At 43.2% G+C, this 66,759-nt stretch overlaps 3 protein-coding genes and 1 non-coding gene across 4 annotated transcripts; all 4 read right to left on the bottom strand.

Moving 5' to 3' along the window:
- Positions 1-16,752: 16,752 nt before the first annotated feature.
- On the bottom strand, positions 16,753-20,800 carry LOC124703268 (DEMETER-like protein 2). Its single transcript, XM_047235488.1, has 6 exons — positions 20,769-20,800; positions 20,575-20,661; positions 19,790-19,855; positions 17,719-17,833; positions 17,581-17,619; positions 16,753-17,337 (listed from the first exon to the last, which is right to left on the bottom strand). The coding sequence occupies exons 3-6, from the start codon at positions 19,835-19,837 to the stop codon at positions 16,988-16,990; spliced, it is 552 nt and encodes a 183-aa protein (XP_047091444.1). The 5' UTR covers positions 19,838-19,855; positions 20,575-20,661; positions 20,769-20,800; the 3' UTR covers positions 16,753-16,987.
- Positions 20,801-20,894: 94 nt separating this feature from the next.
- On the bottom strand, positions 20,895-25,952 carry LOC124696341 (transcriptional activator DEMETER-like). Its single transcript, XM_047229073.1, has 10 exons — positions 25,019-25,952; positions 24,641-24,731; positions 24,038-24,527; positions 23,001-23,080; positions 22,475-22,559; positions 22,290-22,381; positions 22,135-22,203; positions 22,015-22,051; positions 21,834-21,916; positions 20,895-21,345 (listed from the first exon to the last, which is right to left on the bottom strand). Exons 1-10 carry the CDS (start codon positions 25,950-25,952, stop codon positions 20,895-20,897), a joined length of 2,412 nt encoding a protein of 803 aa, XP_047085029.1.
- A 7,837-nt stretch (positions 25,953-33,789) lies between these two features.
- Positions 33,790-33,950, bottom strand: LOC124705045. The gene has a single exon (XR_007003893.1). It is a non-coding gene; the product is annotated as a U1 spliceosomal RNA (small nuclear RNA).
- An 810-nt stretch (positions 33,951-34,760) lies between these two features.
- On the bottom strand, positions 34,761-39,359 carry LOC124703266 (probable serine/threonine-protein kinase PBL8). Its single transcript, XM_047235487.1, has 6 exons — positions 39,196-39,359; positions 37,876-38,210; positions 36,998-37,133; positions 35,862-35,998; positions 35,642-35,765; positions 34,761-35,517 (listed from the first exon to the last, which is right to left on the bottom strand). The coding sequence occupies exons 1-6, from the start codon at positions 39,248-39,250 to the stop codon at positions 35,057-35,059; spliced, it is 1,248 nt and encodes a 415-aa protein (XP_047091443.1). The 5' UTR covers positions 39,251-39,359; the 3' UTR covers positions 34,761-35,056.
- Between the last annotated feature and the right edge of the window lie 27,400 nt (positions 39,360-66,759).

Genomic DNA, 66,759 nt, shown 5'->3' with positions numbered 1-66,759 from the left:
ATTGAGGATATATGTCCAAAGCTGAAACTTCCACCATGAATCATGGCTTTAGTTAGCGGCCCAAAGTTCTTCTCTAACAATATGCATGCTCCAACCATGAAGGTGGTAGATCTCTCTTGCTTCGGACAAGACGGACATGCATAGCAACTCACATGATATCCAACAAAGAATAGTTGATGGCGTCCCCGAAACATGGTTATCGCTCAACAAGCAACTTAATAAGAGATAAAGTGCATAAGTACATATTCAATACTACAATAGTTTTTAAGCTATTTGTCCCATGAGCTATATATTGCAAAGGTGAATGATGGAATTTTAAAGGTAGCACTCAAGCAATTTACTTTGGAATGGCGGATAAATACCATGTAGTAGGTAGGTATGGTGGACACAAATGGCATAGTGGTTGGCTCAAGGATTTTGGATGCATGAGAAGTATTCCCTCTCGATACAAGGTTTAGGCTAGCAAGGTTATTTGAAACAAACACAAGGATGAACGGTACAGCAAAACTCACATAAAAGACATATGGTAAACATTATAAGACTCCATACCGTCTTCCTTGTTGTTCAAAACTCAATACTAGATGTTATCTAGACTCTAGAGAAACCAAATATGCAAACCAAATTAGCAAGCTCTAAGTATTTCTTCATTAATGGGTGCAAAGTATATGATGCAAGAGCTTAAACATGAGCACAACAATTGCCAAGTATCAAATTATCCAAGACATTATAGCAATTTACTACATGTAGCATTTTCCAATTCCAACCATATAACAATTTAACGAAGATGAAACTTCGCCATGAATACTATGAGTAGAGCCTAAGGACATATTTGTCCATATGCTACAGCGGAGCGTGTCTCTCTCCCATAAAGTGAATGCTAGGATCCATTTTATTCAAACAAAACAAAAATTAAAACAAACCGACGCTCCAAGCAAAGTACATAAGATGTGACGGAATAAAAATATAGTTTCAGGGGAGGAACTCGATAATGTTGTCGATGAAGAAGGGGATGCCTTGGGCATCCCCAAGCTTAGACGCTTGAGTCTTCTTAATATATGCGGGGGTGAACCACCGGGGCATCCCCAAGCTTAGAGCTTTCACTCTCCTTGATCATATTGCATCATACTCCTCTCTTGATCCTTGAAAACTTCCTCCACACCAAACTCGAAACAACTCATTAGAGGGTTAGTGCATAATAAAAATTCACATGTTCAGAGGTGACACAATCATTCTTAACACTTCTGGACATTGCATAAAGCTACTTGGACATTAGTAGATCAAAGAAATTCATCCAACATAGCAAAAGAGGCAATGCGAAATAAAAGACAGAATCTGTCAAAACAGAACAGTCCGTAAAGATGGATTTTATTAGGCCACCAGACTTGCTCAAACGAAAATGCTCAAATTGAATGAAAGTTGCGTACATATCTGAGGATCATGCTCGTAAATTGGCGTAATTTTCTGAGCTACCTACAGGGAGATAGACCCAGATTCGTGACAGCAAAGAAATCTGGAAGCTGCGCAGTAATCCAAATCTAGTACTTACTTTTCTATCAAAGACTTTACTTGGCACAACAAAACATAAAACTAAGATAAGGAGAGGTTGCTACAGTAGTAAACAACTTCCAAGACACAAATATAAAACAAAAATACTGTAGTAAAAACATGGGTTGTCTCCCATAAGCGCTTTTCTTTAACGCCTTTCAGCTAGGCGCAGAAAGTGTATCTCAAGTATTATCGCGAGATGAAGCATTGATATCATAAGCTCCCCCATTTGTAGTGGTACTAGGGGCTTTGTCAATTTTAGGCCTATAATAATATTTCTTTGGTTTAGGCACTTTAGAGACATACATAAACTTTTGCTCCTTTCCCACATAAGCTCTCTCTCTAAACTGTAAAGATGAAAAGGTTGAACCCAAGGTTCCCATAGCTTTTTCAAGTTCGCCAATCCTATTAATTTGATTATCATGGTCAACACAAGTTCCTAGGACACTAATTCTTTCATCAATTCCTCCTAAGGATTTATCAAGTTCATCGGTTTTATCAAGTAATATCTCCAACTTAGTTTCAACACTCGGAAAATTTTTCTCTATGGTTTCCAATTTTTTCATAACATCCTCAAGGGAGGTTTCAATTTTAGTTTCATTAACAGGTGGTGTTCCAAATAAACTCTCAATAATGCAGCTAGCTTCTAAAGCGGGAGCGCCTAGGAAATTACCTCCTGCGAGACAATCAAGAACATATCTATTCCAGCTAGAGATACCAACATAAAATTCCTGAGTAGGATAGTGGTGGAGTGTTTCTTAGTGCACCTATTATGGGCATCACTAATTCTATACCAAGCATCTTTTAAACATTCTCCTCCTTGTTGCTTAAATGAACGAACTTCAACTTCGGGATTACTCATTTTAGCGGTAGTAAATAAAGCAAACTAGATAAAGTAAATGCAAGTAAACTAATTTTTTTTTGTGTTTTTGATATAGCAAACAAGATAGAAAATAAAGTAAAGCTAGCAACTAATTTTTTTGTGTTTTGATATAATGCAGCAAACAAAGTAGTAAATAAAATGAAGCAAGACAAAAACAAAGTAAAGAGATTGAGAAGTGGAGACTCCCCTTGCAGCGTGTCTTGATCTCCCCGACAACGGCGCCGGAAAATATGCTTGATGGCGTGTATTTCACACGTTCGTTGGGCAACCCCAAGAGGAAGGTATGATGCGCACAGCGGCAAGTTTTCCCTCGAGAAAGAAACCAAGGTTTATCGAACTAGGAGGAGCCAAGAAGCACGTTGAAGGTTGATGGCGGCGGGATGTAGTGCGGCGCAACACCGGAGATTCCGGCGCCAACGTGGAACCTGCACAACACAACCAAAGTACTTTGCCCCAACGAAACGAGTGAGGTTGTCAATCTCACCGGCTTGCTGTAACAAAGGATTAACCGTATTGTGTGGAAGATGATTGTTTGCGAGAGAAAATAGTAAAAACAAGTATTGCAGCAGATTTGTATTTCAGTATTAAAGAATGGACCGGGGTCCACAGTTCACTAGAGGTGTCTCTCCCATAAGATAAAAGCATGTTGGGTGAACAAATTACGGTCGGGCAATTGACAAATAAAGAGGGCATAACAATGCACATACATGACATGATAAGTATAGTGAGATTTAATTGGGCATTACGACAAAGTACATAGACCGCCATCCAAGCTGCATCTATGCCTAAAAAGTCCACCTTCGAGGTTATCATCCGAACCCCCTCCGGTATTAAGTTGCTAACAACGAGACAATTGCATTAAGTATGGTGCGTAATGTAATCAACAACTACATCCTCGGACATAGCGCCAATGTTTTATCCCTAGTGGCAACGGCACAACACAACCTTAGAACTTTATGTCACCTGTCCCAGGTGTCAATGCGGGCATGAACCCACTATCGAGCATAAGTACTCCCTCTTGGAGTTAAAAGTAAAAACTTGGCCGAGCCTCTACTAGTAACGGAGAGCATGCAAGATCATAAACAACACATGTGTAATAACTTGATAATTAACATGACATGGTATTCTCTATCCATCGGATCCCGACAAACACAACATATAGAATTACGGATAGATGATCTTGATCATGTTAGGCAGCTCACAAGATCCAACAATGAAGCACAATGAGGAGAAGACAACCATCTAGCTACTGCTATGGACCCATAGTCCGAGGGTGAACTACTCACTAATCACTCCGGAGGCGACCATGGCGGTGTAGAGTCCTCCGGGAGATGAATCCCCTCTCCGGCGGGGTGCCGGAGGAGATCTCCGAATCCCCGAGATGGGATCGGCGGCGGCGGCGTCTCGGTAAGGTTTTCCGTATCGTGGTTTTTCGCCTCGGGGGTTTCGCGACGGAGGCTTTAAGTAGGCGGAAGGGCAGAGTCGGGGGCCAGACGAGGGGCCCACACCACAGGGCGGCGCGGGCCCCCCCTTGGCCGCGCGGCCCTGTGGTTTGGCCACCTCGTGGCCCCACTTCGAATGTTCTCCGGTCTTCTGGAAGCTCCGTGGAAAAATAGGCCCCTGGGTCTTCGTTTCGTCCAATTCCGAGAATATTTCGTTACTAGGATTTCTGAAACCAAAAACAGCAGAAAACGAGAACCGGCACTTCGGCATCTTGTTAATAGGTTAGTTCCGGAAAATGCACGAATATGACATAAAGTGTGCATAAAACATGTAGGTATCATCAATAATATGGCATAGAACATAAGAAATTATCGATACGTCGGAGACGTATCAAGCATCCCCAAGCTTAGTTCCGCTCGTCCCGAGCGAGGTAAAACGATAACAAAGATAATTTCTGAAGTGATATGCCATCATAACCTTGATCATACTATTTGTAAACATATGTAGTGGATGCAGCGATCAAAACAATGGTAATGACATGAGAAAACAAGTGAATCATAAAGCAAAGACTTTTCATGAATAGTACTTCAAGACAAGTATTAATAAGTCTTGCATAAGAGTTAACTCATGAAGCAATAAATCAAAGTAAAGGCATTGAAGCAACACAAAGGAAGATTAAGTTTCAGCGGTTGCTTTCAACTTGTAACATGTATATCTCATGGATAATTGTCAACATAGAGTAATATAACAAGTACAATATGCAAGTATGTAGGAATCAATGCACGGTTCACACAAGTGTTTTCTTCTTGAGGTGGAGAGAAATAGGTGAACTGACTCAACATAAAAGTAAAAAGAATGGTCCTTCAAAGAGGAAAGCATCGATTGCTATATTTGTGCTAGAGCTTTTATTTTGAAAACATGAAACAATTTTGTCAACGGTAGTAATAAAGCATATGAGTTATGAAAGTTATATCTTACAAGTTGCAAGTCTCATGCATAGTATACTAATAGTGCCCGCACCTTGTCCTAATTAACTTGGACTACCGGATCTTTGCAATGCACATGTTTTGACCAAGTGTCACAATGGGGTACCTCCATGCCGCTCTGTACAAAGGTCTAAGGAGAAAGCTCGCATTTTGGATTTCTCGCTTTTGATTATTCTCAACTTAGACATCCATACCGGGACAACATGGACAACGAGATAATGGACTCCTCTTTAATGCATAAGCATGTGGCAACAATTATTATTCTCATATGAGATTGAGGATATATGTCCAAAGCTGAAACTTCCACCATGAATCATGGCTTTAGTTAGCGGCCCAAAGTTCTTCTCTAACAATATGCATGCTCCAACCATGAAGGTGGTAGATCTCTCTTGCTTCGGACAAGACGGACATGCATAGCAACTCACATGATATCCAACAAAGAATAGTTGATGGCGTCCCCGAAACATGGTTATCGCTCAACAAGCAACTTAATAAGAGATAAAGTGCATAAGTACATATTCAATACTACAATAGTTTTTAAGCTATTTGTCCCATGAGCTATATATTGCAAAGGTGAATGATGGAATTTTAAAGGTAGCACTCAAGCAATTTACTTTGGAATGGCGGATAAATACCATGTAGTAGGTAGGTATGGTGGACACAAATGGCATAGTGGTTGGCTCAAGGATTTTGGATGCATGAGAAGTATTCCCTCTCGATACAAGGTTTAGGCTAGCAAGGTTATTTGAAACAAACACAAGGATGAACGGTACAGCAAAACTCACATAAAAGACATATGGTAAACATTATAAGACTCCATACCGTCTTCCTTGTTGTTCAAAACTCAATACTAGATGTTATCTAGACTCTAGAGAAACCAAATATGCAAACCAAATTAGCAAGCTCTAAGTATTTCTTCATTAATGGGTGCAAAGTATATGATGCAAGAGCTTAAACATGAGCACAACAATTGCCAAGTATCAAATTATCCAAGACATTATAGCAATTTACTACATGTAGCATTTTCCAATTCCAACCATATAACAATTTAACGAAGATGAAACTTCGCCATGAATACTATGAGTAGAGCCTAAGGACATATTTGTCCATATGCTACAGCGGAGCGTGTCTCTCTCCCATAAAGTGAATGCTAGGATCCATTTTATTCAAACAAAACAAAAACAAAAATAAACCGACGCTCCAAGCAAAGTACATAAGATGTGACGGAATAAAAATATAGTTTCAGGGGAGGAACCTGATAATGTTGTCGATGAAGAAGGGGATGCCTTGGGCATCCCCAAGCTTAGACGCTTGAGTCTTCTTAATATATGCAGGGGTGAACCACCGGGGCATCCCCAAGCTTAGAGCTTTCACTCTCCTTGATCATATTGCATCATACTCCTCTCTTGATCCTTGAAAACTTCCTCCACACCAAACTCGAAACAACTCATTAGAGGGTTAGTGCATAATAAAAATTCACATGTTCAGAGGTGACACAATCATTTTTAACACTTCTGGACATTGCATAAAGCTACTGGACATTAGTAGATCAAAGAAATTCATCCAACATAGCAAAAGAGGCAATGCGAAATAAAAGACAGAATCTGTCAAAACAGAACAGTCCGTAAAGATGGATTTTATTAGGCCACCAGACTTGCTCAAACGAAAATGCTCAAATTGAATGAAAGTTGCGTACATATCTGAGGATCATGCTCGTAAATTGGCGTAATTTTCTGAGCTACCTACAGGGAGATAGACCCAGATTCGTGACAGCAAAGAAATCTGGAACTGCGCAGTAATCCAAATCTAGTACTTACTTTTCTATCAAAGACTTTACTTGGCACAACAAAACATAAAACTAAGATAAGGAGAGGTTGCTATAGTAGTAAACAACTTCCAAGACACAAATATAAAACAAAAATACTGTAGTAAAAACATGGGTTGTCTCCCATAAGCGCTTTTCTTTAACGCCTTTCGGCTAGGCGCGAAAGTGTATCTCAAGTATTATCGCGAGATGAAGCATTGATATCATAAGCTCCCCCATTTGTAGTGGTACTAGGGGCTTTGTCAATTTTAGGCCTATAATAATATTTCTTTGGTTTAGGCACTTTAGAGACATACATAAACTTTTGCTCCTTTCCCACATAAGCTCTCTCTCTAAACTGTAAAGATGAAAAGGTTGAACCCAAGGTTCCCATAGCTTTTTCAAGTTCGCCAATCCTATTAATTTGATTATCATGGTCAACACAAGTTCCTAGGACACTAATTCTTTCATCAATTCCTCCTAAGGATTTATCAAGTTCATCAGTTTTATCAAGTAATATCTCCAACGTAGTTTCAACACTCGGAAAATTTTTCTCTATGGTTTCCAATTTTTTCATAACATCCTCAAGGGAGGTTTCAATTTTAGTTTCATTAACAGGTGGTGTTCCAAATAAACTCTCAATAATGCAGCTAGCTTCTAAAGCGGGAGCGCCTAGGAAATTACCTCCCGCGAGACAATCAAGAACATATCTATTCCAGCTAGAGATACCAACATAAAATTCCTGAGTAGGATAGTGGTGGAGTGTTTCTTAGTGCACCTATTATGGGCATCACTAATTCTATACCAAGCATCTTTTAAACATTCTCCTCCTTGTTGCTTAAATGAACGAACTTCAACTTCAGGATTACTCATTTTAGCAGTAGTAAATAAAGCAAACTAGATAAAGTAAATGCAAGTAAACTAATTTTTTTTTGTGTTTTTGATATAGCAAACAAGATAGAAAATAAAGTAAAGCTAGCAACTAATTTTTTTGTGTTTTGATATAATGCAGCAAACAAAGTAGTAAATAAAATGAAGCAAGACAAAAACAAAGTAAAGAGATTGAGAAGTGGAGACTCCCCTTGCAGCGTGTCTTGATCTCCCCGGCAACGGCGCCGGAAAAATATGCTTGATGGCGTGTATTTCACACGTTCGTTGGGCAACCCCAAGAGGAAGGTATGATGCGCACAGCAGCAAGTTTTCCCTCGGAAAGAAACCAAGGTTTATCGAACCGGGAGGAGCCAAGAAGCACGTTGAAGGTTGATGGCGGCGGGATGTAGTGCGGCGCAACACCGGAGATTCCGGCGCCAACGTGGAACCTGCACAACACAACCAAAGTACTTTGCCCCAACGAAACGAGTGAGGTTGTCAATCTCACCGGCTTGCTGTAACAAAGGATTAACCGTATTGTGTGGAAGATGATTGTTTGCGAGAGAAAATAGTAAAAACAAGTATTGCAGCAGATTTGTATTTCAGTATTAAAGAATGGACCGGGGTCCACAGTTCACTAGAGGTGTCTCTCCCATAAGATAAAAGCATGTTGGGTGAACAAATTACGGTCGGGCAATTGACAAATAAAGAGGGCATAACAATGCACATACATGACATGATAAGTATAGTGAGATTTAATTGGGCATTACGACAAAGTACATAGACCGCCATCCAACTGCATCTATGCCTAAAAAGTCCACCTTCAGGTTATCATCCGAACCCCCTCCAGTATTAAGTTGCTAACAACCAGACAATTGCATTAAGTATGGTGCGTAATGTAATCAACAACTACATCCTCGGACATAGCGCCAATGTTTTATCCCTAGTGGCAACGAGCACAACACAACCTTAGAACTTTATGTCATCTGTCCCAGGTGTCAATGCGGGCATGAACCCACTATCGAGCATAAGTACTCCCTCTTGGAGTTAAAAGTAAAAACTTGGCCGAGCCTCTACTAGTAACGGAGATCATGCAAGATCATAAACAACACATGTGTAATAACTTGATAATTAACATGACATGGTATTCTCTATCCATCGGATCCCGACAAACACAACATATAGAATTACGGATAGATGATCTTGATCATGTTAGGCAGCTCACAAGATCCAACAATGAAGCACAATGAGGAGAAGACAACCATCTAGCTACTGCTATGGACCCATAGTCCAGGGGTGAACTACTCACTCATCACTCCGGAGGCGACCATGGCGGTGTAGAGTCCTCCGGGAGATGAATCCCCTCTCCGGCAGGGTGCCGGAGGAGATCTCCGAGAATCCCCCGAGATGGGATCGGCGGTGGCGGCGTCTCAGTAAGGTTTTCCGTATCGTGGTTTTTCGCCTCAGGGGTTTCGCGACGGAGGCTTTAAGTAGGCGGAAGGGCAGAGTCGGGGGCCAGACGAGGGGCCCACACCACAGGGCGGCGCGGGCCCCCCTTGGCCGCGCGGCCCTGTGGTTTGGCCACCTCGTGGCCCCACTTCGAATGTTCTCCGGTCTTCTGGAAGCTCCGTGGAAAAATAGGCCCCTGGGTCTTCGTTTCGTCCAATTCCGAGAATACTTCGTTACTAGGATTTCTGAAACCAAAAACAGCGAGAAAACGAGAACCGGCACTTCGGCATCTTGTTAATAGGTTAGTTCCAGAAAATGCACGAATATGACATAAAGTGTGCATAAAACATGTAGGTATCATCAATAATATGGCATAGAACATAAGAAATTATCGATACGTCGGAGACGTATCACCCATCCTCCCACATGCTTGGGAAATACTTCTTGAGATGTTGGCCATTGACGGCTACTGGGAACTTCACACCATCCAATTGTTCAAGCATGTAGGCATTGCCCTTCAGAACCTGGACGACTTTGTAAGGACCGTGCCAATTAGGAGACCATTTGCCATATGCTTTATCCCTGGTTCCTAGTGGCAACACGGCTTCCCATACTAGATCACCAACTTGAAACTCCTTTGGTCTCACCTTCTTATTGTATGCCCAAGCTACCCTGGCTTTGTTTTCTTTAATCTTCTCCAACGACCAAAGTCTAAGTTCCGTTGCATCCTCAATAGTGTCACTCATCAGGGTTGCATACTCCTCAGGCGTCAGGTCATTCTGAAACGTGACACGTCTCGATCCAGCCGTAATTTCCCAAGGTAATACGGCCTCCTGCCCATAGACGAGCTGGTACGGCGAAGTCTTTATAGCTCCATGGCATGACATGCGATAGGCCCACAAAGCCTCTGACAACGTCTCATGCCACACCCTGGGGTTCTCGTCAATCTTCCTCTTAATCAGCTTGATCAGGCTTTGATTGGATGCTTCGGCCTGCCCATTGGCTTGAGCATAGTATGGAGATGATCGGATCAGCTTAATCCCCATGTCATCGCAGAACTTTCTGAATTCTTTAGAGACAAAGACCGAACCTCCATCGGTCGTGATGGTATGGGGAATCCCGAACCTATGAATGACATGCTCTTTGACAAATTGGATAACATCTTCCGATTTTACCTTCTTCATGGGAACGGCCTCCACCCATTTGGTGAAATAATCTGTAATGGCCAGAATCCACTCGTGGTTCTTGCTCGACGGAGGATGGATCTTGCCGATCATATCCATGCCCCAACCTCGAAATGGCCAAGGTTTGATGATGGGGTTCATCGCTGATGCAGGTACCATCTGCATTTTCCCGAACATCTGACACGCTTGGCATCCCTTGTAGTACTTGAAGCAGTCCTCAAGCATGGTAGGCCAATAAAATCCTGATCGCCTAATTAACCACTTCATCTTATGAGCCGATTGGTGAGTTCCACAGGCGCCTTCATGCACCTCATGTAAAAGCCGATTAGACTCAGTTGGTCCCAGGCATTTGAGTAGTAACCCTTCCAACTACCTGTAGAACATGTCATCTCCTATAAGGATATATTTCATAGCCTTGTATCTTATCCTTTTAGGTGCCCCCTGAGCCGAATCCTTCAAATAATTGAAGATATCGGCTCTCCAATCATCCTGTTCCAGGAACTGCACCTGAACTTCTGACCCGTCTGGTATGTCCTTGTACCCTGACGCCATCTGTGCGAGATCATTGGCGTCGGTATTCTGAGACCTTGGGACCCAATTGAAATTGATGTACCGAAAATGTGTCATCAGCTCATGACACTCCATCCAATATGGAAAAAGCGACTCACTCTCGCATTTGTATTCGTCCGTGAGTTGAGAGATCACCAACTTCGAGTCTCCAAAAAGCTCCACTGCCTCTGCCCCGATTTCCAAAAGCAACTTCATTCCCTTGCGCACTGCCTCATACTCAGCAACATTGTTGGTGCAAGGGGTAGATAGCCTGATGGCGAAAGAATATGTTGCCCCCCGAGGCGACACGAGCAGGATGCCGATGCCACAACCATCGTCACAAGCCGATCCATCGAAGAACATAGCCCATGCACGTACAGATAGTGCTACTATATTAGTATTAATCCGTTCAGCTATAAGATCAGCCAACGCTTGTCCCTTGACTGCTTTCGCAGGCTGATACCGAAGATCGAACTCCGATAATGCCAACATCCACTTACCAAGTCGGCCTTTCAAAACGGGGGCCGACAGCATGTGTTTGACAACGTCTGACTTGCATATGACGATGATCTCTGCCGTCAAAAGGATATGATGGAGTTTGGTGCAGGTGAAGAACGAGCAGAGACATAGCTTCTCGACCTCAGGATACCGTGTCTCCGCGTCCAACATCCTTCTGCTGAGATAGAACACGACCTTTTCAACACCCTCATAGAGTTGCACCACCACTGAGGCGATGGACGTATCGGCCACTGATAAGTAGATATAGAACAGCCTGTCTTGCTGGGGTGGAACTAGCACAGGCGGCGTTGTCAGATACCGCTTAATCTCGTCAAACGTGTGCTGCTGTTCTGCCCCCCAGTGAAACTCGTCATCCGATTTAATTTTCACCAACGCCATGAACGGCTCGATCCGTCCTGATAAGTTAGAGATGAATCGTCGGACGAAGTTGATCTTGCCGATAAGACGCTGGAGCTCCTTCTTCGTGGTAGGTGGCTGCATGGTACGTACCGCCTCTTGACTTTTCAGGCCGATTTCAATTCCCCGTTCATGAACCAGAAACCCTAGGAACTGACCGGCCGTCACACCAAAAGCACACTTCTTTGGATCCATTCTCAGTCCAAACTTCCGAGTTCGGTCTAGGATGCGTCGCAAATCATCCAAGTGTCCATCCATGGAGACAGATTTGACCACCACGTCATCGATGTAGATTTCCACCAACTTGCCAATCAGATCGTGAAATATATAATTCATGGCTCTTTGGTATGTCGCACCAGCATTCTTCAATCCAAAGGTCATGACTACATATTCAAACAAGCCTACTGACCCCGGTACTCTGAATGCGGTCTTGTGTATATCTTCCGGAGCCATGAAAATTTGGTTATAGCCGGCGTTGCCATCCATGAAGCTCAACACCTTGTGGCCGGCAGCTGCATTGATCAACGTTTACTGCTACGAGCATCGGATATTCATCTTTTGGAGTGGCTCGTTGAGATCTCGGAAGTCTATGGCCACACGCCATCGGCCGTCTTTCTTCTCTACAGTACGATATCGGAGATCCATTCAGCATACTCGCATGGCCTCGATGAACTCGGCGGCCAACATCTTCTCGATCTCTTTCTTGACTTCTTCCAGAATTTCGGCCTTCATCTGGCGTGCTCGTTGTTGGAACGGCCGAAATCCTTTCTTAAGGGGAGCCGATGTTCAATGATGCTCCTGTCTAACCCGGGCATCTCCGTGTAATCCCATGCAAAGCAATCTGGGTATTCTTTTAACAGAGCTATCATCTGACCCCTAAGATGTGGATCTAACTTCTTGCTGATAAAAGTTGGTCGCGGCTTATCCCCAGGACCGATGTCGACTTCCTCTAGCTCATCAGCCGATGTAAACCCATACCCTAGCTTTCCGTCACCTGTGAGGTCGACACCAAATACAGGGAGAGCGTGTGCGGATAATACGGGCCGATTGCTAGAATCGGCCTTCATCTTGATTGTAACCAGGATTTTTTGGAAGTGTCGGGGCCGATCGCGTGGAACGGCTTCCTCCTTGTCTTCGTTGTGAGAGCAGCTGCCCTCGTCTCTGTCCTTATCAGGGTAGTGCCCGAGTCCTACCATGTTGATGTTGAACTGGGAATCACTAGGGTTACCACCGCTCTTGTAGCCGACGTATGCCGGTGAAATCGGCACTTCTGGTGCTGCCAATGCGAATGGCAGCGGTGGACGGGACTGGAGTGGCATCTCTCCCTAGTGAGTCCCTAGAGCTGGTCCTGACGGAGAGTACTGATGCTTCATGATTTCCTGGATCACGCGAAGAGCGACACGCTCCAAAGTGTTCACCAGGCTCTCAGAATGGCGGTGTAGCGAATGAGCTACCATGAAGTTAATCTCCTGACGCAGCGACCTGGTGCGTTCTTCTAACGGGGCGGACAGGTCCACTCCATCGAGCGCGCCTTCAGGTGAGAACCCTTTCCACCTGATGCCATGTGAGCGGGTTCTGTGAAAAGAGCCGATGAGGTCGGCTTCGAGGATCGCTTTGACCTCGTCATACTTCTTCTTGAGCTCCTCGGTCGGATCCTCGTACGTGACTCGGAGTGCCTTCCGCCATCTCGGATGTAGATGGCGATGCGGTTGATGTCGAAGATTGTCCCACCGGGCGTGCCGGAATGTGTTGCGGTCGAAACCCACCGGCGAGCAGCGACGGGCAACACGGTAGAGCCGGGAGGCTCCCAGGGCTGCGGCTGGCCCTGGTCCCTCCGAGCGACGGCCCGCAAAGACTCGGTACGCACGTCCGATGCTGATGCAAGGGCGTGCCACCTGACCTATACCTGGTCAGGAAGGTGTTGGATTGTGCCTCGCTTAGTTTCCTGCATGGCATACACGTAAACATTAAATACGAGCCTCGATCGGCTCTCAGGTTGTCCTGTGAATCGGCTCAAGGAGCCGATCCACCCATGATCCGTACGAGGTGTACGGTCAGATGGTGGTCCTTCTTGATCAGAATAAAGCTAAAACGACCTACTACGATTTAGGGTTTTCACCGCATAATCGGAACATCCTACTCGTGATTGAGCCTGGCGGCCACGCACGGTGATCGTAAACCGACCCTAGACAAGGCCTAAAAACCAACACGAAGTTGATCCTCGGAACATCCTGTCTAGGGCTAGCAAACTACACCCTACGCGCCACTCGGATCCTTCAACCCGTTTGTAAGGCCTAACTATGCAGATATTAAACTAATCCTTGAAGAACAAGGAGCAATCATAACGGATCGGATCTACTAAATAATGATCAAGCGGGGTGCCGCCCTTACACCCAAGATAGGTGTAAGGGCGGCTAGATGTCTAAGGGTCGCACGACGATAGCATATGATACGATGAACAATGCTAACCCTAAAACATCTATGATAACTACGTTGCTCGCCATCAACAAGGCTTCGAGCACGAGCAACGCATGAACGGCGAATAAACGTGTATCTGCCTAGATCGCAAGATGCGATCTAGGCAGCATGATGCTTACCGGAAGAAACCCTCGAGACAAGGGAGTTAGCGATGCGCCTAGATTGGTTTGTGGTGAACGTGATTGTTGTTTATTTCATAAACCCTAGATACATATTTATAGTCCGTAGACTTTCTAACGTGGGAATAATCCCAACCGGGCACGAGCCAAACTCTATCTAAACGACACGTATCCTACTATGTTACAGATACAAGGGCAAACTAGCCCAAACTTTGTATAAAAGGCCGATTCATGTATTTCTTCTATGTGTAATCTTCAAGCTCATCTTCAATCGCGGCCCACCCCTGATCCGGTCAAATTCTGGTGATAACACCGCCTAACTATATTTCCCTGTGTTGCATGAATTTTATAGATCCTATATTTAAACCTTCCAACGGTAGTTATAGAGGACGTCCCAACACCTTCCAACGGTAATTATAGAGGACGCCCCAACATAATGTCGTCGAGACCTGCTTTGGTTTTGTAATTGTTTTTTTATTAACTTGTGATCCATACAATAAAAATACATGCATCCCGCGCAAAACCTTGTTTAGATGTATGTATATTAAGATAAAATAGAGCCAATTAATTTGAAACAGAGCGAACAATAATCAGACAACCACGAGACTAAGTAAATCAAGCATTCGTCCCAAAAATTTCACTTGGATAAATCTAAGACATTCTTCTTAGAACGGAAGAAGTATCAAGAAATAGTAATTCACTGACCAGACAAGCCACACTTGTCACTCTACATCTCTCTTGTGAAAAGCTGTAAAAGTCCAAAAAGTGCCTTTCGCACTTGATTACCAGTGCTCCTGATTTGTTAAAGAAATGGATTTCAAAAGAATTAAAATTAAATATCCATGTACATATAAACATTCCGAACAACCCAAAGTGAAAAATTTCTGACAAATATCTGCTTCTATATATAGCCACAATTTGTTTTCTTCTGTAGCTAAAAAATACAATCTAATTTCTACCGAAACTTCGCACGAGTATTCAGGACATGTGTATGTATTTATTCAATAAATGTGATGGTTTTTAAAAAATGTTAGATGTATAATTTTTTTTTTTTGAAAATTAGGAGCACCGCACCGAATCTGTTACCCAAATTTTCCCGACCCATTTTTTCTCCAGAGCGTCTCCAGATCTTGCCATGCTCTTGTAGGCTTGACCAAGGCTCGGACGTGCGCTTCAGCCGTGGAATGGTAGGAGAGGTCCTCGCAGTTTTGGCCGCCGCCGCGGAGGCGCATGGTGGCCCGTAGCTCGGCAAGCTATGCCGGCAGGCGCTCGATCTAAAGACCACAGCGCTGTCTGTTCCGGCTGTTCCCGCAATGGAGCTGAGGGCTGGGGCTCGCCGCTGGCGTTGCCCTCGTTCAGTGGCGTCAGCTGCAACCCCCACTCCGGAAGCGACGCGGCACATGCCTCGCTGCTTCAGCTTTCACCCTGCAAGGTTGCTTCCACATTTCTATTGGTAGTTTTCTTATTTTCGCCAATATCAAGTACAGGATGACACATAATTTAGTAATTGGTTGTAGCATTTGATCTAATTTCAGCAGTAATGGTAGTTTCATTGGGCAACTAAACTGTGGCAGTACATTCAGTTCATGTGATTGGGCTTGTCTCGTCGAGCTTGGCGCAGGAGGAGGCAGAGGTAATTTAATCATCCTATCTCGAGCCAACACACACTACTTCAGGCAAAATCGATGCTTGAGAGATTTGAAAGAAGAACCTCCATGCTGTAGTCATTTTTATAATAATCTGCTTGCCTTTGCTGGCCAGGTCTCCAGGCGAGCACACTAATTGCTCTGTTTCTTATCCTGTCCTGTGCTGTGGTCATCGTTCAGTGCTTCACGGGTTTGATGTATTGAGATGGCGATCATTCTATGCGACACATGATACTGTAAGTTCTTCTCCGGTCATTTTACAGTGTGAGGTTTCAGTATTAATATATCTGTTTACTCTTGTTTGTCGTATGCACTGATTTAGAACTGCATTGCAAGAAGATGGGGTCTATTCTGTGGCAAGACATCTGGGTGATTTGGTTGCATATCGTGCTTCTTGGACTGGTCATTTGGAACTCTTAGCAGGTTGGCTCTTTATTTTAGTTGTTTCATATCAAACATATGTTCAGTGGCCTGTCTGGATGTTCTAATCCTTTATACGTTCACCTAATCTGCATTATCTGAAACCCTGCTATGCATACATACGGACTTTTTTATATTGATTACTCTACCCTTCAACCCCTGCCCCCTCGTACATCTGCTAGCTATATGCTTGGGCCTGGGGGTAGGTAGAGCGAAGACCTCGAAGCTTCAGTGGTCACTCTGGTCTCTTTCGGTTTCTACTCCCATAACCCTACCTCCACCTTTTTGGAGAGACAACCCCACCTCCACCTTTGCTGCCCAAGGAGGGCATGAGTAAGAAAAATACTCCGTAGGATAATCACAGATACCGCCATACCGGCCGAAGAACTGAAATCAGATACCGCCATATGCCAGCTGAAAAGCTGCGAGACATAAGAAACAACTTCAATCTTTACGTGGATTCTATTTAGTCTACCACCCAATGATTACATGTCACATTCCTTTGGCCCATTCTCCGCTTGCAAGCCAGGTAGCTGCTATGATACAAGATCTGGATTCGAATAACAATGAGACGTAGTACAATGGAATGGAAAATAGACAATAAGGGCGACACCGACCGTGAAGGGAAACAGCTAGCCAATGATCTTAACCGGTCCAGTCACTATGCTTTGGGTCCGGCTGCACGATGGGTGTGATTCACACCCAGTCGTGTCTCAGGTACTTCCTATTCCTCTTGTGCTCTCTCGTATCGGCCGAAGGCCAGTCATCTGACCCAACGGTGTCAGGGACGGGTACAGTAGCGACCTGGCGCGCCCTTTTGCCCCGTCCTTTTTTCTCACTGCTCCCTGCCTCCTCCGTCTTAGCCGCAGCCGCAGGAGTGTGGCTGGCGGGAGGCCCCTTCTGCTTGCCCTTTCCTTGCGACGGTTTCCTGGTTTTCTTTCTGTAGCTTCCAACGCTATCTCTCGTTCTGTTAGTGGCATGCAGCGAGGGGCATAATCTTCTTGGGTATCTTGATCCCCGGTCAATGGCTCTTAGGCAAACATATCCTGCAAGCATTGCGGCATGATTATGATGCAATTCCTGGTAAGACAGCATCATCATAAGTATAATGTTTATGTCGACAAAATTCAGCTAGCAAATGATTGTCGCATACTTCATTATGTCAATGGATTGTCCCAGCTTATCATGTCACCTTTTAAATTATTATTATGGTCTATGTATCTTCACCCATAAATGAACACAAGAGAACAAAAAGACATCAAAAAGGGCCACAACAACTTGATATTTACCTCGCTTGAAGCAGTCCTGGATGCCCTGTCTCGTCATACCTAATAACAATGGACCGGTATTCCAGTTAGCTTATATCACTCGACAGTAATTATTCCGCAGCATTCAAATATACATTTGAATTATAATTAAGATGATACCTTTCGTGATCGACTTTATTGTTGAACCAAAGTATACAACGCATCTGTTCAGGTCCTCTAAATATTTTGTATCTATACTTATTGGATAACAGCTAGACGAGTAATCTGCAAATACCTGCCATGATTATATTAGACGGGTTAGTAAGAGCCCACATCATATGGTCTACGAGCATAACTTAGCTAATAAGTTGCATGCCATGCGCGAGCATGGCGACGCGTATATATGATGTGATGACAGCAGCCTTTTTCCATGAGTGTCATGTACTAGGATAATTGCTCACTTGGAGAAGGTAAAAGAATAAAAGCATGTTTTTTCCCCTCTTAACTAAAACATGATCATTTTGAGTAACAGACAAGAAAACCTCTCCATTGCACCACATGCTATCTTTTCATCCCACCTTCTTTTTAGTTGATATTAATCATTGTATATTAATATTGATAAAGAGCATTAAACATTACAAGATCACCACAACATTTTATTTGTCTTATACTACCTCCATCCCAAATCTTAAGGCTTACATTTTTTTTGAAAAGTCAAACCAAGTAAAGTTTGACCAAAATTTTAGAAGAATCTATCGACAAATATGATATTTTCTAGATACCATATGAAAATATATTTCATTATCTATCTAATGATATTGATAATGTATTTTGAATGTTAATGATTTTTGGTAAAAACTTGGTCAAACTTGACGTAGTTTGATTTTCTAAAAATAATATAAGCTTTAAGCTTTGGGATGGAGGTAGTATATATAGATAATATAGAATACATAAGAGAAGACCATCTTATTAATCATCGTACATGCCCTTGTAATCGCTCCCACTAGAGACACGACTTCCATAGTATGCATGGCAGCACTTAATTACCCGAGGCTGGCGATATGTGTTATGTCTTCAGATGATGTGTTTGCCGCATGACAAGTTAGTTGCTTTGGAAAAAAATCATGAGGGTATATACGGTGGTTGATAAAACAATCTTTTCATAAGCCTCCATGTCATCTTAATATTAATATAAAAACATGCCATACAATTATTACCTCTTAATATCATATTTAGAAAACAATATTTGCATGCTCCTAAAACTCAAACGGTGATGAAAACTAGATGGATCTGACTAAGAAATGCATCCAATACGTGGAGAAAACTATGTTAGCTTATGTGCTAAGAGATCATATCTTAGTTGGGAGAAGCCTATCATCTCTCCATTGTACGGGTTCTTAGATTGATTGTGATCAATTCTGTTAGAACATCTCCAACAAATCCCTAAATATCAGTACTTCCCATGTTTCCCTAAACGATTCTCACTATTTCCCATGTTACGCCTCGCTCCCTAAATCTCACTCACTATACCCTCCCCCTACATTTTTTTCTCTCTCATCACTTTCTTAGTTTTTATCCATGCCAGAAAATCACCCCCATCTACCCTACAAGGCTACAACAGGATGAGGCCTTGTGCTCTTTTGGTAAAAGCGTAAAGACCGTCTTGTTGGTGGGACGATGGTGGACACCATGGGTGATGCATGGGATAGTTCTGGAGGCAATTAATGGATGGCTCCAGACCTAGTGGATGTCAATGTGTGGATGGGGCTGGATAGGTGTGTCTATGGTCCTATTGAGTCACTGGTCCTTTTTTTTTACGGATTGACTGTGTGTGGAATGTCCTTTGTTGGCGCTGATGTGGTATGTAGTCAGAGTTGTCAAGTCGTGGACCATGGATAACATGAGTGGTGCACATTTCTTGTGATATGTGTTAGTTCTGCTTTATTGCTGTGTCTACCCGTTTGGTACTTATATAGAACTAGTTTGTCTATGTGGCCTTCCCATTGCTAGGTTTTCCTTTTGTAAGGGTTTTTGCCTGATTTCCCTACAAACTGGAAATTTTTTGTGAAGCTTGGCAATAGTATTTATTCATCATAAAAAAATGAACACCCTATATCGATCTTGCCACAGCGACTTAACAGAAAAAACGTTACCCTTGGCCCCTACGACCCAGCACTACACACAAGAATTTAGCTCTTGACAGGTACGTTCGTCGTCATAAACCGAGAAAATATAATGGTAGGATACGTACCTCGTGATCCTGAAAGTAGGTACCTTTTAAAGGAAACTTTCCTCGCATCGCTGTCCGAAAGGGTATCTGATCATTCATGTATTCAACAATTAAATAAGGACAAAATAAACTTAGTCACATACTCACATGCGCACACATTCCCAATTTATTCCATAATATAATCACTAGAAAACGATTATGATTCAATGCTAAATTACAAGAAATCAGAACGATGGGGATGATTGTGGATCAATTTGTACAAATTGACAACAATAAACTGATATGAAACTGTAAGATTATTAAAACAGCTGAATGTGTAATATTACCTATAATTTATATAATAACTACCAATTGGGTTTAGCTACTTGCGTAAAAATATGTGTTTAGCTACAGAACTGCATAACTCATACATTTATAATTTCAAAATTTTGTTCCAGGTAGTAACACTTTGTATCTCCATAACACACGTGCTCTTTTGCATCACATTACTTTTATTAATATTAGTATGTCCCAAGTAAGTGGTTGCTCACTTACTTGGGACAAACTAGGTTGTCAATTTTTCAAGAGGCACATATGTGGCGTTCTGCCGGCAGTTCCAGCGTGGCCAGCCTTCTGCCAAGACCAAGGGAACCCAACTAGGCTGGAAACTTGTATCTTTATCCCTGTAAAGAAAAGTTGTCTACCTAGCTGTTTTCTTTCAGTTCGTTTTTTTTTTGTCTTGTGTACTCTCTACTGCTCCTTCTACATTGCAATGAAAAGCAGCTCCAACTGCCTTTTCGTCAAAAAAAAAGTAAGTGGTTGCTCACCAGAATTGTGCCTTTCACCGTGTGCTCGTCAGTACTGGAAGTAACTAGGAGATAATGATGGGGGTCTTCCTTATGTTTCTTTTCAAACTGGCAGATATAGCAACTTAGTCGATATAATCATTGCCACTATTAAATTAAAATATATACATAGTAATTGTTGTAAAAAAAATTACAGAGTCATGGCATCAACACACCTCTTTCAAGATTATATGGTCATCTGGGAGCACATACCTGCAATAACAAGTGTGCAAAGCTTAGCAGGGTACTGGTGATTTCTTAGGACAAAATCTCAATATTATCAAACAAAACATTATCATTGCTTACCCATAGTGATCTGTCCTCAGATGGCCTATGTTTTTCACTTCTTTCTGTTGACCCAAAATGTATTGTGGATTGCTCTGTACTATGTCTTTTCCATGGTTTCCTATCCAGGAGTCATCATTCATCATATGATTGTGTGAACGCAGATCGATTTCAGCATCGTACTGCGATTCTTGTGGTCTATAATAATCTTCAATGTCAGGAAGATCATCTTGAAGTGCTTGTTCTTGCTCATCAAGTTCTTCTACGTGTTCATAATCAGGACTTAGTGGCTCCTCAATAATGGGCACACAGTCGCGCAACGGTTGATTTTCAGTCGTTCTGCCCAAGTCCATCTGAAGTTGATACACTTGCAGCGAATTCGAAGTGCTACAGTTTGACGAATTGGACATGCTTGTTTTATCTTCACCAGGTTCATCAGCATGCTTCTTTGTAGAGGGAAGTAGTGCCCTGGTAACAACCAAATGCCATCGTTCAGTATTTTAAGCTAAAACTTGTCCATGGTAATAACAATGTAGCCAAGAAAATATGTTCCATAAAATAAATTCATAGCTCTATTTTTTGAACTATATTCATAGTTATTATGATAATGAGGACCACTCATGTTTCTATACTGCATATATTCCTACATCGGTTGTTACTTTTTTATCCTTGGTATATGAACATTTGGTTAAAAGTTATAGCACTTGAACATTTGCGCAGAGTAGATAGAACCAAGTCATAGACTTAGTAGTTTTCTACACTATAACACCAAACCAAATGCAAGTAATGGGCTTGAGTCATGGTGTACTTCCATTACATGCCAAAATGGTGAACCATGTTTATTTATTTATTTCAGATAAGACACAAGAAATCAGTAAAAATAGATATAATAAGAATATTTGTGTTAAAGTAACTAAATATATTGAAGTAATATCTACACAAAATGTGAAGCATACCTGTTAGTCGAACTATTGTAGTACTTGCATCTTGTGCTAAAAGGGCAGGCACTGCAATTCGGATCTACTTTTGTGCAGACTACCTGTACAATTTAAGCAATCCACCATTAATATTGAAAGTACAAAACATTTATAGATAAATAATAAATTCATAGACCACTTTTTTTTTATATAATCATACCTTTCCAAATGTTATCATTTTGCAGTGCATTTCGTACCTATTTCATTACAGGTTCATCAGATGAATATGCTAAGAGTTACAGAAAAAGGCCAATACATTTGAATAGAAAACTGAACTTACAATATTTTCTTGCTAACAGTGCACAACCTTGGCCATAAATATTTTTGCACGTCTCTCAGGATTGGATATCTTCGACAAAAGAAAGAAAATACGTGCAAATAATTGTTATTATCGTGTGTACTACATATTCAGGTCAAACAATTCTCAAAACTTACAGCTCGATCAAATGAAAGGCCACGGAGTCGGGTAAGCCCTGAAGTTTCACCCACCCTAGCCTTATGCATATGCGACATATGTTCACGTCAACCTAAAAGGAGCAAGGATTGTGATTGGAAGCTTAATTTAAAATGCATTCACAACAGGATTTGATTTTTTTTGGGATAAATAAAATAGAACTTACTGGGAATGCTTTATGCTCCAGTGACAAAAGCCGAATGCAGTCGGCACTTTTATATCCAATTCCATCAATACTGATAAGGTAGTTTCTGGGGCCAGTAAAAGGACAGTTTGAATAATATGATGAAATTCCAATATGCATGCAGATTATATGGTTGTGCCATGTACATAAACTTAACTTTTGTATTTTATCAAATCCCTCCTTCACACAATATAAGGCATATTTGTATTGTCTTAAGCCAAACTTTTATATAAAGTATCAAAAATAGCATATCTCACATTTCGGGAAGAGGAAATAGTGTGCTAGAAGCTCACAATGCATCATAAGTGCCATAATATTTCTTAAGTCATACTTTCAGGCATTTTAAGAACAAACTGCTAAATGATTTTAGACAGTATTGTGAAGAAATTAAACATATGAAAGCATAATCATCTAGCTATTTCCTGATGGTGCAACAATTCAACACAACAAAGAATTGTACAAATACAATGGTGAAAGCAATATAGTGTAGTTTTAAAATAGGTCATACTTTGCGCTTTCACGTGGTACATTCCGAAGCCAGTCTAGATCAAAGTTGCCATGATCTGTCTTTATGCGCAAAAGAAAAGCCTGCATATGGTACATTAGTTATCACAAAAAAGTCATTTTTTTAGCAACCAGCCGCCCATGCCCTGTGTCATTAAATATAATAAATATATTGTTGCAAATGAATAAAACAACCGAGTATTGTCTCTTCTAGGTTAGATGATAACAGTCATCCATCAGTAACAAAGTACACATACTATAAGCAAAGCTCATTAAAGTGAATATAAATCTAAGTTTATGTAACATTTGAACAAAACTACATTTCCAGTCAATAACTATTGCTGAAATCTAAGTTTGGTAGTCCGTAAACTATATATCGGATATTTTTATCACTCAAATGTCAAAAACCGTCTAAACTTTGGTCCCTTGTACAATAAAAAAATACTAATGATGATTTAAGTGCATAGATTTTCAAGAAATAAGAGGAAAGGATCAAAACAGAACAAATGAAAATACCAAAAAATGAAGGATCTATGGATTTTAGTATATCACAAATATTAAGTAATCTAGAGAAAACATAGATTTCAAATTTTGAAATATATTTTTGAAAAATAATTCATGCAATTTTCAAAATTGTGTGAGTTTTTCAAATATTTTTTGTGTTTTTTATTTGAACTAGCTAGCTGATTTTCCTATAGAAATCTTTAGACTTACGTTCTATCCAAAAAGGAAAATGATTACTTTTAAGTTGTTCCACTGAGTGGAGCATTGTATTATTCTTGCTATGAGAAACTAATCTGGTAATCACTGACTAGTTATAGTCTACCAGTGATACTTCGATAGTATGATAAATTAAAATCAACTTCGAATTTGTAAATGCTTTGAGTTCTAAAGAAAACATTTAGTTGGAATTTGATTCTCATTAAATATATTATTGATCGAAAATGTGCAATCTGCATCTCTTTCTTTACGAGATTGGCATCTTTTAGGAATAAGTGTATTATAAATAAGCAAATGACAGTGTATTTTGCAATCGCATACCTGTATCCGACATGCTATGACATAGTTCATCCCCCTGACCGCAATGTATCTTGCAACCTCAGCAGGTGATGCATGAAGTACAGCTTCCCAATCTACCAAGTCGCTTACTCCTGTACCACTCCGATATCCCTGTATATATGCTTGCTTTCTTAACTCATCCCAGTGCGAAGTATCTTTCACCCGCAGCGTGGCTATGAGACGTTTCAAGGTCTGTAGAGAATATTTTTTATTTCGAGGCTTATCCTTTAGCAGATTCTCAAGGTATTCGTCGGTCCAGCTAGATGGGTGTTTCCCTTTGATGCTATTTACGAAATTCTCCATAAAGATTTTGTAGTCTTTATCATGATGGCCTTTTACCTCGTCACCGTAGTTGGTTTCGGCAAAGGCCGAACTGTCAAAATCAGTGGCATCTGATGCTTCATTTGAGCAGTTTTCAGAACTACTGCTCTGCCTTGCAGGATATTTTGCGGCTAAGTTCATAAAAGCATCGCTGCATGTTTATATACAAATAAAAATTAGTTACAGAAAAACATAGAAAGTGTAAAGATGAATAATTAGCGCCATCACAAGCATGCAAGCGAATATCAGATTCTCTTTACTTACCTTGACAAATGATCAGCAGCATTTTGTGTAAGGAAAGTACCTACCACAGAGTCAACTACTGATGCTTCACACGGAGAAAATGGTCCAGGCCCTGACGGAAAAGTAGTAGAAGTTCATGTTATTGAATAAAATTTGTAATTGTGTGTCCCCCTAAAAGCAGAGGATACTAAACACTTGAATACATTTTTGGTATGTATATGTGGATGTAAGGTAGTATTGCTGGTTTTATATCATGAACGAATGTCCGGTTTAGTTTTCATTCGCTAGTATGCCAAGTCAAAACATAATAAGTAAATAACTCGCTAGTGCGCACAAAGTATTCACTTATTTAATTATAAAGGGAGAAAACAGATATAGGACAGTGCTAAGAATAATTACCAAATAAACATCTCACGGCAGAAATAAATTCATATATTAGTACTTGAAAATCTTGCCGTGTTTTATGCCATTCAGGCCCGCTGCCAATATTCAGCCCCTCGAAACTCTCGCTGTAGCCCTTTTCCCACTGCAGCAAGGCATGATATACTCGCAGCGAGTCATCATCAAGGTCTACCCTAAGCCTTGCCGAGGGCGACCGGCCAGTTGGAGACTTCTGGTAGGGAACAGTAGCCAACTCGGTTCCTTGCCTAGTTTTCCTTTCCATCCCTCCCCGCGGCTTGTTTTGCACTCTAGCTGGTGTTGCCGCCTTATCTTTCTCCACCTTTAGTCGAAGTGAAATCTTCTGTAGCCTCCTAGGGGTGCGCTCCGCTTTCTCTTTCTGTGGAGTAGTATGGGTAGAAGGAGCACTTGCACTCGCTGAATCTTGATTGTTCAGTTTCATCACTGTGGTGCTCCTCTTCTTTGCAGCAGCAGCACCCTGCTTTGTTATCCGGTCATCAGACTTTGGGGTTGCCTTATGTGGCATCAGCTTCAAGCCCCGCCTGTGATATGTATGGATACAAGACCCCCGCTGAAATGTATGGGGGGCAGAAGGAGCACTTGCACTGGCTGAAACCGGATCGTCGTGCAAAGTTGCTGGCTCGAAATCCAAACGCCTCCTCGCCAGTAACATGCTAGTGCCAGATTGTTTACTGCCAACGATCTTGGCTTGTACTATCCGTTTCTTCAGACCTTTAGCCAGTGTCACTGAGGCCTTCCGCTTCATCATCATCTTGTTTTGCTCCAACTCCTTGACCCTACTCGACCGCCTAAGCGGGGTAGGCATGGGAGTAGATTGCTCCGGCAGAGATTGAAGCTGTTCTGCAACATACCTGCGGGAACGTCGCACGTACACGTGCAGGAACCGTCTTCGCAAGCTTGATTCTCCCTCCATGGACGGCGGCGCGTGAAGAGAAGATTGGTGAAGCGATCACACGTACTCCGTAGGAGGTGGACGGCGTGTGGGGCTGGCCGCTGGGGCAGATGGAGGCGCGCGGCCGACGGCGATGTGCATGCGTGGTGCGTGGTGCGTGGTGGAGACGAGAGGGACAGGCAGACGAGAGACAAGAGAGATATTGTTGTGATACGAATGATAACTGCCTTGTCGAATGAAAACTGCCCCGTCGGGGTCGTTACTGCGACGCAATGCTATTAGGAATAATCGGCACCCGATGCTTGGCTTTCAGTCGGACCGTAGGATTGGAAGCAAAGGAGTCGTTAGATCTGATCCTAGGATCCACGCTCGTAATAACTGCTCCCAAAACTGCTCTCGTTGATTGCTGGGTAATATCGCTCCAAGAAACGGTCCCCTAATGGACGTCCGGACATATCGCTGATTTTGTTTCAACCTAGCCAATGGCTTTTTCATTGATAAATTCGAAAAAGAAGTTGAACAGTTTATAAGGGAACAGTCTGAAAACCCGACACAACACCCAACACAACACGCCGACCCCGAGGTCGCGCCTCACACGAGTCGTCGACCAAGTCACCCAAGCAACCAAAGCCGACGACCTGCTAGTATGCCACCTCGACACAACACGACGGAGGCGATAACCTGGAGCCGCCGCTCCCGACATCCATGCCAGCCTAGGCCGCGTGCTGCTTAGTCGAAGACGAGAAGCTAGCCGACACAAACCACCAAAGCGCTCCACTAGTCCCTCTGACCGGCGGCGCATCCAAAGCGAGGCCCCAACAGGAAAGTGACGCAAGAGCGTCACCCTCACCCGATCCCACGTGGGACCTGGAGTTTCCCCTGGAGAATCCCGGGTGAAGGAGCAAGAACACCGCCACGATGACGCCTTCGAGAAGGACACGACACCCAAGGGTGTCACCGTCATCGGACACGGCAGCAGCCTGGGCAAGTCTTTCGCCCAACACGGAGTTGCAAACCTTACCCGCCCTAGAGGACCGGCCGAACCACCATCCCCGACCCGCACATAGAAACGCCAGTTGCGCTCCTGACTTCTGAGGCCACAAACGGAACTAGGTGTCGGGGCCTAGAGCCCCCTCACACTAGAGGCACCTCCTAGCTTGGCACGATGTAGAACCACCAAACCGGGGACGCCATCCTAGCATCCGGGCGCCACATCAAGCCGGGGATCGACGGGCACCCTCGAAGCTAAGCCAACGATCGACAAGAAGAGTCGCGACGTTCATCGCCGAAGCCATCAAAACTAGGCAGTCGAGCCTAGCATCCCTTGCGCCGCAACACCTAGGCTCCTCGTCGCCATGACGACTGTCCGAATCATCACCGCCACCCGCGAGATAGTCACCTTAGCAACCAGAGCGAACCCGGGTAGCTATCACGGTGCTCAAGGGTGAATACCACCACCACCAACTTCCTCCACCTCCATGCTAGGACACGGTGGGGGATCCCGAGATCCACCATAACCGGCCACACCGGCCGACCAACTCCGGCGAGAGAGAGGGTCACCGCCACCATGCTTGAGGATGCTTCCCCGGCGACCACGTGATGCAGGCTAGGTGCACATCGGCAGGAGCCCCCCGCACGCAGTAGATGGAGCAGGCACGCGCCGATAGGAGCAATGCCCATACGTGACCCGCCTGGCCCGAACGAGCTCTGATCGTGGGCCCAACCGCTCCGCCGCCTGCAGTCGAGAGTGCGTAGAGCAGAGCACTAGCTGTCGCCGCCTCACCGCACCACCTCCGCCATGCCACTTTGTCAAATGGAAATGGATCTGCAAACCTAAGAGTAAAAGTGGTTTGGGTGGAAAGGACCTAACTAAAAAAAGGAAAATACCACTTTATCAAAATGGAAATGGATCTGCAAACCTAAGAGTAAAGGTGGTTTGGATGTAAAGGACCTAACTAAATTTAATATCAGTCTCATCTGCAAAATGGTGGTGGAAATTGGAGAATGAAGAGGGGCCCTAGCAAGATTTCATGAGAACAAAGTAACTGGGTGGATCTGGTATTTATTTTGCCAAACACAGAAGTGGTGATTCTCCTCTGTGATCTGACATGTTGCATATCATGGATATTTACTTGTGTGGCAGGAGAATGTTAGTGGGGAATGGATGGAGAACAAGTTTCTAGGGGGATGCCTGATGTGGCCACTCCCTTGAAGGATAAATTTCCTGATCTATACAATATTTTCAATTTGAAATAAATTATTTTGGCTGCAGGAGAAGTAATTTGGCATGGAAACTCTCTTTCATAAGATGGTTATTTGTAGATCTACAGGAACAATGAGCGGGCCTTGTTTGTATACTCAATTAGGGAGTGATGGATGACAATGTTGACAGACCAAGGTGAAAATCGGCAAAAAATGGGAATTTTAGTGTCAAGAGTATGTACAAGTAATTGTGCAGTAATGGAGTTGACAGATTCTTGAGGCACTTATGGAAGAGTAAAATCCCCCTTAAAATCAAGGTGTGGCTGTGGTTAATCTGGCACCATGCTATTGCTACCAAAGATAACATGTTGAAACACAACTGGACTGGGATCCTCTTTGCCAATTCTACAATGAATTTGAATCGATCATACATCTTTTTTCCACATGCCCTGCAGCTAAGTATGTTTGGAGCGTTGTGAGACTAGCCGTCCTGGATCCTTTGCCCAATGTTTCTTGTGGTTGCCCCAATTCTCCTGAGCTAGTCGCAATGTTCAAATTGCTGGTGTGGCTACCATTTGCTGGGACATTTGGAAAAGCTGTAACAAAGCTTGTTTTGAGAATGTTTTTCTTAAAAATCATGTTGATCTAATTTGTCCTCTCACTTTCATGAAATACTGGGCATGTCTCCATCTCCTGCAGATACGGCTGCTTCGTCAGGGGATGATGTTCTTCTCAATCTGGCCCTGGATGTTGGAGCACAGAATGAAGGCAATCCCAATGTGGTGAGGCAACGACGTCTGATGACTGATGATTAACCCAGTGATTGATGGAGATATGGAGGTTTTTTATAAAGGAAATATATTAATATCAAAAGATACCAATTACACTCAGCATCTGCAACAACGCCAACACCCTAATGGAAGTACAAATGCACACAGCCAAAAAAAAAAAACTAAGAAAGAAAAGTCCCGCTAGAATATCACAGACCTAGCAAAAGTAATACATCCACCCCGTAGACAACACCTGAAATACAGACTCTCCAAAAGAGACGCCTCCAGGAAGGGAACAATGCACCAACGCCGTTGTCGCCCGATCAAAGATCTTAGATTTTAACCCTGAAGATAGTCCCCGCTCTCAAAACAATGCCTCCAATAAGGTCATTGCCAGACACAACCAGTTAAGGCCAGACCTTGGATTTTCACCCTGAAAGGTAGGACTCTGAGCTTCACCTGTGCTGCCGCCCCCACTTTCATACCACTGTTGCGAATCCCGGAACACCAAGCAAGTTCCTCAACGTCGCGGAGACTTGAACCTTCTTTAGCTAATCCCCCAATCCCGTCTTCATAAAATTCTCCGCTTCTGACTTAAACATGGACCAAAACTCTCTTGATGGAGATATGGAGGTAGAGAAGGACTCGGAAGACTATGATGATCTGGATGATTAGACTGAAGCTTTTCACCTCCTAGCGACCACGGGTGCACGCAGTTTTAAAGTCCAAAAGCTATTTGTTTGTTTCAGCGATGTAAATATAATCTGACTTCTAGACTTACCATGCATGAACGCTAGCAGTAGGTGGCGCCTTGTCCTTTTGGTTTTGACTAAACTCTGGAATGTTGTAAATGTTTTTGTTATCACTGGTAACGATATGGTAGTATAGGAAATATGATGCTGAATCACCAAGTTTACATAAGAAGCTATTTTACCCACTACCCACATTAGGCCATAGATAGTACATATAGTGAAGCTTTAGCATGTGTGCTCCTTACTGTTGTGAAATACTATCATGGGGGCCACGAAGAATGGCTAAGACAAAGTTGCAAGGTTAGGGAGCTAAAATATCACCTTTGCCTCGCACCAAAGCACACAAACCATGAGACAGCACAGACTACTCGTACAAGAACATCAAAAATAGCAGCAAAGCTTGGATCGGGACAATGCACCTGAGAAGGTTCACATGTGACTTATTCAACAATAAAGACAAGAGAAAGTGAAATAAAATATTGTAGCTGCATGTGATGCTACTGCATTTCATCAGATATCAGAATATACTAGTTGAATGCCCGTGCGTTGCTACGGATTAAGAAATAACGTAATGTAATAATTATGTTTGTTGAATATATATGCCATCGTCGATTCGTGTCGTTCTTGTTTCTCTTCTTTGGTCAGCTTTATTGTGTTCCATAATTTTTTCAATCTTATTTTACTACTCTTTGTCTCCCTCCATGGGAGCCGAATGTTTGGACCAAAAATAAGAAAACTCATCTCGCTTAATATGGATCGTGACAGCTCGTATTGGCAACATTCGCACCAGATTGGACCCTCTGCGATATGTGTGTCTTCTAGCAACCAATGGTCAAACAACGGAGAATAACAAAGAAAGATACGATACAATTTTCTGAACCAGTTGCAGACAATTTATATACAATAAACAGTTACCCTTTAAAGTGAACTATTGTCACACTGAATGTTTATGTGAGCTTCTTTGGCGTTGAATCCTGACTACATGGTGTTGTATGGTTCGTGCCTTCTTTGGTGTTGTATCACCATCTATCTTAATGAATAGATATGCAGCTCCCTCGTAGTTAGAGAATTCTTCATCCCGTCTCCCGTGTCGCTCCACCCAAGCAGGCCTGGAAGAAACCCTAGCCCCTCCTTATTTCGTCCCCAAACGAGATGGATCTCTAACAACTCCTTGGCGCGCAAGAGGTGTGGTACCCCTGGCGGTGGTGCTGCTTCCCATGCGGTGGCTCACCGCTTGGCCCGCGCGTGTGGTGTGGTGCCCCCTCCCCGTAGGCATGGCCTCTAGTCCCTTGTTGGCTCCGGCTGCACGGGGTTGGCGGGCGGCGAGGTGGCGATTTTGGTTAGTATGGGCCCTATAGACCTGAGCTGCCAGCCGGCGAGATCCGGATTCCGATCTTGGTTGGAGCCAACGAAGTAGTCGAGGTCGCCGAGGTATCCGCTCGGCGGCGTGCGTCGAACTCCCATGTCCCGAACGAGATCCAGTTGTAGGAGTTGAGCGCGTACGTCGGATCTTCTCGGATATTGGCCGACAAGATGGCTCGGCGGCTGCGCACCTCGTCACGACGCTCTCGGTCCAAGCGTGGCACGGGGGAGGGAGGGAGTGGACCGGCACGCGCCTGGAGTTGAGGTACCAGCCTCCTCCAGGCAGGCTAGCTTTCGGCCATGGCACCGACCGGTTTTTCCCAGAGGCGGCGCGCGAACTCGATGTGCACTATGCCCGCGCTTCGCCGCGAAACAAACATGATTTAAATTTTAAAAATTGAAATGATGAATTTGCATGTTTACCATACCTTGTTAGTTGTAACAATAACATGCATTACGAAACTTTTATTTTTTTGATACAAAATAGTCCCTCTATTCCAAATTTCTTCATGCGTATGCTAGTTTAAACATCATAACGCTACCAAATTAAGGTGATTTAAAAAAATTATATAGCACAATATCATGAGCGATCAACCAATTCTCTGTCAAATTCGTTGTAGAATACTGTAGACCTCCATCAAGTTTTCATGTTCCGTTTTTTTCAATCAGGAAGCAGACAAACTTCAACTTATATAGCATCAGTAAGGCGACACGGGGGAACCCTAGCGGCCTCCCACCGCCCATCGCCCTCCCCCGCATCGCCGCCGCCGAAGGGGCCATCGGCAAAGCCGTGCGCGCCCCTGGGAAGGTGGCGGCGGGGCACCTTTCTTCTCCCGGCGCACGGGATATCTCCGGGCGACGCGTTTCGGCGACTCAGCAGCGGGTGGGTGCGGCCGCCGCAGGCCGCTGGTGGTGTGTTGCAGCGGAGCTGGTCTGGATGGGCTCGGCCGCGAGGTCGGCGTCTGGAGGTGCGGGTTGGCGTGCGGCTGGAGGTGCGAACCGACGTGGATGGGCCAGATCTGGCCCGCGAGGGCCTTCTCTAGGCTCGGTCGAGCCGGCGCGAGGAGGTGTTCTTCCGGGCTGCTTTGCTTCTCGGCGTTTCCGGGTGGGGCCCGACGGCGAGGTCGGCGTCTGGTGGTGCGAGCGACGTGCGACTGGAGGTGCGTGCTGACGCGGTTGGGCCGGTTCTAGGCCGCGAGGTCCTTCTCTGGGCTCGGTCGTGCTGGCACGCGGAGGTGTTCTTCCCGACTGCGCGCTGTCGCCGTCTTCGTAGCGCCCAACACAGGAGCGTGGCGGTGCGCAGAAGCTCTCGGGATGGCGCATGGAGGCTGCGGGGCAGGGTGCGTGCAGCGGCTCTCCGGGGGTCTCATTGCGGCGGATGCATGTGGTGGTTTGTGTCGGTCCTTGTTGGGCGGGCGTGAGATTTTGGGACTCTTTGCTAGGCGAAAGCTTTGTCTTGGCGGCTGGGCTGGCCAGGACCGACGACGGTGACGCCCATGGGCGCCGCATCCTTCTTGAAGGCGTCGTCGAAGCGGGTGTTTCTTGATCTCCGTCCGGGCTCTCCGGTGGAAACCCTAGATCCCTCGAGTTATCGGGCGTGGGCGGCGCTCTTGTGTCTCTTTGCCTCTTGGGGCCTCGCTTTGGACGTCCATCGGACAGAGGACTCGTGGATTGTTTTGGTGGTTTTGTGGAGGCACGTTCATCTTCGGCCAGGCGGGACGCGGCCCTGGGGCCGGCATGGTAGTTGGAGTGGTGGCTCCGGTCTTTCGCCTCCGCCTGTTGCGTTCAGGTGTGGTGTCGATCTAGTTGGTCGTCGACCCGTGTGGAGCGCAGCCTGGTCATCGACCCGTGTGGAGCGCAGCCTCGGGGCTGGCGTGTGGTGTTGTGTTGTAACGGTTTTTCGTCCAGTTTTCCTCATAAACAGGTCAACTCTTTCCTCCTATATCAATGAAAGAGAAAGTTTTTGCCTCGTTTCAAAAATAAACATAGCATCAGTAAAAACGCGTCGTTAGAACGTCACCGGCCTCCCTACCTTGCTGCTAATTTTTTTCATCCCATTCAGTTTGTAACATGGGTGAATTTTGTCCATGCGGATCTCCATCTCCCTTCCACGCAAAGGTCAAGGGAAGATAATTTTGTCCGGCATGAAAACTCCCCGCTGTGTGTGCTTCCTGAATGAAAACAGGCAGCTCCGGGCCCGCACCATCATCCATGGCTCATTGGCTCCCACTCTGTGGCGGTCACGACACAACGTCCATGGTGGCTATAGTTGCATACTTGCATACGCGCGCGGCCGCGGCAGGGTCCCTCCTCGCGGAGCGATGGCTAGGCGGTAGGCTTCCATCCGAATCGCGGGAATAATTAGGGGTGTATCAAGGGAGCGTCGTTTTTTTTGGGACGTACAAGACGTGGATTGATTCAGCTACTGTTTGTTGGAATACAACTTCGAACCGGAAACTTGGTTACGTGGTGGCATGGGTCAGCCGGTTTTTTGGGTGTTAGTTTGAGCTGGGCTCTCAGATCTCAGATACGTGGCGGATTTAGAGATATTGGGTCTGAGATTCCAGAAGACTTTGGGCCTTGAGGAAAAATCTTTGGTCCGTTTGTGACACCAGGCAGCCACCTATTGCAATTTAATAGTAAAGATATATATATACTACACGGGCAACAGATTTATGGGACTTGAATGTAAAAATAACGTTTTCCAACTATGGTTGGATAGCTCTCAGAACAGAACAAAACCAGGGACCAAGATTGAATTTCAAAGAATTGGCAGGGGCCGCGCGAACGCATACCCCCTCTAGCACAAATTATGACGTTCACTCTCCCACTTGGGGAGATGATAAACCAACGCGTCCACCAAGTGCAATGTGGACCATTAACCTAGGCCACGAGCCTTCTTGATCGCTCGTCGACCCCGTCCAGGTAAGTAATTTGCAGGCTGGGCAGGGGCGCTGATTATATAGGCTCTTCCCGTTCCGAATCTGCATCAGGGAGCGAGGTGGGACTAAACATCAGGAACCCTGCGTGCGCGAGTCGCTGGTGCAGCAGGAGCGGCGCTCCCTTTGCTTCCTGGGCCGGTTGTCGTCAAAAGGCCCATAACGGTTCAGCCCTGCCCCTTGTACGGTGGCCTGCTTCCTCTGTCGCTGAAACCAGAACCAGACCGAACCTGTGATTCTACGGAAAAAAAAAGACCGAACCTGTGAAAGTGTGAAACACAAACCTGTGGAAGTGAACTATCCCAACAGAAGGATACCAGCTCAAAATCTCAAATCCTCCTACCGTGCCATATGTGATATCTGATATAGTACTCGGTGCTACTGGCCACAGATTGAAGAAGCCAAAAGTCCAGACCGCAAGAGCAACCCTTCTTCAATACCAGCTTCGGTGCCCCAAAGTTCAAAATGCATACAAAAGAGTACAGGTTGATTTGAATGGATTTATGTTGACCAGTTCAGATAAATCACACCTATATGCATATAAGCATATTTATTTGTCTTATACTCCCTCCGTCTAAAAATAGGTGTCCCACTTTTGTCTAGATACATCTGCATTTTAGTTAGAGATATATCCGTAACTAGATAAAGCTGAAACACCTAAGTATTTGTTCTGAAATCTCGTCCGTTGAAATTAGGGTCTACAGTAGTACAACTTATAAGGCGAAGCAACTGCAATCTTATGATGCAATTCCACTCTGAGCATTTCCCTTCCTGGGAACAAGCTTCACTTTCAGCAAGTAAACAGCATCTCCATTTCAGCATATATGAACACAGCAGTTCATCTCTAGGGTTAAACCCTGCTGGTTTTCGGCAAGGGGGCCCACTCTCTCTAGGTACCACATAAGACCACAGTGAGAAAATTAGAGGGCCTTACAAGCAGCAGCAGCAGCACGCGGATTAAATTTACACATCGAGAAAACCATGTAAACAAACAAAAAGAACACGCACGCACGAACCAGCCATCCACGGTTGTTTGCAATTTACAACTGAACCTATTCCCTTTCAAGGCAGCAGCAACAGCAACCGAAACATCAGGCTTCTCACCGCACCCTGCAGGCCGGGACGGCGGGGGTGCATTTGGGGTTCGGAATGGCCCTGTAGTGGACGCCGTTCCCCGTTAGCCTCCGGTGCATTCTGTAGTCGGGGAGGCCGCCGGCATGAATAGGCCGGAAAGTTGCATCGCTTCCACCGCTGCTCTGCAACTGCAACGGCTCGAGGGTCTCGACGACGTCGCTCATGAGAGGCCTCGCCTTGGGGTTTTGGCTTAAGCAGTAGTACGCGAGGCTGCAAGCCTTGTGAGCGGCTCTAACTGAATACTGCCCCTCCAGTCTCGGGTCAATGATCTGGAGAAGCCTCCTCTTGTCATTCAGCTTCGGGCAGGCCCAGTCGACCAAGCTGTGCTCCCTGCTGGACCGGGACTTGTCGATGGACTTGCGCCCTGTCAGGAGCTCCAGAAGGACGACGCCAAAGCTGTAGACATCACTTCTAGCAGTCAAGTGGCCTGCAGTAGAAATAATACTACTGTGAATAGACAAAATGGCATCAAGAATGTATGCCCAAAAGGTTTACTCGCTTCTTCTAAGATAATTAGTTGCCAGATGAATTTTAAAAAAGGATAACAGTACCAGTCATCACATATTCAGGGGCAGCATAACCATATGTTCCCATCACTCTTGTCGATACATGGGTCTCGTCGCCTTCTGGTCCAGCTTTGGCCAGGCCAAAGTCAGACAACTTAGCAGTATAATCCTGTGGCAATGCAGGATAAATGTCAATATGTCATTATGTGAATGGATATGTGTAGAACTGGAAAATAAAACAAGGCATGTGCGAGTAATCACTAACAGAGTCTAGCAGAATATTTGAGGTCTTGAAATCTCTGTAGATAACAGGCCTTTCAGCATTGTGGAGGCAAGCCAACCCTTTGGCAGCTCCCAAAGCTATAGACATCCTAGTAGCCCAAGGTAAAGGGGAAGCTGTCTCTGATAGAGAGATATAAACAAGATATAGTCAATAAAGCTTCTTTCCTCTCCACTACAAGTTTACTGCAACAAGTAAGTACAAAATGCAGTTGGTTAATATACTGCATATGCCTTAACCAACCAATATAGACAAACAGCTTCATTTATAAATGCGCCAAAAGAACGTACCACAAGTACTGACATTCTATATCACACATCACAATTAGTGAGAATTCAATTCTAAGTTCACTGTTGGAAGTTGGACATTTTTCATAAAGCATCAACAAAATGTAGCAGCTAATAAGGATAGTCTATAATTGAATGAGCATGACTATCAAATTTCCACCGTAACATGCACAGTAATGTGTTGCTCAAGTCCGAAAGATAATATTTACACGATTTGGATTTTCTCTTCAGAGTAGAAGAAACCAGACTGTCGAACTGGAAATCAGAAAGCCTGCGATAACCATCTGGCAACCACCCCGTAGTGCTATCATCCATAATCAAGCAAACCAGGAAATTTACCACATGAAAACTCCTTCAAGTTGCTAAGCTATGTGTAAGTTATGAAAATTTGGATGATTTCCAACAACATTGAAATAACAGACCAAATTCTGATTCTGCTGCAGTTGCAGCAGAAGCAGTTAGGCTTGGAAATTGCTGTTTATTGGACAATATTCTGGGGAAAATTACAGAGCTTTAGAAATTTTAGGTTGGAGTTAAATTGTGCCTGGATTAATCCTAGTACAAATCGTTTGCAAAAAGTACGAAATTGGTACAAGATGCGAACTGCACCCTATTCTAGATCACGGAAAATAGAAAAAAAAAACATGTCTAGTTATATGGCAAGCAACGATGTCAGATCACACTGACAATGCTTTGTTGAAAAGCGCATAATTCTCTTAAGCATAGGGTGTCCAGCTCAAGGTTTCTGGGCACTGAAAATGCATTCAAGAAAAGGGAGGCAAGAAAATGTGTAAGCATATGGTGCCAGAGAAGTTGTAACAGTAGAGGCATTACTTCGAAATAAATGATTTTCTAGGCTTCCTCGAAACATGAACTCATAGACGAGCAGCCTGTGGTCATCTTCACAGCAGTATCCAATCAACTTCACTAGATTTGGATGCCTTATCTGCCCCAGGAAATTAACCTCAGTCTGACCATGAAAGAAAAGATGAGTGAATGACCAAACATATTGAAACTCGCTAGCAAAAATAAACATCAACGAAGTAATGCTTTAACACTTAACAGGGTAGCAGAATGCCTACAAATTCTGGAACCAGTTTAACAGCACCATCTTAGCAGTCGTTGACAGTGACATATGAATTTAAGTTTCTTTGGTTGGAGATATTGCTTGTTCTCAGCATACCAAGTACTCCCTCCGTCCCAAAATAACATGCTCAACTTTTTCTAAATACGGATGTATCTATAACAAAAATACATCTATATACTTCCGTATCAAAACAAAGTTGACCAAGTTATTTTGGGATGGAGGGAGTATATAATTTGTCGATCAGATGAAATACATACTGTATGAATGAACTTTACTAGCTTATCAACTTTCCACATCCTTTTTCATAATGCATACCCAACATAGTGGTTTTACTAAAATTGTAACTTATAAAGAATTACACAGATCAGGCAACCAAACTTTGCATGACTGTAAAGAAATAAATTTTGCATGTAGTCCTTGATACGTCTTTTTTTTTTGCAAGGATGCTTATTAGAAACATGAGCATGAACGCATGTACCACAGATACATAGCATCTGCAGATTTCACAAGATGAACGCATAACTAAGATATATCAGGGTTCTTGTATGATTATCAAATTTACGAACGTCAATGTACACATAAACACTATCGATCGTGCGGAATACTGAACAACTTGGTGACTCACCAGCCATTCTCTGTGTCCTTGATGTCCATCTTTGTTGAGCACCTTAACAGCAACAGGCAGTGATTTCAGGCCTACCCTGACATTCTCGTCTATGTAACCCTTGTAAACAGTCCCAAAGCCTCCTTCGCCAAGAACATAATCCGCTCGAAAGCTCTTTGTGATTGTTTCGAGCTCAAACAATGTGAAGGCAATGACATTGTTGTATATGGAGATGTCCTTGGTATCTTCAATCTTGCCAGGCGTTGAAGGATCACTTATATCTGAAAAGGTTCGGTTGTGCTTCTTTTCTGCAAGAGCATTCTTGGCAGAGTGTTGTAGCAAGTGCAGCTGCTGAACTGAAGACATGACATAGCGAGAACAAAGAATGAGAAGATAAAATCAGGTTTATTACAAGTTGCTGTTATATACTGAGATATATTGCATGAAAAAGGAAGTTTAAAAGATATTATCACACTAAAAGGGTAAAAGCACATAAGTGCAGATTTACATGAGCAAGGGGTAAACAGGTCAGGACCAGGGGACCAGATCTACTGCAAGGTTGCGTGCAATAAATTAACTAAACTTCAAATTGCTCTGCCACTAGCTGCTACTACTATGCCTATTCAACTTGCAGGTTATAAATTTTATTTTCTGAAAACTGAGGAGAGTCAACACTGAAGAGAGAAGCTCCGAAACTGCAGCCCCTGCTGGGGCAAGTGCCTGCCCTGAAGATATCCTCAATGAAGGTAACCAAGCAGAATTTTTTATGCAAAAAATCAAAGGAAGTAAGAGAAAGCACAGGAAAACGGCAACTGAGACAGCAAATGCAGCATATAAGAAATCACGGATCAGCGACCCAGAGAAGTATTTGGTCAGAAAAGAAGAAATTTGAAGTAAGACTCAGAGGAGATGAAGGCTTCCACCAAATAGGATGGGACTTGTTGGACAAATGCAGACGCTAAACCCAGATACGTTGCCGAATTAGAAGAAGAACAATGCCAAAAAATTCGAGCAGAATTTTACAGCAGAAAAAGAAATCATCTGAGCAGCCTCAGCCCTCAGGGAGAAAAAAAGGTAAGTTCAACAAAATTCACTGATGCTACCAAAATCATCAATCCGAAGAATCGAGAATTAAAGATTGCACGACCTTTTGGCGATTCCGCGCCGACAAGAGATCCCCTCCCCCACATGAATCCGATAAACACCTCCTCTCCAAGATCAAGTTCCATGCAATTCGAGGTCCCCCAGCCCGAGATCCCGACAACAACCGACCCCAACCGCCCCAGAAAAACAGAAATCTCCAAGAAGAATAGAAAGGGCCAAGCAAGGGCGCATGGATACCTTGCGCGTGCGCGGCGACGACGGCATTCTCCTCTCTTGTGCCGCAGTTTCCCATCGCCTCGACTCCTCGCCGGCGTCGTCACTGGTTGCGGTGCGGGCAGGTGCGCTGGTGGCCCAGCTTCTCATTCTTGGCGGGCGCCGACAATTGCCCTCATGCCGTGCGATGCGCCCCCTCCTCCTCACCGACGTAAAGGTGGAGGCGAGGTAAAGCGAGCAAGCAAGGCAGGCGGCAGCCGCAACGGTGAGCTCGATGGAGACGGCGAGGAGTGAGGAAGGACTTGTTGTTCGTTGTTGGCCTGGGTCGTCGTCGTCGTCTGACGATGAGTGACAAAGTGAGTGAGATGTGTCGTGGGTGGTGACCGGTGACTCGTGACAAAGCGCGAGGTCTCCTTAAAAGGAGTAGCAGTAGTTCCTTCCACTTCACGAAACGCAGTGCCCGGTAAAAGGTCAAGTTGTCTTTAAAAAAATGTAAAATAGTAACACTATTAGATACTCCTCCGTCAAAATTAATGATTTAGTTAATCAAATATAAGTTATATGTTATTTAAAAATATAGTATCATTATAAATGTTAGAGATATATTTGGTATATGTGTATTTGGTAGTATATGATTTGTAATCATCTCCTACCTTATCTCTAGGATAGCCTTCTTGGCTCACAAGACTTGTACCCATATTTATACTCGTCCGAGAGACTCAATATAACATCCAACATATTCCACATATCTCGCCCCCTCTCTATCATTTTACATGTTATTAGAGCGGCACGATTCTTGACCTAGCCGTCGAACAAGTTTTCGTGTCGCGCCGCCCCCGGTGAGGTCGATCTCCATGACCTACTCTAGGGCCGCCCAACCCGTATGAGGGTTCGTCCGTCGGTCGGTTGATCAGCTGCCCCCGCGTCTTTTTCTTCATGATCTTTAGATCGGTTTTCTTTTTTGTCCACCGGTCGCTCGACCGGCGTTTTCTTTTTTGGTTTACCGATCATAGATCGGATTGAGGCACCCACCGCCGCCATCATCGCGCGCCTCTACTCCGACATCGGCATCGACAGTCCACACCCGCATACCACTGCCTCCCTCTGTTGTCGCGCCTGCCTCGGCAGACTGCCGCGGTGTCTCAGGCAGGGTGTCGCAGCCCTTGGCGGCTGATGCGCCTACCTCAGCAGACTACCGCCGCCGACCCGCTGCGTCTGTCTTCGTTGCCATCGCCCGGGACTACATCGACAACGCCACCATCGACTCTGATCTGCGCGTTGTCCATGCCATGGCGCGTACAGTGCCGTTGTCGGTCTGATCAACCGATCGTGCGCACGTCTCCGAGCACGCGCCTACCACCGATCGAGCTATGGTCTGCCACTGCGTCGCCCCTTCGGGCCACAGCGCCGCCGCCTTTGGTCCACGCTACCGGCCTCCGACGCGCCTTCCAAGGCGTGTACGTCGCCGGTGGCCTCCCGTCGCTGCATCGACTCGCGCCGTGCAGCTACGCCGGCCCCTCGGACCGAGACGTCGCCGCACGCAGTCTACTTCGCCGTCCCCGCGCACCGACGGTCCAGGCTACTACCACGCCGCCCCATCGACGCGGGTCGCCACTGTCGGCGCAAGGTCTACGTCAAGCCGCCGGGTTCTTCCTCGCCTACTTCGAGTACCGCCGCCGCACCTCCACAGGTAACCTGCATGACTACTTCTGGTCGTCACAGGCCTTGTCGACCACCTCTACAGTCTAGGCATCCAGCATGGCCACTCCTGGACGTCGCTGGTTTCGCCGCCTTCTACGTCTCTATCCACCACGACCTCGTCGCCAGCGTCATCGTCTCGTCCCCGACTACTTCGTCTACAACCGCGGACTGTATCGGCACCTCTCCCTCTTCGCCGCTCTGCGTTTCGCCACCGCTTTGGAGGCCTCCTCTGCTGGTCCCCCTGACACTAGCGCATGGTCCATGATGGTCCCTACCTGCGCACGCCCGGTATTAGCAACAACGGTACGTGGCTTCGTCCCTGACGCGTCCCCGGGCCTGGTAAGCTCGGATTGGCAACTCGTCCTCATCGGCTTCGACAATGTCTTCATCGGCATCGACTCTTCTACGACTGCTTCGACCGCGTCGCCGACTTTGTCTTGCGTACTCGGTTCTGGCAAAACCGGAGTATGCCTTCGTCCCCGACGTGCGCCTATTTCTGGCAAAACTAGGGCAGCACCTCGTCCTCGACGGCTCCGACTGCATCGATTTCGGCATCGACACCCTCTTCGACGACTTCCTCAATGCGTCTTCGTCACTCTCCTTGTGCACTATGCGCTTGCGGCTTCATGTGCGGCTACCTCGACACCGGCACCCGACCACGATATCGACCACGACAACCCCTCACACGACACTCTCCACCAAGGCTGCACCACCCAACGCTCTTGGCTCCCTCGACATCGGCACATGGGCTACCACCTCGCATGAGCACCTCGGCTTCCTCTACAGTCCAAGCATCCGAGACGCGACATCGTCCACGACGCTCCCGCTACGACTGCGGGGGAGTGTCAGCCCGTTGGTTCATACCTTCAGTTTCTCTCCAGCCTGACCGTCTGTGACGCTTCCATTGTCCACGTCACTACCGCTACGATTGTGGGGGAGTGTTAGAGATATATTTGGTATATGTGTATTTGGTAGTATATGATTTGTAATCATCTCCTACCTTATCTCTAGGATAGCCTTCTTGGCTCCCAAGACTTGTACCCCTATTTATACTCGTCCGAGAGGCTCAATATAACATACAACATATTCCGCATATCTTTCACCCTCTCTATCGTTCTACAAGAAAGTTTATCGAAATGTGCATCTGATGATATAGTTTTAAATGATATGCAACTTATATTTAGTTAACCAAATTATTAGTCAAAGTTTACTTTAAAAAGTAAAATGGTCTTGTATTTAAGAAAGGAAAAAAGTACTAATAAAAAAAATTGAAAATAAACTAAAGTAGACAAAACGGGCTGAACACCACGCAATGTCAAATATACATCCGTCTACCAATAATAGTCCTTCCATTCACTAATATAAGACATTTAACTATTTGTAGATTCACTTATTTTGGTTCATACATAATCTACTTTTAATATGTAGATTCATTTATTTTAGTTCGTATCTAGTCTATTTTAAAGTTTCTAAACAATTTTACATTAGTGGGACTATAAGTTTAGCTTATGTCCTAACTCCACCTAGTTGAGTTTGACCATTTTTATACTAGTAAAGTGTCACAATATTTATAAAATATAATTGATATATTTTGAAAATGTACTTAAAGATGGAATTAATGATAATAAATTGTTGTTGTATATGAATGCTACTTTTTTGCAATAAAGTTAGTCAAACATAATTTGACTTACAACAAAACCTAGGCGTACAATTTCAGCAGGCTTAGTCATTTAAACGTCGGTTCAAATTGCTGGCAAATAGAATTACACTCTTAAAACACATACATTTAATATAAGGAAGTTAAATCCATAGCTTCTCTTACAACCTATATTTTCTATTTTATGGGTCTGTTTTGTTCATCTTTAATTACAAGTCGAACGAATGCAAAACATTGTGTCGGAATGGTGATTTTGGTTGAACTTTGAGGAAATATTATAGAAGGAAAGTATTTCATTTCCTTCAAAAGCAAGGAATAGTCATGGGTCTCTAAGATGGCGTAGATGACATAATTGAATTTCAAAAATGCATGCATGGCCTAAGCACATATCCTAAAGTAAATGACGTGTTGCCTGGATTTGCTTGGAAATTCATCACTCCCTTAAGATTTCACTAAGGCTCCCTTAGAATGCATGGATTGGGTATTCATCGGTTCGGCGTAAAACAGATACCAAAAGTGTCAGTTTTGATTCGTTTGGACCGGACCGCGGATACAAAAAAAAGGCAAATCTATATGCTTTTTCGTTTAGGTCGGGGTTTGCCCAGCGGCCCTACACAAATATATTTTTTGATAAAATTTATCTTAATAAAAAGCAAATTACATAGAGGCAAAAATAAATAAAAACTTAAATAAATAGATAAAAACCCTCGCTAACTAGCGTGCGCGTCATGGCCGCCTATTCGTCGTCGCTAATGTGGATGAAGACTGGCGGCTCCCATGGCTAGGGCTTGTATGGCGCCGGAAGACTGGTGAGCGTAGTCAACGGGTACCCAGCTTAGTCCCTCATGGGGAAACCAAAATCAAATGAAAATTTCAAACGTGAAGTTTGTTTGTGACACTGTAAAATCGTAGGGGATACGGATAAATAGAAATAAAGGAAAGGTGTGGAAAGACGAGGTGGATCTTTGGCGATGTGGTTGCAGGGGCGGTAGGACCAGGGACAGAGAACGATAAGATGTGGTGGGCATGGGCAATTTGCCGATGCATCCATGCATGCACATACACACGGGTGCACCGTAGCTTGCCTGCGAGCCTACCAGTATCAGTGCTGGGGACTGATCATGGAGCCAGCCAAGTGGCAACTCAGGGCACTGATCTTTCGGCCACTGACTGAATGAATCCATGGGAGGCAAAGCAGGGGACGCATGTGACGGGAAAAGGGAGAAGATCTCCGTTCCCTCCTTTCTTTCTTTCTGCCTTGGAATCGGCGAAAGCTCATGCCGCTGCGCACCGCGTCCACAGGTTGGCTTTTTTACACGTACGCGCCATGCAGCGTGCACGCGGGATCACAATCAGATCACGTTCCAAAGTCCAACCAAACTACTACAAACTAAGACTACCCACAATAGGAGCATCTAGTATCAGGCATTATACACAATTAAAAAACTGATGTGTTACATTAATTAATGATGAAAGAAATGATAATGGTATTATAGGTAGATATCGTATCATAACACGTAGAACTAAAAAAATTAATGTCAAATAAATCTTGTACACAATTTTGTATTAAAATTCTACTCCCTCCGTTCTTATTTAATCGACGCGATTTTGTGCTGCTGACTTCAGGATTTTGCACTACCCTTGCGTCAATTAAAGCGGAACCGAGGTAGTACAAATCATTAAATACTTGTAACATATGATACTATTATATGACATTAGTAACGGGAGTGGTGTTTTGGAACATGGGTACATATGCTCCCTATATTTTGAAATGTATCTTGCATATATTTTAATTTTCAAAAAAATTAAAACAAAAAATTGTTATGTACATCTTCACGTGCTACGCGCTCACAAAGTCGTTTCATAAAAAATCGACTTATCATGTGACGTGTGTAAAAAAGATAAAATTCAGTGCTTAAAATAATGTTTTTCACATGATAAAGTTTCTCCTTTTTACATAGACCACAAAAAATATTATTTTTTCTTGAAACTTGACGAATGCACATACATAATGAAGATGTACATGTAGAATTTTTTATCCAAATTTTTTGACATTTCGAAATATATTTTTTTGGTAGAGGGAGCATATGCACCCGGGAGCCGAATTGAATTTCCGATTAGTAACATGCATTGTGAAGATAGTATCGTACACTAATATCATATGCATGATACTATTATACTCCCTTCGTCCATAAATAGATGTCTGAGGTTTGTCTAAATCTGGATGTATCTAGACACTAAATAGCGTCTAGATACATCCAGATTTATATAAATTTCAGACGCCTATTTATGGACAGAGGTAGTATGATACTCTCCATTGTGACTAGTCTAACTTTAACCATAGATCAAATGCCTCTTACTGCATGGATGCTGCGGGCTGCCACGGTGATACACTAGTGGCAAACAGGGCTTTTGTGGCGGGTGGTAAGGGCCTTTTGTCGCGGGGCCATCCGCGACAAGGAAGGCGCGATAAAAGGTCCACCTTTTGTCGCGGGTCGCTTACCACCCGCGACATATAGTCCACCACGTGGCAGGCGCGGGGCGCAGGGGACGGGCCCTTTGTCGCGGGCGGTATTACCACCCGCGACAAAAGGCCCTCTACGTGGCGCGCGCACAACGCCGTCTGCTTTAGGGTTTGAGGGGTGCACCCCCCCCCCCCGCCACCGACCCCCTTTTATTTCATTTTTTCATTCGAAAATAAAAGTTGCATATATTTGTACGCTAGTAGAAGTGGTACACGTTCATTCATTATATATAGATCGATCAAACAAATATTGGAAGCAAAAGTCGATTCTCCTTACATATTCGTAGATTCCCCTTACATATATATATACATGGAGCTCACGACTACCGGTACTAAAGACCGTCTATTTGGAGGGAGAGGGAGAGCGCCTATTACTTCTCACTAAACAAGCCGTTGTTTTTATTACTTCTCTAACCAAAAGTTCCGTCAGTTCCTCCGCAATTCCTAGTAGGTGTTCCTTTGGTTGGAGTGTGTCCCGCATGAAGTCGACCTATATACGAAAATGAGATGAGTATGACTATATCAATCTTGATAACGAAATATTGACGATAATAAATAAAGTTGTGAATGTTATTGCTTACGTTGAATTTATTATTGTTCTGCTTCTCAGTGTTTAACATGCGAATGGACTCGCAAACGTAGTATCCACATAGATTCGTCCCTTGTGGCTACTGGACGCACGGTACAGGAGTAAATGTTAGCCTCTCTGCCCAGGTACCCTTAGTATGGTTCCTGAAAGCTCTCCAAGCACTGCCAGGCAAAAGAATAATTGGATGAGTGGATAATTAATTGATATCTCACGAAAGATATAGCGCGGCGATGAAGGAAATTACACTTGGAGCAACTTCTGCAAGTCGCGGAACCCGTCCACGCCTCTACTCATTGGGTCCCTTACTTCAACTATTCCCTTATCAACTTGAATGTCTAGTAGAATCCAGTGGAAGCTGCACATGTTATGTATATACGTCAGGAATTACACTTAACATCGAGTAAGAAAAATTGAATGTGCATAAAAGATCATTAAGACTCTCACTCGTAGTTGTAAGAAAACAGTATTAAATCACAGAAATGTTGCTCCCCCAAAAACCTTAGTAGGTTTCCCCCCGTTTCTTCGCCTTTATGCTTTACCGTTTCAACATGTACTTTATCTGGGTCAACAAACCCAATATTGATAACATTATTACTTTTGCATTCACTGATCTCCAGTCTGCATAAGAGAACACATAAGATATAATGAGTATATGCAATGAAAACGAACATGAACTGAATGAAAATGAACTTATATGTAGTTAACAACTTACAAGAAATAGCAACTCATGAGAGATTTGTCGAGGGCTTCTAAATTGAATAACTGCCAGAGTTCATTCATCTTAATATGGATCTTCTCCTTTCGGTAGTAATATTCAAATGGTATATTGATACGTCCAAATTGCATCACTATTTTATATCATAATTTGCTGTTATTCATCGATATATTTTATATTGGGACACAATACTTATGTTATTTCATCTATTTTGCATGATTCATCATTATTGGAGGATCGAACGCCGGAGCCAGGATTCTGCTGGAAAAAGCACCGTCAGAACGCAATATTTCGAAAGATCAACTGTGGAAGGAAATTATACCAAAAATCCTATTTTTCAAGATGACGAAGGAAGCCGGAAGGAGGAGCCGGGAGGAGCCGGGGTGGGCCCACACCCTAGGGCGGCGCGGCCCGAGCCCCGGCCGCGCCGGCCTATGGTGCCGGGGGCCCACGACCCCTTTCGCCTCCTTTTCTTCGCGAAATCCTTCGTCCCGAAAACCTAAGCCGAAGGGGTACCTCGCGAAGAGTGACAGCCGCCTCCGCGGGGCGGAGAACACCGAGAGAGAAAGAGCTCTCCGGCGGGCGAGGAATCCGCCGGGGAAATTCCCTCCGGGAGGGGGAAATCGACGCCATCGTCACCGTCATCGAGCTGGACATCATCTCCATCACCATCATCATCATCTCCACCATCATCACCGCCATCTCCTCCGCAGCACCTCGTCACCGCCGTAGCAATTTGGGTTTGATCTTGATTGTTTGATAGGGGAAACTCTCCCGTATCTATTCATACTTGTTGTTGATGCTATTGAGTGAAACCATTGAACCAAGTTTATGTTCGGATTGTTATTCATCATCATATCACCTCCGATCATGTTCCGTATGATGTCTCGTGAGTAGTTCGTTTAGTTCTTGAGGACATGGGTGAAGTCTAAATGTTAGTAGTGAACTATGGTTGAGTAATATTCAATGGTGTGATATTTAAGTTGTGGTGTTATTCTTCTAGTGGTGTCATGTGAACGTCGACTACATGACACTTCACCATTTATGGGCCTAGGGGAATGCATCTTGTATTCGTTTGCCAATTGCGGGGTTGCCGGAGTGACAGAAACCTAAACCCCCGTTGGTGTATCGATGCAGGAGGGATTGCAGGATCTCAGAGTTTAAGGCTGTGGTTAGATTTATTCTTAATTACTTTCTTGTAGTTGCGGATGCTTGCAAGGGGTATAATCACAAGTATGTATTTAGTCCTAGGAAGGGCGGTACATTAGCATAGGTTCACCCACACAACACTTATCATAACAATGAAGATTATTTAGCCGTATGTAGCGAAAGCATTAGACTAAAATCCCGTGTGTCCTCGAGAACGTTTGGTCATTATAAGTAAACAAACCGGCTTGTCCTTTGTGCTAAAAAGGATTGGGCCACTCGCTGCAATCATTTCTCTCGCATTTTACTTACTCGTATTTATTTCATCTCGTTACATCAAAACCTCCCGAATACTTGTCCGTGAGCATTTACGGTGGAAACCTTCATCGAAACTGCTTGTCAACACCTTCTGCTCCTCGTTGGGATCGACATTCTTACTTATCGAAGATACTACGATACACCCCCTATACTTGTGGGTCATCAAGACTATTTTCTGGCGCCGTTGCCGGGGAGTGAAGCGCTATTGGTAAGTGGAATTGGTAAGGAAAACCTTTCATTGTTGTGCTGATTTTATTTACGTCTCGCTACTATAAGTCATTATGGAGAGATCTTCTCTTCATTTTCTATTTGGGAAATCTACTACTACTGCAACGGTAGTGGATGAGGCGCCAGTTGAGGAAGTAATACCATATAAAATACCTACGAAAATTATTGAACATGTTATGGATAACCGCTATGAAGGGGATGGAACCGTCCATCCTGGTGATCATTTACTCGTTTTTGCATGAATTATGCGGGTTATTCAAATGTGCAGGTATTGCTATGGATGAAGTGAGGAAGAAATTATTCTCCTTATCGCTGTCCGGTAAGGCGAGCGCATTGGTATAAATTCATTGGATAATGGGGATTCTCTTGAATGGAATGATATTGTGCCCCGGTTTTATTCTAAGTTCTATCCTCCAAGTGAAATTCATAAGGATCGGAATCGCATATATAATTTTTGGCCTCATGATGGAGAGAGTATTGCCCAAGCGTGGGGGAGATTGAAGTCTTTAATGCTCAAATGCCCCATTCATGAGCTTCCTGGTAATGTTATTATTGATAATTTCTATGCAAGACTTTCTTTTCAAGACAAGACCTTGTCTGGATACTTCATGTTCGGATCATTTACACGCAACAAAGAAGAGTTTAAAAGGGACCTTCTTGATCGAATCCAAGAAAATACCGAAGGTTGGGAGAACGACAAAGATAGAGAATCGAGTATAATTTATGATTATAAATGCATTGAAGCTTTTATGGATACTGATAAATTTCGTAATATGAGTGCTACATATGGTCTTGATTCTCAAGTCGCCGTAAATCTTTATAAAGCTTTTGCCTCCCATTATGAATTGCCAAAGAAGAATTTTGATAAGTATCATGAACCGTATAAAGATAAAATTGATTCATCTATTAGTAAGTGTGTTGTAATTGAAACTGCCGATCGCATTATTCCCGAAGCTTATATTGAAAAAACTCCTTTTCCTGCTAAAATGAAAGAGTACTCGTTATAAATAGTGCAGTTCATAAAAGTGAAAAGAAACCTGTAGAACCCGAAGAACAAATAAAAGTTGAACTCTGTCGTTGCAATAGTTAAAGATCTTGTGACTGAAAATGTGGAGGATGGTCATATTATTTTCACGTGAAGATGCTTCTAATATTGTTTCACATCCTAATAAACCCAAACAAGCTAGTGTTCCTATGATGTCTGTTAAAATTGGTGATCATTGCTATTATGGATTATGTGATATTGGTGCAAGTGTTAGTGCTATTCCGTATGAGCTTTACACGGAGATTATGCATGAAATTGATTCTTGTGAACTTGAAGAAATTGATGTGGTTATTCAGCTGGCTAATAGAGAAACTATTTCACCAATTGGTATTGTTCGAGATGTGGAAGTCTTATGCGGTAAGATTAAATATCCTGTCGACTTTTTGGTACTAGGTTCTGCTTGCTAGTGATTATTGTCCTATTATTTTTGGTAGACCTTTTCTAAATACTTGTGGAGCTATTATAGATTGCAAGAAAGAGAAAATTTTGACTAAATTTGCTGGTGAATCTTATGAGTTTAACTTCTCTAAATTTACTAAAACTCCTTATAAATCCGCTTTGCCTAGTAATGATTTTAAAATGGAGCAATGTGCATCTATTGTTCTTGTTCCTAACAATCCTTTGCAGCAACATTTGGAGGATAGCGAGAGCGAAATTTTTAGGAAAGAAAGAGATGAACTTGAGGAAATTTTTCTTCGCCAACCTATTCTCAAGCATGATTTACCGGTGGAAGATTTGGGTACAACACCGCCACCAAAGGAAGATCCTGTTTTTGATTTAAAGCCTTTACCCGATAATCTTAAATATGCTCATATTGATGATAAGAAAATATATCCTGTTATTATTAGTTCTAAGCTTTCGAGTTTGAAGAAGAAAGGTTATTGGGAATATTGAAGAAACACCGAGGAGCTATTGGCTACACTCTTGATGATTTAAAGGGGATTTCTCCATCTATTTGCCAACATGCTATTAATATGGAAGATGATGCAAAGCTCTGTTGTTGAACCTCAACGTCGTCTAATTCCGAAGATGAAGGAAGTGGTAAGGAATGAGGTATTACGACTTCTTGAAGCTGGTATTATATATCCTATTGCCGATAGTAGATGGGTTAGTCCTGTGCATTGCGTTCCCAAGAAAGGAGGTATGACTTGTTGTGCCTAATGATAATGATGAGCTCATTCCTCAAAGAGTAGTTGTAGGGTATAGAATGTGCATTGATTTTCGAAAAGTTAATAAAGTTACTAAGAAAGATCATTACCCTTTACCATTTATTGATCAAATGCTAGAAAGATTGTCTAAAAATACTCATTTTTGCTTTCTTGATGGATATTCGGGTTTTCACAAATTGTTTGTTAAAGCTAAAGATCAAGAGAAAACCACTTTTACTTGTCCCTATGGAACTTATGCTTATAGGCGTATGCCTTTTGGTTTATGTAATGCTCCTGCTACTTTTCAAAGATGCATGTCTGCTATTTTTCATGGTTTTTGTGAGAGTATTGTAGAGGTATTCATGGATGATTTTTCTGTCTATGGGAACTCATTTGATAGTTGTTTGCGAAATCTTGATAAAGTTTTGCGAGAGATGTGAAGAAACTAATCTTGTTCTTAATTGGGAGAAATGCCACTTTATGGTTAATGAAGGAATTGTATTGGGACATAAAATTTACGAAAGAGGTATTGAAGTTGATAGAGCTAAAGTTGAAGCAATTGAGAAGATGCCCTATCCGAGGGATGTTAAAGGTATTCGTAGTGTTCTTGGTCATGTTGGGTTTTATAGGAGATTTATTAAAGATTTCTCCAAGATTTCAAAGCCTCTTACTAATCTCCTTCAAAAAGATGTACCATTTGTTTTTGATGATGATTGTAAGGAAGCTTTTGAAACTCTTAAGAAAGCCTTAACAAGCTGCTCCTATAGTTGAACCCCGAGCTGGAATTTACCATTTGAAATTATGTGTGATGCTAGTGATTTTCTCTGTAGGCGCTGTTCTTGGACAGCGAGTAGATAAAAAACTGAATGTTATTCATTATGCTAGTAAAACCCTTGATGCTTGCTCAAAGAAATTATGCTACAACTGAAAAGGAATTGTTGGTCTGTAGTCTTTGCTTGTGATAAATTCAGATCTTATATTGTTGATTCAAAAGTTACTATTCATACTTGATCATGCTGCAATTAGATACCTTATGACAAAGAAAGATGCTAAGCCAAGGCTTATTAGATGGGTACTTCTGTTGCAAGAATTTGATTTACATATTGTAGATAGGAAAGGTGCTTGATAATCCTGTTGTCGATAATTTGTCTAGATTGGAAAATATTGCTTATGATCCTGTTCCTGTTAATGATAGTTTTCCAAATGAACAATTGGCTGTAATAAAGGTGAGCTCGCGAGACAGTCCATGGTATGCTGATTATGCTAACTTTATTGTTTCCAAGTATTTGCCTCCAACCTTTTCAGCTCAGCAAAGGAGGAAATTCTTTTATGATTTGAGGCATTATTTCTGGGATGACCCACACTTATATAAAGAAGGAGTGGATGGTATCATGCGAAGATGTGTCCCCGAATATGAACAACAAGAGATATTGAGTAAATGTCATGGCAGTGCTTATGGAGGACATCACGTCGGAGAAAGAACCGCGCAAAAGGTTTTGCAATCAGGTTTTTATTGGCCAACTCTCTTCAAGGATGCGAGAAAGTTTATTTTATCTTGTGATGAATGCCAAAGGGTTGGTAATATCTCCGGACGCAATGAAATGCCAATGAATTATACTCTTGTTATTGAACCGTTTGATTGTTGGGGATTTGACTTCATGGGACCTTTTCCGTCTTCGAAGGTAACACTCATATACTTGTTGCTCGTTGATTATGTTACTAAATGGGTGGAAGCTATACCTACAAAAAGTGCCGATGGTGAGACCTCTTTAAAAATGCTTTTAGATATTATTTTTCCTAGATTTGGAGTTCCTAGATATATTATGATCGATGGAGGTTCTCATTTTATTCATGGAGGTTTTAGAAAGACTCTTGCTAAGTATGGTATTAATCATAGAATTGCTTCCGCTTATCATCCTCAAACTAGTGGTCAAGTAGAATTATCAAATAGAGAAATTAAATCTATTTTGGGAAAGACTCGTTAATAAATCTAGAAAGAATTGGACTAGTAAATTGAGAGATGCACTATGGGCTTATAGAACTGCTTATAAAAACCCCATGGGAATGTCACCTTATAAAATGGTTTACGGAAAAGCTTGTCATTTACCTTTAGAGTTAGAACACAAAGCTTATAGAGTCTGTTAGAGAATTAAATAAAGATCCTAAACTTGCCGGTGATAAGAGGTTGTTACAATTAAGTTCTCTAGATGAATGGAGAAGCGAAGCTTATGAAAATGCTAAACTCTTTAAAGAAAAAGTTAAAAAATGGCATGATAGGAGGATCATCAAAAGAGAGTTTAATATTGGGGATAAAGTCCTATTGTATCGGTCTCGTCTCGGATTCTTTGCAGGGAAATTACTCTCGAAATGGGAAGGACCATATGTTGTCGAGGAGGTGTATCGCTCGAGAGCAATCAAGATTAGCTCTCTCCAAGGCAATGCTACGCAAGTGGTGAATGGACAAAGACTCAAGCATTATATCTCGGGTGATTCTTATAATGTTGATGTTGATATTATTCAAGTGGAAACACCGGAAGCTTTCATCAAAGGACAAATTGACGATCCGCCGAACTCGACTTTGAATAGGTAACAAGATCTTGGTAATGAAAAGTACGCAATTTACTTTCCGAACTATATTTTTGCTGGTTCTGGAAAATATGAGAAATTACGAGTTCGAAACGGAGTGGAAAGGACGCACGAGGGGGCGCCACCATAGGCCGGCGCGGCCTAGCCAGGGCCCGCGCCGACCTATGGTCTGGCCGCCCCGTCGCCCCTTTCCGACTCTGGTTCGATCTGGTACTTTCCTTTTGCCGAGAAAATTTTTGCTATATAATCCCCCGGACCCCTGGAGGTCCGTATATCGTGTTCTCGACGTGTTTTGTTTCGAGTTGTTTCTGCCAGGATTTGCTTCGGATCTAGAGCCACCATGTCTTTGTCGGAAGCTCCGAAGGACGACTCCAGCAAGGATGTTGGCAACTTGTACATGGAGGAGCTGAAGATGCACCCCAAGGAGTTGCTGCTCGTTGAAGGAGAACTACAAGTCAAGGATGTCCAGGGTCCTAAAGGAGAAGGAAGCCCGGAAGACGGGATGGAGAAGCTAGAACAAGAGGTTTTCAAGTACAAGAAGATGGCCGAGCGTGAGGTGGATATCTTCCACGGGATTGTGTCCGAACTCATTGCTCGAACATGAGAAGGAAGCTGGAAAGCTTTGGAGCGACATCCTCTCACTTCACGACACCACCAACAAGCTCCAAGCACAACTCTATGACGTTCGAATCAAAGCCGTGAGTATGAAAATAGGTTTAAATACATAAGCCGTCTTGCCGCGTTCAGGATTCCCGAGACCAAGATGTCGTTTCTTGATGGAGAGCATCTTCCTTGGAAGTCTGATGACGGGAATTCATCACCACCATCTCCTCAGGAGTAATTCATCATCGGTATTGGCATCCCCTTGGTTTGTTCCAAGCTTGGGGGAGTGCCGCGGTATCACATTATCACTATCTTTTACTTTTGTTGTCAAGTAGTGTCATATCATGAGTAGGGAAGTTACCATATGAGATGGGTTGCGTTTGGAAGTATCTCTCCTTTAGTTTGTCTATGTATCCCTTGGTGTGAGTTATCGATATGGAATATTAATGAGAAGTCTTATCATTTACATATTGCACATCTTATTTTAGTTTGCATTCTCTACTATATGATTCGTCTTGTTGTTAGTATAGGTATCACTTTGGGAGCATTGAATAAATCTATTTGGTTTTGGCAAACTTAGCATTGGTCAATAGCAACAACGCTTTGAGGTTTAAATAGAAAAGAGAAATACATGTAGATGTTTCATTGTCTTTCTTGTTAGCTCATAGCTCATTATTCTGAAGTTAAAATTGTTTGTGCTTACAAGGAAGATGCATGATTGTTTCTATCATATGTATATTTGTTTGTTTCCCTCGACTCTTATGCTTGCTAATTAGCCTTGCTAGCCAAAGACCTGCACTGAGAGGGAATACTTCTCGTGCATCCAAACCTTAACCCAAACCTATGTCATTTGTGTCCACCATACCTACCTACTACATGGTATTTTCTGCCATTCCAAGTAAATACTTCATGTGCTACCTTTAAACAATTCAAAACTTAGTATCTCTTATTTGTGTCAATGTTTCATAGCTCATGAGGAAGTATGTGGTGTTGTATCTTTCAATCTTGTTGGGCAATTTCCACCAATGGACTAGTGGCTTCGTCCGCTTATCCAATAATTTTGCAAAAAGAGCTGGCAATGGGATTCCCAGTCCCAAATTAATTAAACTAAATAGACACTCCTCCATGGTATGTGATTGATGGACGGCACCCGAAGGATTCGGTTAGCCATGGATTGTGTAAGCAAAGGTTGGGGGAGTGTCATCATCATCATAAAGCTAAAATAAAAAGGCACTCCTTCATGGTATGAGATTGTTGGCGGGCACCGAGGATTCGGTTAGCCATGGTTTGTGAAAGAAAGGTTGGAAGGAGTGCCACACAAAATGAAAATAATATGGGAGCCGCTCTTAGGAGGTTGTCTGGCAAGGGGGTTAGAGTACCCGCTACCAGTCGTTGACAACAACAAACACCTCTCAAAATGTTACTTTTATTATCTTTATATGATTTCAAAACTGAAAAAGCTCTAGCACATGATTTAATCCCTGCTTCCTCTCGCGAAGGGCCTGTCTTTTACTTTATGTTGAGTCGGTAAACCTATTTCTCTCCATCTCAAGCAAGCATTTGAGTAGTTGTGATCAAACCATTATATTGTGATTTGCTACATCATGTCTTTTATTCTTCCTTGTTTAGTACAAGTTTTATCCGAATGAATATAGCTTTGCAAGTTATCAATGATTATGAAGAGACCATTATGATTGAGTATGCAAGTTGTGCCTTATAAACTTTAGTATGAGAGCGCTGCTCAATGAGATAAATATAATCGGTTAATTGTTCTCTGACCAAGAACGAAGTTTGCCATCACCAATGATGTTTTCTTATGCACCTTTACTTGTGATTACCTTATACTTGTTTCAATATGAGTTATAAGAGATTGTTTACTATAATATCCTGTGTGGATGAATATGATGCTTCTTGTCCGTATTTTATTTATCGACTCTTCACTCCATAAACATGTGGTCATGTCTATCGAGTTCGGCTTCGCTTGGGGACAAGCGAAGTCTAAGCTGGGGGGAGTTGATACGTCCAAATTGCATCACTATTTTATATCATAATTTGCTGTTATTCATCGATATATTTTATATTGGGACACAATACTTATGTTATTTCATCTATTTTGCATGATTCATCATTATTGGAGGATCGAACGCCGGAGCCAGGATTCTGCTGGAAAAAGCACCGTCAGAACGCAATATTTCGGAAGATCAACTGTGGAAGGAAATTATACCAAAAATCCTATTTTTCAAGATGACGAAGGAAGCCGAAGGAGGAGCCGGGAGGAGCCGGGGTGGGCCCACACCCTAGGGCGGCGCGGCCCGGGCCCCGGCCGCGCCGGCCTATGGTGCGGGGGCCCACGACCCCTTTCGCCTCCTTTTCTTCGCGAAATCCTTCGTCCCGAAAACCTAAGCCGGAAGGGGTACCTCGCGAAGAGTGACAGCCGCCTCGCGGGGCGGAGAACACCGAGAGAGAAAGAGCTCTCCGGCGGGCGGGAATCCGCCGGGGAAATTCCCTCCGGGAGGGGGAAATCGACGCCATCGTCACCGTCATCGAGCTGGACATCATCTCCATCACCATCATCATCATCTCCACCATCATCACCGCCATCTCCTCCGCAGCACCTCGTCACCGCCGTAGCAATTTGGGTTTGATCTTGATTGTTTGATAGGGGAAACTCTCCCGGTATCTATTCATACTTGTTGTTGATGCTATTGAGTGAAACCATTGAACCAAGTTTATGTTCAGATTGTTATTCATCATCATATCACCTCCGATCATGTTCCGTATGATGTCTCGTGAGTAGTTCGTTTAGTTCTTGAGGACATGGGTGAAGTCTAAATGTTAGTAGTGAACTATGGTTGAGTAATATTCAATGGTGTGATATTTAAGTTGTGGTGTTATTCTTCTAGTGGTGTCATGTGAACGTCGACTACATGACACTTCACCATTTATGGGCCTAGGGGAATGCATCTTGTATTCGTTTGCCAATTGCGGGGTTGCCGGAGTGACGTAAACCTAAACCCCCGTTGGTGTATCGATGCAGGAGGGATTGCAGGATCTCGTAGTTTAAGGCTCGTGGTTAGATTTATTCTTAATTACTTTCTTGTAGTTGCGGATGCTTGCAAGGGGTATAATCACAAGTATGTATTTAGTCCTAGGAAGGGCGGTACATTAGCATAGGTTCACCCACACAACACTTATCATAACAATGAAGATTATTTAGCCGTATGTAGCGAAAGCATTAGACTAAAATCCCGTGTGTCCTCGAGAACGTTTGGTCATTATAAGTAAACAAACCGGCTTGTCCTTTGTGCTAAAAAGGATTGGGCCACTCGCTGCAATCATTTCTCTCGCATTTTACTTACTCGTATTTATTTCATCTGTTACATCAAAACCTCCTGAATACTTGTCTGTGAGCATTTACAGTGAAACCTTCATCGAAACTGCTTGTCAACACCTTCTGCTCCTCGTTGGGATCGACATTCTTACTTATCGAAGATACTACGATACACCCCCTATACTTGTGGGTCATCATATATTCGCCACGATGTACCTTATGTTCTCCTTGCATGCATCAAGGTACCACTGATGCAAATTCCGCATATGTGTTGGCAGTTTATGCAGCCGCTCTCTGCTGACCAAGTCGGCCCCGTAGAAAAATTTAGGAGCTATATCAGTAGTGGCTAGTGCAGCATCTGCGGCACAAAGCAATTCCTCCACGGTAACTCCACAGGTAGCCGCTAGCTTTGCAACTTCTTCCATATCGATACCACCACCATGTTCCAGGTACACCTTGGGAATATCAAACACTTTGAGTGTTGGGATCAATTGTTTGGGCTGTTCTCCGAGCAGGGGGACTTCCTTTCTTTTTTTGCCTTTTGTCGTTTGCTTGGTCTTGAGGGGTGCACTTGTTGAACTTGACTTCTTCCCGGCTACACTTCTAGCTGATGATTTTCTCGTGCTAGCAATATCCTTCTCCTTAGCCTTGTCATCCTTCTTCTCCTTAGCCTTGTCATCAATTACCCTCGCAAGGTAGCGTGTATAGTCATCCTTCTTCTCGTGTAAGTCATATTGCGATGGTGTGTTCAGAATACTAAGAGCATATTCTTTTTGCTTCTCTGTGTATGGCTCTGGCGCTGGAGGTTTTGGCTTATGAAAATGATCATACGTGTGTTTCACAACAATGGCCTCATTTTCCTCGACAGTACGATCGTAAGGACGGGGGGGAGGAACCTTTGGTACTTTTGGGAGGGGCGACATCTTGCGGACATGACTCTTGAAACGCTTCCGGTTGGGTGCATTCCGAGTCTCAGTGGGCGGAGGCGGCGGCGCTGGAGATGGAGATGGACTACAGATGTCGTGGTCGACGTTGTACCCATGGGGTGATGGTGGCGACATGTGATCAGTAGGAGGAGGTGATGGTGGCCTCGCGATCACCCGGAGGAGGTGATGGTGACTCGGGACGACCGGTACTAGGGGCTACCCGGCTCGGCAGCTCGATGTTCTTCTTTTCCCGCAGAATGATTTCTCCCAGCACCTCTCTGAGTGTAACCCCCCCATCACCTCCAGGGAACTGGAGCTCCAATGTCTCCCACTACGGTACAACTGAATCCACCCCGACACGAGCATAGCCAGCTGGAATCTCATTGCCATGCCATGTTGTCGGCTCACCTTCAGGTCCAAATGCAGGTAAGACATAGCCGACCGCCACCTTAACAGACATGTTCCTGAACACCTCATGGAGATCACAAGGTGTTTGCTCCTTGATTCCATCCACGGGGTCGCCAGGACCGCCATCTATCATCCGTGTAGGAGGGGCCTCCGAGTCGGCCACGCTGCTGTCTCGTCGCTGAGATATGCCGGCGGTATTATCTCGGCCGGCGCTCGTCCTTTAAGTTCATTAATCTCCCGCTGCTGCTGCTGAATCTCCCGCTTCTGCTGGTCTAGTTGCCGTTGGAACTCAGCCTTTCGGTCATTCTGCACCTCCAGCTCGCGTTGTTTTGCTCCCACTCGGCTTCTATAAGTCTCCACGTCATTCGGAAACCCAAGCGCCTGATACGTCTCAAACGTATCTATAATTTCTTATGTTCCATGCTACTTTTATGATGATACTCACATGTTTTATACACACTTTATGTCATTATTATGCATTTTCCGGCACTAACCTATTGACGAGATGCCGAAGAGCCAGCTTGTTGTTTTCTGCTGTTTTTGGTTTCGTAAATCCTACAAAGGAAATATTCTCGGAATTGGACGAAATCAACGCCCAGGGTCTTATTTTTCCACGAAGCTTCCAGAAGACCGAAAGGGATACGAAGTGGGGCGACGAGGCGGCCAGACCATAGGCCGGCGCGGCCAGAGGGGGGCCCGCGCCGCCCTATGGTGTGGGCCGCTCGTCAGCCCTCCAACGCTGCCCTTCCGCCTACTTATAGCCTTCGTCGCGAAAACCCCAGTACCGAGAGCCACGATACGGAAAACCTTCCGGAGACGCCGCCGCCGCCAATCCCATCTCGGGGGATTCAGGAGATCGCCTCCGGCACCCTGCCGGAGAGGGGAATCATCTCCCGGAGGACTCTTCATCACCATGATCGCCTCCGGATTGATGTGTGAGTAGTTCATGTTGGAGATATGCCCAAGAGGCAATAATAAATGGTTATTATATATCTTTGTGTTTATGATAATGTTCACATACCATGCTATAAATTGTATTAACCGAAACATTGATACATGTGTGTTATGTAAACAACAAGGAGTCCCTAGTAAGCCTCTTGTATAACTAGCTTGTTGATTAATAAATGGTCATGGTTTCGTGATCATGAACATTGGATGTTATTAATAACAAGGTTATGTCATTAATGAATGATGTAATGGACACACCCAATTAAGCGTAGCATAAGATCACGTCATTAAGGTATTTGCTATAAGCTTTTCGATACATAGTTACCTAGTCCTTTCGACCATGAGATCATGTAAATCACTTATACAGGAAAGGTACTTTGATTACATCAAACGCCACTGCGTAAATGGGTGGTTATAAAGGTGGGATTAAGTATCCGGAAAGTATGAGTTGAGGCATATGGATCAACGGTGGGATTTGTCCATCCCGATGACGGATAGATATACTCCGGGCCCTCTCGGTGGAATGTCGTCTAAATAGCTTGCAAGCATATGAATGGTTCATAAGAGACCACATACCACGGTACGAGTAAAGAGTACTTGTCGGGAGACGAGGTTGAACAAGGTATAGAGATACCGATGATCAAACCTCGGACAAGTAAAATATCGCGTGACAAAGGGAATTGGTATCGTATGTGAATGGTTCATTCGATCACTAAGTCATCGTTGAATATGTGGGAGCCATTATGGATCTCCAGATCCCGCTATTGGTTATTGGTCGGAGAGAGGTCTCAACCATGTCTACATAGTTCGAGAACCGTAGGGTGACACACTTAAGGTTTGATGTCGTTTAAGTAGATATGGAATAAGGAATGGAGTTCGAAGTTTTGTTAGGAGTCTCGGATGGGATCCAGGACATCACGAGGAGGTCCGGAATGGTCCGGAGAATAAGATTCATATATAGGAAGTCATATTCCAAGTTTGGAAATGATCCGGTGCATTTATGGCGAGGTTCTAGAAAGTTCTAGAAAAGTCCGGAAGAAATCACCATGGAAAGTGGAGTCCCGGAGGGACTCCACCTTGCATGACCAGCCAAACCCTAAAGGGTGGAGTCCCGGGTGGACTCCACCATAGGTGGCCGGCCACCCCACCTAAAGGAAAGGTGGGAGTCCCACTTTGGGTAGGACTCCCTCCTTGAGTAGGTTTCCCACCTATGGGAGGTTTTGTTGTTGGGGTCTTATTCGAAGACTTGGACTACAACTCTTTGGGATTTCCACCTATATAATGAGGAGAAGAGGGAGGGGGCAGCCACTCTTGGCCACACCACCTAGGGCTGCCCATGGCCGGCGCCCTACCCCCTCTCTCTCCCCAAACCCTAGCGCCCCTCCTCCACATACTACTCCCGCGGCGCATAGGCGAAGCCTCGCCGGAGTTCTCCACCACCACCGCCACCACGCCGTCGTGCTGCCGGGATTCCGAGGAGGATCTACTACTTCCGCTGCCCGCTGGAACGGGGAGAAGGACATCGTCTTCATCAACACCGAACGTGTGACCGAGTACGGAGGTGCTGCCCGATTGTGGCACCGTCAAGATCTTCTACGCGCTTTTGAAAGCGACAAGTGATCGTCTACCGCAGCAATAAGAGCCTCCTCTTGTAGGCTTTGGAAATCTTCAAGGGTTAGTCTCGTTCATCCTCTCGTTGCTCCCGTCTTCTAGATTGCATCTTGGCTTGGATTGCGTTCTCGCGGTAGGAAATTTTTTGTTTTCTATGCTACGAATCCCTTCAGTGGTATCAGAGCCGTGTTTATGCATAGATGGTTGCACGAGTAGAACACAATTGTTTTGTGGGCGTTGATGCTTTGTTGTCTTTAGTTCGAGTACTTTGCATCTTTGTGGCATGGTGGGATGAAGCGGCTCGGGCTAACTTTACATGACCGCGTTCATGAGACTTGCTCCACGTTCGACATGCAACTTGTATTGCATAAGTGGCTTTGCGGTTGTCTGTCTCTCCCACCATAGTGAAGATTCAATTTACTCTTTCTATTGACAAAACTAGTATCACCGTTGTGGTTCATGTTCGTAGGTAGATTGGATCTTACTCGAAAACCCTAAACCACGTAAAATATGCAAACCAAATTAGAGACGTCTAACTTGTTTTTGCAGGGTTTGGTGATGTGATATGGCCATGATGTGATGATGAATATGTATGAGATGATCATTATTGTATTGTGGCAACCGGCGGGAGCCTTATGGTTGTCTTTAAATTTCATGTTGAGTAGTATTTCAAAGTAGTTGTAATAGTTGCTACATGAGGTGAACAACCATGAAGATAGCGCCATGGACCTTGACGCTACGCCGACGATGATGGAGATCATGCCCGTTGATGATGGAGATCATGTCCGTGCTTTGGAGATGAAGATCGAAGGCGCAAAGACTAAAGGGCCATATCATATCACATATGAATTGCATGTGATGTTAATCCTTTATGCATCTTATTTTGCTTAGAACGCGACGGTAGCATTATAAGATGATCCCTCACATTAATATCAAGATAATAAAGTATTCTCCCCTCGTATGCACCGTTGCACAGTTCGTCGTTTCGAAACATCTCGTGATGATCGGATGTGATAGACTCAACGTTCACATACAACGGGTGTAAGCCATGTTGCACACGCTGAATACTTGGGTTTGCTTGACGAGCCTAGCATGTACAGACATGGACTCGGGACAACGGAAACCGAAAGGTTGAACACGAGTCATATGGATGATATGATCAACATGTTGATGTTCACTATTGAAGCTACATCATCTCACGTGATGATCGGTTTTGGTGTAGTGGATTTGGATCGTGTACCACTTAACAACTATGAGGGATGTTGTATTAAGTGGGAGTTCATTAGTAATTAGATTAAAACATGAACTAATTATCATAAACATAGTCTGAGTAGTATTTTGAATTAATTTTGTAGTAGTGGCATCCGTTTTCTACCATGCGCTAGTCTTGTAATTGAGATAGAAATACTGTTAAGTTTGACAAGAAACTTTACGGACTGGTACCGTATTGTTAAAGAATCAAGAAATGATTAAGTCCTATTGCAAACTTTTAGTAAACCTCACATTGTTGATTCAAAGAACTTTGATTCCAATTAGTACCTAAAGTTATCTTGTCTCCGTGAAACTTGAAGTTCAAATCTGTTTGAAAAGTAAGGAGTTGAAAATTTAGTTTTCAGAAATAATCAAGGTATGAGATATATGTGATATCTAAGACCTTATTGCAAGATGATAGAATATAATTTGGTGAGACTACATAAACTCATAAGTTTTATGGGAATGTACAAAGGTTGAAGACGCAAGGCGTCCCAATCCTCCAACTATTGGGGCACTAACGATATTCGCATATCCATGAAGTGATCGTCCTTAGTATGCACCGTTGCTAAGACTCGTAGTTTCGTAGCATCACGTGATGATCGGGTGTTATAGATTCTACGTGTGCATACAACGGGTGCAAGCCATTTTTGCACATGCGAATACTAAGGTTAAACTTTATGAGCCTAGCAGACATGGTCTCGGAAAGTCGTCATGATGGATAAAATTATGAGTGAAATTGTTCATCATATTACAAAGTTACTAATAGTGAAATCTGGAACACTTGTCATATGATGATCAACTTCAAAAATAAGAACCTCAAGGTTATTGGTATTTGACCAACAAACCTAGAAGTTATTGAAGGTGAAGTGTTTTCTAAGAATGAGGAAAGCTAAAAGAGAAACTACAAAAGATATTTTGGCAGAAAGAAAGAAAAGACTAGAAAGTCTAGCTCAGGTGTATATAAATGATATACATGTTATGGATGTATTCTTCGTTTGGTCACACAATGAAATTCTTGAGTATTTGTACCATATTGGTTAGTATGAAGTGTCATACAAAACAACGCAATACAAGAATACAATGGCCTAAGTGACTGACAAGGAATATGATAGGAATGCACGTCTGGAACAAAAATAAAGTGTTATTATGTTCATCGTTGGCATTTTATCTAGCCCTTAGAATTTATAATAAAGAACTTAATAATTGTTATTTTGCTCTGGTCAAATGAAAACAATGAGTTGTTCAAATTATGACATTACTCCATGTACGATGGATAAATTATTATAAATCTTAATGGTGAAACACACACACATAAAACTGACGCTAAAATGCCATAAGGCAAATGATTTGAATTCCACTTATTTGTGGAACCGCCATTTAGGTCATGTTGGAAAGGAACGCATGAAGAAACTCCATGCAAATGGATTATTGGAGTCATTTGATTTTTGAATCATTTGGCGCTTGCAAATCTCTTCTAAAAGGAATGACTGAAGTACCGTTCATAGGCCAAGATTTGAACGGGCAACTAACTTAGTGGAAACATACATGATGATGTATATGGTTCACTGGGCATAGTTGTGTGCGGGAGATTCTTCTACTTCATGGAAACTTCAAACAATGAATTGAGTATATATATGTGGATATATTCGATAAGGAAGAAGTTTGAAACATTTGAATGGATTCAATAAAATTCAGCATGAAGTGGAAATCATCGTAATAGAAAAGTCAAATATCTATGATTGGATCATGGTGGAAATATTTGAATTACGAGTTTTAGCGAACATCTAAGAGAGTTATGAAATTGTTCTACAACTCACGTTTTTTTGGAGTATCATAGTGATGATGGAGTATCCGAGAGATGTATCCAAACCATGTTGGGTCAATGATGAGATAAAATATTGAATGCCGTTATATTTTTGTGGATTATGCTTTAGTAACTACCGCTTTTACATTAAATAGAGCATCATCATGATCCGTTGAAATGACACCATACGAGTTATGGCATGGGTATAAACCCTAATAGTCCTTTGTTTAAATTTTGGTCTAAGAGTTTACAACCAAAATCGGATGAATGTCTTTGTTGGTTATCCCAAAGTATTGATTGGGAATTCTTTTCACTATGGATACAAAGACAAAAGTGTTTGTCGATGTTTCTTATTTATTTCCAAGAAATTGTTTCTAGCGAAGTATTTGAGTGGGAGGACAATAAAACTTGATAAGGTTTATGAACCTGAGCATAATGATCAGAGTAGCACAGCATCGGAATTGGTTCCGGAAGCGGCCACGACGATCATAGCTTCCATGACTACAAAGTGTTTTAGCCATGGAGATCGAAGTACTTATTGAACCTTGTAGGTATGGTTTACTTTGTGATCAAATAAATGATTTGTGGACAAAGGATTGATTTTGAAAAATGATAAACCAACTACAAACAAAGAAGTTATGATGGGCCCTGACTCCGTTAAAATGGCTATACGCCATGAAATCCAAGATAGATAAATACTTTTTGAAAGTAAATGGATCTATAAAATTGATGGACTTGGATGAAATATCCTTGAAGAAGTTCGACTTGTCGAAAAATTGTTTATGACAAAGTTCAAAGAGTTGACTACGATAAGATTAGATCTTCTGTAGCAATACTTATAGTCTATATGGATTATTCTAGTAATCACTACATATTTCTTTTATGAGATATGCTAGTAGGATGGCAAAATACATTACTTATCAGAAGTGTGTATTAAAGGTATATACAAGATACAACCAAGAGTTTTGCTGGTCCATAGAATACTAGATAGGTATACAAACTTCAATTGGATGAAGTGAGTATCGCGGAGTTGGAATCTTCACCGGATGAAATAGTCAAAGAGTTTTTGATTTCATCGGAAACGATGAAGATGCTTGCATTTGCAAGAAATTAAGTGGGAGCGCTGAGACATATTTATAATACTTATGTAGATGACATATAGTTGGTTATAAATAATGTAATTATATACTTGATTAAAAGTTTTCATTGAGAATTAACTTCAATGAAAGGATATGGACTGAAACAAATTTAGTGTCAAGATCTATGAAGATAGATTGAAACACATAAATAAGTTTAAGTCAAAGTACATAGAATGGATATTGAAGTAGTTCAATATAGAAATATTGAGAAAATGTTCTTGTCATGTGAAGGTTTAAACAAGACTTGAGTGTATCTGACACTCAATGAGTAAAAACACATGAGTGATTATAGATCACGAATAATATGTACACAATCAGATGTCCTGTGCTCTAAAAGTGTTATGAGCATGTACCAGAATGATTCATGTGATGATCATTGAAAAACAGTAAGAATATTCTTGAGTACTTAAGAAGAACCAATGATATATATATATATAGTTTTGTATGGAGAAATAACAAACAAATCGTTGTAAGGTGTTGCACCAATATTTGTTTTGTCACATATAAAAATAAAATTTCAATCTCAAATTAGACTAAGTGTTGTTTAAAAGGTAGCACAATACTAGATTTAGAAGAGTTCTAAATATTGTGATGGATTCTACAAACGAAGGCATAGTATGTCATTGTTTTGACAATTACTGAGGATGTTTAAATCGAAGAGTTCTTTGAGAACTTGGTGTAGTTCCGATAGTGTCAGAACTTTGAAGCTATATTGTGTATGACAATATTAGTGACATATTTCAGACCGCGGAATTAAGGTTCCACCAGAAGACCAAACATATTTAATGCCGACTCATTTGGAAAATGAGTGATGCGTTGAGACGCAAATGAATTGCAAAATACATACGTTTCGAGCGTGTCAGATCCGTTGACTAAAACCTCTCCCATCAGCAAAACATGATAAAGCACCGGAAGGCCAAGGTGTTATATATTTACAAATGTAAACTAGATTATTGACTCTAGTGCAAGTAGGAGACTGTTGGAGATATGCCCAAAAGGCAATACTAAATGGTTATTATATATCTTTGTGTTTATGATAATGTTCACATACCATGCTATAAATTGTATTAACCGAAACATTGATACATGTGTGTTATGTAAACAACAAGGAGTCCCTAGTAAGCCTCTTGTATAACTAGCTTGTTGATTAGTAGATGGTCATGGTTTCGTGATCATGAACATTGGATGTTATTAATAACAAGGTTATGTCATTAATGAATGATGTAATGGACACACCCAATTAAGCGTAGCATAAGATCACATCATTAAGTTATTTGCTATAAGCTTTTCGATACATAGTTACCTAGTCCTTTCGACCATGAGATCATGTAAATCACTTATACCGGAAAGGTACTTTGATTACATAAAACGCCACTGGGTGGTTATAAAGGTGGGATTAAGTATCCGGAAAGTATGAGTTGAGGCATATGGATCAACAGTGGGATTTGTCCATCCCGATGACGGATAGATATACTCTGGGCCCTCTCGGTGGAATGTCGTCTAAATAGCTTGCAAGCATATGAATGGTTCATAAGAGACCACATACCACGGTACGAGTAAAGAGTACTTGTCGGGAGACGAGGTTGAACAAGGTATAGAGATACCGATGATCAAACCTCGGACAAGTAAAATATCGCGTGACAAAGGGAATTGGTATCGTATGTGAATGGTTCATTCGATCACTAAGTCACCGTTGAATATGTGGGAGCCATTATGGATCTCCAGATCCCGCTATTGGTTATTGGTCGGAGAGAGGTCTCAACCATGTCTACATAGTTCGCGAACCGTAGGGTGACACACTTAAGGTTTGATGTCGTTTAAGTAGATATGGAATAAGGAATGGAGTTCGAAGTTTTGTTCGGAGTCTCGGATGGGATCCGAGGACATCACGAGGAGGTCCGGAGTGG

The sequence above is a fragment of the Lolium rigidum genome, chromosome 3 (assembly GCF_022539505.1).
Source record: "Lolium rigidum isolate FL_2022 chromosome 3, APGP_CSIRO_Lrig_0.1, whole genome shotgun sequence".
Classification (NCBI taxonomy): domain Eukaryota; kingdom Viridiplantae; phylum Streptophyta; class Magnoliopsida; order Poales; family Poaceae; genus Lolium; species Lolium rigidum.
The sequence above is the reverse complement of the archived record's forward strand: the minus strand, read 5'-3'. Positions and strand labels throughout refer to the sequence as shown.

Coding starts and splice junctions, on each gene's coding strand:
- LOC124703268 (XM_047235488.1), bottom strand. CDS start 19,837: ATGCGAGGAAAGTTTCCTTTAAAAGGTACCTACTTTCAGGATCACGAG. Junction 17,834..19,789: donor CCTACTTTCAGGATCACGAG/GTACGTATCCTA, acceptor TAATCATGGCAG/GTATTTGCAGATTACTCGTC. Junction 17,620..17,718: donor AATAAAGTCGATCACGAAAG/GTATCATCTTAA, acceptor CATTGTTATTAG/GTATGACGAGACAGGGCATC.
- LOC124696341 (XM_047229073.1), bottom strand. CDS start 25,952: ATGGAGGGAGAATCAAGCTTGCGAAGACGGTTCCTGCACGTGTACGTG. Junction 24,732..25,018: donor TGCCGTGAGATGTTTATTTG/GTAATTATTCTT, acceptor CTTTTCCGTCAG/GGCCTGGACCATTTTCTCCG. Junction 22,204..22,289: donor GCCTTTCATTTGATCGAGCT/GTAAGTTTTGAG, acceptor CTTTTGTCGAAG/ATATCCAATCCTGAGAGACG.
- LOC124703266 (XM_047235487.1), bottom strand. CDS start 39,250: ATGGGAAACTGCGGCACAAGAGAGGAGAATGCCGTCGTCGCCGCGCAC. Junction 35,999..36,997: donor AGAAAATCATTTATTTCGAA/GTAATGCCTCTA, acceptor TCTCTCTATCAG/AGACAGCTTCCCCTTTACCT. Junction 35,766..35,861: donor CAAATATTCTGCTAGACTCT/GTTAGTGATTAC, acceptor GCATTGCCACAG/GATTATACTGCTAAGTTGTC.